Source organism: Schistocerca americana, chromosome 4 (assembly GCF_021461395.2).
Source record: "Schistocerca americana isolate TAMUIC-IGC-003095 chromosome 4, iqSchAmer2.1, whole genome shotgun sequence".
Lineage (NCBI taxonomy): Eukaryota > Metazoa > Arthropoda > Insecta > Orthoptera > Acrididae > Schistocerca > Schistocerca americana.
Window position 1 is genome coordinate 33,589,237 of NC_060122.1, and position 72,089 is coordinate 33,661,325.

Sequence of the window (72,089 nt, forward strand, 5' to 3'; positions counted from 1 at the left end):
TACTCTCCCGGAGAGAAGTCGACATGGTGCCTGTTGTATTCTATTCCGACGCAAATTCTGTGTTTTATTGTCAAGTTGAAGGTCCACAGGTTACAGTAAACCTTCCCATGTCCATCGGAAACTATTACTGGATTCCCAGGAAAGAATCAAAGCACATACAGTTAGAAGCATTACTCTCCCGGAGAGAAGTCGGCATGGTGCCTGTTGTATTCTATTCCGACGCAATTTCTGTGTTTTATTGTCAAGTTGATGGTCCACAGGTTACAGTAAACCTTCCCATGTCCGTCGGAATCTATTACTGGAATCCCAGGAAAGAATCAAAGCACAGACAGTTAGAAGCATTACTCTCCCGGAGAGAAGTCGGCATGGTGACTGTTGTATTCTATTCCGACGCAATTTCTGTGTTTCATCGTCAAGTTGAAGGTCCACAGGTTACAGTAAACCTTCCCATGTCCATCGGAAACTATTACTGGATTCCCAGGAAAGAATCAAAGCACATACAGTTAGAAGCATTACTCTCCCGGAGAGAAGTCGGCATGGTGCCTGTTGTATTCTATTCCGACGCAATTTCTGTGTTTTATTGTCAAGTTGATGGTCCACAGGTTACACTAAACCTTCCCATGTCCGTCGGAATCTATTACTGGAATCCCAGAAAAGAATCAAAGCACAGACAGTTAGAAGCATTACTCTCCCGGAGAGAAGTCGGCATGGTGACTGTTGTATTCTATTCCGACGCAATTTCTGTGTTTCATCGTCAAGTTGAAGGTCCACAGGTTACAGTAAACCTTCCCATGTCCATCGGAAACTATTACTGGATTCCCAGGAAAGAATCAAAGCACATACAGTTAGAAGCATTACTCTCCCGGAGAGAAGTCGGCATGGTGACTGTTGTATTCTATTCCGACGCAATTTCTGTGTTTCATCGTCAAGTTGAAGGTCCACAGGTTACAGTAAACCTTCCCATGTCCATCGGAAACTATTACTGGATTCCCAGGAAAGAATCAAAGCACATACAGTTAGAAGCATTACTCTCCCGGAGAGAAGTCGGCATGGTGACTGTTGTATTCTATTCCGACGCAATTTCTGTGTTTCATCGTCAAGTTGAAGGTCCACAGGTTACAGTAAACCTTCCCATGTCCATCGGAAACTATTACTGGATTCCCAGGAAAGAATCAAAGCACATACAGTTAGAAGCATTACTCTCCCGGAGAGAAGACGGCATGGTGCCTGTTGTATTCTATTCCGACGCAATTTCTGTGTTTTATTGTCAAGTTGATGGTCCACAGGTTACAGTAAACCTTCCCATGTTCGTCGGAATCTATTACTGGAATCCCAGGAAAGAATCAAAGCACAGACAGTTAGAAGCATTACTCTCCCGGAGAGAAGTCGGCATGGTGACTGTTGTATTCTATTCCGACGCAATTTCTGTGTTTCATCGTCAAGTTGAAGGTCCACAGGTTACAGTAAACCTTCCCATGTCCATCGGAAACTATTACTGGATTCCCAGGAAAGAATCAAAGCACATACAGTTAGAAGCATTACTCTCCCGGAGAGAAGTCGGCATGGTGACTGTTGTATTCTATTCCGACGCAATTTCTGTGTTTCATCGTCAAGTTGAAGGTCCACAGGTTACAGTAAACCTTCCCATGTCCATCGGAAACTATTACTGGATTCCCAGGAAAGAATCAAAGCACATACAGTTAGAAGCATTACTCTCCCGGAGGGAAGTCGGCATGGTGACTGTTGTATTCTATTCCGACGCAATTTCTGTGTTTCATCGTCAAGTTGAAGGTCCACAGGTTACAGTAAACCTTCCCATGTCCATCGGAAACTATTACTGGATTCCCAGGAAAGAATCAAAGCACATACAGTTAGAAGCATTACTCTCCCGGAGAGAAGACGGCATGGTGCCTGTTGTATTCTATTCCGACGCAATTTCTGTGTTTTATTGTCAAGTTGATGGTCCACAGGTTACAGTAAACCTTCCCATGTCCGTCGGAATCTATTACTGGAATCCCAGGAAAGAATCAAAGCACAGACAGTTAGAAGCATTACTCTCCCGGAGAGAAGTCGGCATGGTGACTGTTGTATTCTATTCCGACGCAATTTCTGTGTTTCATCGTCAAGTTGAAGGTCCACAGGTTACAGTAAACCTTCCCATGTCCATCGGAAACTATTACTGGATTCCCAGGAAAGAATCAAAGCACATACAGTTAGAAGCATTACTCTCCCGTAGAGAAGTCGACATGGTGCCTGTTGTATTCTATTCCGACGCAAATTCTGTGTTTTATTGTCAAGTTGAAGGTCCACAGGTTACAGTAAACTTTCCCATGTCCATCGGAAACTATTACTGGATTCCCAGGAAAGAATCAAAGCACATACAGTTAGAAGCATTACTCTCCCGGAGAGAAGTCGGCATGGTGCCTGTTGTATTCTATTCCGACGCAATTTCTGTGTTTTTTTGTCAAGTTGATGGTCCACAGGTTACAGTAAACCTTCCCATGTCCGTCGGAATCTATTACTGGAATCCCAGAAAAGAATCAAAGCACAGACAGTTAGAAGCATTACTCTACCGGAGAGAAGTCGGCATGGTGACTGTTGTATTCTATTCCGACGCAATTTCTGTGTTTCATCGTCAAGTTGAAGGTCCACAGGTTACAGTAAACCTTCCCATGTCCATCGGAAACTATTACTGGATTCCCAGGAAAGAATCAAAGCACATACAGTTAGAAGCATTACTCTCCCGTAGAGAAGTCGACATGGTGCCTGTTGTATTCTATTCCGACGCAATTTCTGTGTTTTATTGTCAAGTTGAAGGTCCACAGGTTACACTAAACCTTCCCATGTCCATCGGAATCTATTACTGCAATCCCAGGAAAGAATCAAAGCACAGACAGTTAGAAGCATTACTCTCCCGGAGAGAAGTCGGCATGGTGACTGTTGTATTCTATTCCGACGCAATTTCTGTGTTTCATCGTCAAGTTGAAGGTCCACAGGTTACAGTAAACCTTCCCATGTCCATCGGAAACTATTACTGGATTCCCAGGAAAGAATCAAAGCACATACAGTTAGAAGCATTACTCTCCCGGAGAGAAGTGGGCATGGTGACTGTTGTATTCTATTCCGACGCAATTTCTGTGTTTCATCGTCAAGTTGAAGGTCCACAGGTAACAGTAAACCTTCCCATGTCCATCGGAAACTATTACTGGATTCCCAGGAAAGAATCAAAGCACATACAGTTAGAAGCATTACTCTCCCGGAGAGAAGTCGGCATGGTGACTGTTGTATTCTATTCCGACGCAATTTCTGTGTTTCATCGTCAAGTTGAAGGACCACAGGTTACAGTAAACCTTCCCATGTCCATCGGAAACTATTACTGGATTCCCAGGAAAGAATCAAAGCACATACAGTTAGAAGCATTACTCTCCCGGAGAGAAGTCGGCATGGTGCCTGTTGTATTCTATTCCGACGCAATTTCTGTGTTTTATTGTCAAGTTGATGGTCCACAGGTTACAGTAAACCTTCCCATGTCCGTCGGAATCTATTACTGGAATCCCAGGAAAGAATCAAAGCACAGACAGTTAGAAGCATTACTCTCCCGGAGAGAAGTCGGCATGGTGACTGTTGTATTCTATTCCGACGCAATTTCTGTGTTTCATCGTCAAGTTGAAGGTCCACAGGTTACAGTAAACCTTCCCATGTCCATCGGAAACTATTACTGGATTCCCAGGAAAGAATCAAAGCACATACAGTTAGAAGCATTACTCTCCCGTAGAGAAGTCGGCATGGTGCCTGTTGTATTCTATTCCGACGCAATTTCTGTGTTTTATTGTCAAGTTGATGGTCCACAGGTTACACTAAACCTTCCCATGTCCATCGGAATCTATTACTGCAATCCCAGGAAAGAATCAAAGCACATACAGTTAGAAGCATTACTCTCCCGGAGAGAAGTCGGCATGGTGCCTGTTGTATTCTATTCCGACGCAATTTCTGTGTTTTATTGTCAAGTTGATGGTCCACAGGTTACACTAAACCTTCCCATGTCCGTCGGAATCTATTACTGGAATCCCAAGAAAGAATCAAAGCACATACAGTTAGAAGCATTACTCTCCCGGAGAGAAGTCGACATGGTGCCTGTTGTATTCTATTCCGACGCAAATTCTGTGTTTTATTGTCAAGTTGAAGGTCCACAGGTTACAGTAAACCTTCCCATGTCCATCGGAAACTATTACTGGATTCCCAGGAAAGAATCAAAGCACATACAGTTAGAAGCATTACTCTCCCGTAGAGAAGTCGGCATGGTGCCTGTTGTATTCTATTCCGACGCAATTTCTGTGTTTTATTGTCAAGTTGATGGTCCACAGGTTACAGTAAACCTTCCCATGTCCGTCGGAATCTATTACTGGAATCCCAGGAAAGAATCAAAGCACAGACAGTTAGAAGCATTACTCTCCCGGAGAGAAGTCGGCATGGTGACTGTTGTATTCTATTCCGACGCAATTTCTGTGTTTCATCGTCAAGTTGAAGGTCCACAGGTTACAGTAAACCTTCCCATGTCCATCGGAAACTATTACCGGATTCCCAGGAAAGAATCAAAGCACATACAGTTAGAAGCATTACTCTCCCGGAGAGAAGTCGACATGGTGCCTGTTGTATTCTATTCCGACGCAAATTCTGTGTTTTATTGTCAAGTTGAAGGTCCACAGGTTACAGTAAACCTTCCCATGTCCATCGGAAACTATTACTGGATTCCCAGGAAAGAATCAAAGCACATACAGTTAGAAGCATTACTCTCCCGTAGAGAAGTCGGCATGGTGCCTGTTGTATTCTATTCCGACGCAATTTCTGTGTTTTATTGTCAAGTTGATGGTCCACAGGTTACACTAAACCTTCCCATGTCCATCGGAATCTATTACTGCAATCCCAGGAAAGAATCAAAGCACATACAGTTAGAAGCATTACTCTCCCGGAGAGAAGTCGGCATGGTGCCTGTTGTATTCTATTCCGACGCAATTTCTGTGTTTTATTGTCAAGTTGATGGTCCACAGGTTACACTAAACCTTCCCATGTCCGTCGGAATCTATTACTGGAATCCCAGGAAAGAATCAAAGCACATACAGTTAGAAGCATTACTCTCCCGGAGAGAAGTCGACATGGTGCCTGTTGTATTCTATTCCGACGCAAATTCTGTGTTTTATTGTCAAGTTGAAGGTCCACAGGTTACAGTAAACCTTCCCATGTCCATCGGAAACTATTACTGGATTCCCAGGAAAGAATCAAAGCACATACAGTTAGAAGCATTACTCTCCCGTAGAGAAGTCGGCATGGTGCCTGTTGTATTCTATTCCGACGCAATTTCTGTGTTTTATTGTCAAGTTGATGGTCCACAGGTTACAGTAAACCTTCCCATGTCCGTCGGAATCTATTACTGGAATCCCAGGAAAGAATCAAAGCACAGACAGTTAGAAGCATTACTCTCCCGGAGAGAAGTCGGCATGGTGACTGTTGTATTCTATTCCGACGCAATTTCTGTGTTTCATCGTCAAGTTGAAGGTCCACAGGTTACAGTAAACCTTCCCATGTCCATCGGAAACTATTACCGGATTCCCAGGAAAGAATCAAAGCACATACAGTTAGAAGCATTACTCTCCCGGAGAGAAGTCGACATGGTGCCTGTTGTATTCTATTCCGACGCAAATTCTGTGTTTTATTGTCAAGTTGAAGGTCCACAGGTTACAGTAAACCTTCCCATGTCCATCGGAAACTATTACTGGATTCCCAGGAAAGAATCAAAGCACATACAGTTAGAAGCATTACTCTCCCGGAGAGAAGTCGGCATGGTGACTGTTGTATTCTATTCCGACGCAATTTCTGTGTTTCATCGTCAAGTTGAAGGTCCACAGGTTACAGTAAACCTTCCCATGTCCATCGGAAACTATTACTGGATTCCCAGGAAAGAATCAAAGCACATACAGTTAGAAGCATTACTCTCCCGGAGAGAAGTCGGCATGGTGACTGTTGTATTCTATTCCGACGCAATTTCTGTGTTTCATCGTCAAGTTGAAGGTCCACAGGTTACAGTAAACCTTCCCATGTCCATCGGAAACTATTACTGGATTCCCAGGAAAGAATCAAAGCACATACAGTTAGAAGCATTACTCTCCCGGAGAGAAGTCGGCATGGTGCCTGTTGTATTCTATTCCGACGCAAATTCTGTGTTTTATTGTCAAGTTGAAGGTCCACAGGTTACAGTAAACCTTCCCATGTCCATCGGAAACTATTACTGGATTCCCAGGAAAGAATCAAAGCACATACAGTTAGAAGCATTACTCTCCCGTAGAGAAGTCGGCATGGTGCCTGTTGTATTCTATTCCGACGCAATTTCTGTGTTTTATTGTCAAGTTGATGGTCTACAGGTTACACTAAACCTTCCCATGTCCGTCGGAAACTATTACTGGAATCCCAGGAAAGAATCAAAGCACATACAGTTAGAAGCATTACTCTCCCGGAGAGAAGTCGACATGGTGCCTGTTGTATTCTATTCCGACGCAAATTCTGTGTTTTATTGTCAAGTTGAAGGTCCACAGGTTACAGTAAACCTTCCCATGTCCATCGGAAACTATTACTGGATTCCCAGGAAAGAATCAAAGCACATACAGTTAGAAGCATTACTCTCCCGTAGAGAAGTCGGCATGGTGCCTGTTGTATTCTATTCCGACGCAATTTCTGTGTTTTATTGTCAAGTTGATGGTCCACAGGTTACAGTAAACCTTCCCATGTCCGTCGGAATCTATTACTGGAATCCCAGGAAAGAATCAAAGCACAGACAGTTAGAAGCATTACTCTCCCGGAGAGAAGTCGGCATGGTGACTGTTGTATTCTATTCCGACGCAATTTCTGTGTTTCATCGTCAAGTTGAAGGTCCACAGGTTACAGTAAACCTTCACATGTCCATCGGAAACTATTACTGGATTCCCAGGAAAGAATCAAAGCACATACAGTTAGAAGCATTACTCTCCCGGAGAGAAGTCGACATGGTGCCTGTTGTATTCTATTCCGACGCAAATTCTGTGTTTTATTGTCAAGTTGAAGGTCCACAGGTTACAGTAAACCTTCCCATGTCCATCGGAAACTATTACTGGATTCCCAGGAAAGAATCAAAGCACATACAGTTAGAAGCATTACTCTCCCGTAGAGAAGTCGGCATGGTGCCTGTTGTATTCTATTCCGACGCAATTTCTGTGTTTTATTGTCAAGTTGATGGTCCACAGGTTACACTAAACCTTCCCATGTCCGTCGGAATCTATTACTGGAATCCCAGAAAAGAATCAAAGCACAGACAGTTAGAAGCATTACTCTCCCGGAGAGAAGTCGGCATGGTGACTGTTGTATTCTATTCCGACGCAATTTCTGTGTTTCATCGTCAAGTTGAAGGTCCACAGGTTACAGTAAACCTTCCCATGTCCATCGGAAACTATTACTGGATTCCCAGGAAAGAATCAAAGCACATACAGTTAGAAGCATTACTCTCCCGGAGAGAAGTCGACATGGTGCCTGTTGTATTCTATTCCGACGCAAATTCTGTGTTTTATTGTCAAGTTGAAGGTCCACAGGTTACAGTAAACCTTCCCATGTCCATCGGAATCTATTACTGCAATCCCAGGAAAGAATCAAAGCACAGACAGTTAGAAGCATTACTCTCCCGGAGAGAAGTCGGCATGGTGACTGTTGTATTCTATTCCGACGCAATTTCTGTGTTTTATTGTCAAGTTGAAGGTCCACAGGTTACACTAAACCTTCCCATGTCCATCGGAATCTATTACTGCAATCCCAGGAAAGAATCAAAGCTCAGACAGTTAGAAGCATTACTCTCCCGGAGAGAAGTCGACATGGTGCCTGTTGTATTCTATTCCGACGCAATTTCTGTGTTTCATCGTCAAGTTGAAGGTCCACAGGTTACAGTAAACCTTCCCATGTCCATCGGAAACTATTACTGGATTCCCAGGAAAGAATCAAAGCACATACAGTTAGAAGCATTACTCTCCCGGAGAGAAGTCGACATGGTGCCTGTTGTATTCTATTCCGACGCAAATTCTGTGTTTTATTGTCAAGTTGAAGGTCCACAGGTTACAGTAAACCTTCCCATGTCCATCGGAATCTATTACTGCAATCCCAGGAAAGAATCAAAGCACAGACAGTTAGAAGCATTACTCTCCCGTAGAGAAGTCGGCATGGTGACTGTTGTATTCTATTCCGACGCAATTTCTGTGTTTTATTGTCAAGTTGAAGGTCCACAGGTAACACTAAACCTTCCCATGTCCATCGGAATCTATTACTGCAATCCCAGGAAAGAATCAAAGCACAGACAGTTAGAAGCATTACTCTCCCGGAGAGAAGTCGGCATGGTGACTGTTGTATTCTATTCCGACGCAATTTCTGTGTTTCATCGTCAAGTTGAAGGTCCACAGGTTACAGTAAACCTTCCCATGTCCATCGGAAACTATTACTGGATTCCCAGGAAAGAATCAAAGCACATACAGTTAGAAGCATTACTCTCCCGGAGAGAAGTCGACATGGTGCCTGTTGTATTCTATTCCGACGCAAATTCTGTGTTTTATTGTCAAGTTGAAGGTCCACAGGTTACAGTAAACCTTCCCATGTCCATCGGAAACTATTACTGGATTCCCAGGAAAGAATCAAAGCACATACAGTTAGAAGCATTACTCTCCCGTAGAGAAGTCGATATGGTGCCTGTTGTATTCTATTCCGACGCAATTTCTGTGTTTTATTGTCAAGTTGATGGTCCACAGGTTACACTAAACCTTCCCATGTCCGTCGGAATCTATTACTGGAATCCCAGAAAAGAATCAAAGCACAGACAGTTAGAAGCATTACTCTCCCGGAGAGAAGTCGGCATGGTGACTGTTGTATTCTATTCCGACGCAATTTCTGTGTTTCATCGTCAAGTTGAAGGTCCACAGGTTACAGTAAACCTTCCCATGTCCATCGGAAACTATTAGTGGATTCCCAGGAAAGAATCAAAGCACAGACAGTTAGAAGCATTACTCTCCCGGAGAGAAGTCGGCATGGTGACTGTTGTATTCTATTCCGACGCAATTTCTGTGTTTCATCGTCAAGTTGAAGGTCCACAGGTTACAGTAAACCTTCCCATGTCCATCGGAAACTATTACTGGATTCCCAGGAAAGAATCAAAGCACATACAGTTAGAAGCATTACTCTCCCGTAGAGAAGTCGACATGGTGCCTGTTGTATTCTATTCCGACGCAATTTCTGTGTTTTATTGTCAAGTTGATGGTCCACAGGTTACACTAAACCTTCCCATGTCCGTCGGAATCTATTACTGGAATCCCAGAAAAGAATCAAAGCACAGACAGTTAGAAGCATTACTCTCCCGGAGAGAAGTCGGCATGGTGACTGTTGTATTCTATTCCGACGCAATTTCTGTGTTTCATCGTCAAGTTGAAGGTCCACAGGTTACAGTTAACCTTCCCATGTCCATCGGAAACTATTACTGGATTCCCAGGAAAGAATCAAAGCACAGACAGTTAGAAGCATTACTCTCCCGGAGAGAAGTCGGCATGGTGACTGTTGTATTCTATTCCGACGCAATTTCTGTGTTTCATCGTCAAGTTGAAGGTCCACAGGTTACAGTAAACCTTCCGATGTCCATCGGAAACTATTACTGGATTCCCAGGAAAGAATCAAAGCACATACAGTTAGAAGCATTACTCTCCCGGAGAGAAGTCGACATGGTGCCTGTTGTATTCTATTCCGACGCAAATTCTGTGTTTTATTGTCAAGTTGAAGGTCCACAGGTTACAGTAAACCTTCCCATGTCCATCGGAAACTATTACTGGATTCCCAGGAAAGAATCAAAGCACATACAGGTAGAAGCATTACTCTCCCGTACAGAAGTCGATATGGTGCCTGTTGTATTCTATTCCGACGCAATTTCTGTGTTTTATTGTCAAGTTGATGGTCCACAGGTTACACTAAACCTTCCCATGTCCGTCGGAATCTATTACTGGAATCCCAGAAAAGAATCAAAGCACAGTCAGTTAGAAGCATTACTCTCCCGGAGAGAAGTCGGCATGGTGACTGTTGTATTCTATTCCGACGCAATTTCTGTGTTTCATCGTCAAGTTGAAGGTCCACAGGTTACAGTAAACCTTCCCATGTCCATCGGAAACTATTACTGGATTCCCAGGAAAGAATCAAAGCACAGACAGTTAGAAGCATTACTCTCCCGGAGAGAAGTCGGCATGGTGACTGTTGTATTCTATTCCGACGCAATTTCTGTGTTTCATCGTCAAGTTGAAGGTCCACAGGTTACAGTAAACCTTCCCATGTCCATCGGAAACTATTACTGGATTCCCAGGAAAGAATCAAAGCACATACAGTTAGAAGCATTACTCTCCCGTAGAGAAGTCGACATGGTGCCTGTTGTATTCTATTCCGACGCAATTTCTGTGTTTTATTGTCAAGTTGATGGTCCACAGGTTACACTAAACCTTCCCATGTCCGTCGGAATCTATTACTGGAATCCCAGAAAAGAATCAAAGCACAGACAGTTAGAAGCATTACTCTCCCGGAGAGAAGTCGGCATGGTGACTGTTGTATTCTATTCCGACGCAATTTCTGTGTTTCATCGTCAAGTTGAAGGTCCACAGGTTACAGTTAACCTTCCCATGTCCATCGGAAACTATTACTGGATTCCCAGGAAAGAATCAAAGCACAGACAGTTAGAAGCATTACTCTCCCGGAGAGAAGTCGGCATGGTGACTGTTGTATTCTATTCCGACGCAATTTCTGTGTTTCATCGTCAAGTTGAAGGTCCACAGGTTACAGTAAACCTTCCGATGTCCATCGGAAACTATTACTGGATTCCCAGGAAAGAATCAAAGCACATACAGTTAGAAGCATTACTCTCCCGGAGAGAAGTCGACATGGTGCCTGTTGTATTCTATTCCGACGCAAATTCTGTGTTTTATTGTCAAGTTGAAGGTCCACAGGTTACAGTAAACCTTCCCATGTCCATCGGAAACTATTACTGGATTTCCAGGAAAGAATCAAAGCACATACAGTTAGAAGCATTACTCTCCCGTAGAGAAGTCGACATGGTGCCTGTTGTATTCTATTCCGACGCAATTTCTGTGTTTTATTGTCAAGTTGATGGTCCACAGGTTCCACTAAACCTTCCCATGTCCGTCGGAATCTATTACTGGAATCCCAGAAAAGAATCAAAGCACAGACAGTTAGAAGCATTACTCTCCCGGAGAGAAGTCGGCATGGTGACTGTTGTATTCTATTCCGACGCAATTTCTGTGTTTCATCGTCAAGTTGAAGGTCCACAGGTTACAGTAAACCTTCCCATGTCCATCGGAAACTATTACTGGATTCCCAGGAAAGAATCAAAGCACAGACAGTTAGAAGCATTACTCTCCCGGAGAGAAGTCGGCATGGTGACTGTTGTATTCTATTCCGACGCAATTTCTGTGTTTCATCGTCAAGTTGAAGGTCCACAGGTTACAGTAAACCTTCCCATGTCCATCGGAAACTATTACTGGATTCCCAGGAAAGAATCAAAGCACATACAGTTAGAAGCATTACTCTCCCGTAGAGAAGTCGACATGGTGCCTGTTGTATTCTATTCCGACGCAATTTCTGTGTTTTATTGTCAAGTTGAGGGTCCACAGGTTACACTAAACCTTCCCATGTCCGTCGGAATCTATTACTGGAATCCCAGAAAAGAATCAAAGCACAGACAGTTAGAAGCATTACTCTCCCGGAGAGAAGTCGGCATGGTGACTGTTGTATTCTATTCCGACGCAATTTCTGTGTTTCATCGTCAAGTTGACGGTCCACAGGTTACAGTTAACCTTCCCATGTCCATCGGAAACTATTACTGGATTCCCAGGAAAGAATCAAAGCACATACAGTTAGAAGCATTACTCTCCCGTAGAGAAGTCGACATGGTGCCTGTTGTGTTCTATTCCGACGCAATTTCTGTGTTTTATTGTCATGTTGATGGTCCACAGGTTACACTAAACCTTCCCATGTCCGTCGGAATCTATTACTGGAATCCCAGAAAAGAATCAAAGCACAGACAGTTAGAAGCATTACTCTCCCGGAGAGAAGTCGGCATGGTGACTGTTGTATTCTATTCCGACGCAATTTCTGTGTTTCATCGTCAAGTTGAAGGTCCACAGGTTACAATAAACCTTCCCATGTCCATCGGAAACTATTACTGGATTCCCAGGAAAGAATCAAAGCACATACAGTTAGAAGCATTACTCTCCCGTAGAGAAGTCGGCATGGTGCCTGTTGTATTCTATTCCGACGCAATTTCTGTGTTTCATCGTCAAGTTGAAGGTCCACAGGTTACACTAAACCTTCCCATGTCCGTCGGAATCTATTACTGGAGTCCCAGAAAAGAATCAAAGCACAGACAGTTAGAAGCATTACTCTCCCGGAGAGAAGTCGGCATGGTGACTGTTGTATTCTATTCCGACGCAATTTCTGTGTTTCATCGTCAAGTTGAAGGTCCACAAATAACAGTTAACCTTCCCATGTCCATCGGAAACTATTACTGGATTCCCAGGAAAGAATCAAAGCACAGACAGTTAGAAGCATTACTCTCCCGTAGAGAAGTCGACATGGTGCCTGTTGTATTCTATTCCGACGCAATTTCTGTGTTTTATTGTCAAGTTGATGGTCCACAGGTTACACTAAACCTTCCCATGTCCGTCGGAATCTATTACTGGAATCCCAGAAAAGAATCAAAGCACATACAGTTAGAAGCATTACTCTCCCGGAGAGAAGTCGGCATGGTGACTGTTGTATTCTATTCCGACGCAATTTCTGTGTTTCATCGTCAAGTTGAAGGTCCACAGGTTACAGTAAACCTTCCCATGTCCATCGGAAACTGTTACTGGATTCCCAGGAAAGAATCAAAGCACATACAGTTAGAAGCATTACTCTCCCGTAGAGAAGTCGGCATGGTGATTGTTGTATTCTATTCCGACGCAATTTCTGTGTTTCATCGTCAAGTTGAAGGTCCACAGGTTACACTAAACCTTCCCATGTCCGTCGGAATCTATTACTGGAGTCCCAGAAAAGAATCAAAGCACAGACAGTTAGAAGCATTACTCTCCCGGAGAGAAGTCGGCATGGTGACTGTTGTATTCTATTCCGACGCAATTTCTGTGTTTCATCGTCAAGTTGAAGGTCCACAGGTTTAAGTTAACCTTCCCATGTCCATCGGAAACTATTACTGGATTCCCAGGAAAGAATCAAAGCACAGACAGTTAGAAGCATTACTCTCCCGGAGAGAAGTCGACATGGTGCCTGTTGTATTCTATTCCGACGCAATTTCTGTGTTTTATTGTCAAGTTGATGGTCCACAGGTTACACTAAACCTTCCCATGTCCGTCGGAATCTATTACTGGAATCCCAGAAAAGAATCAAAGCACAGACAGTTAGAAGCATTACTCTCCCGGAGAGAAGTCGGCATGGTGACTGTTGTATTCTATTCCGACGCAATTTCTGTGTTTCATCGTCAAGTTGAAGGTCCACAGGTTACAGTTAACCTTCCCATGTCCATCGGAAACTATTACTGGATTCCCAGGAAAGAATCAAAGCACATACAGTTAGAAGCATTACTCTCCCGTAGAGAAGTCGACATGGTGCCTGTTGTATTCTATTCCGACGCAATTTCTGTGTTTTATTGTCACGTTGATGGTCCACAGGTTACACTAAACCTTCCCATGTCCGTCGGAATCTATTACTGGAATCCCAGAAAAGAATCAAAGCACAGACAGTTAGAAGCATTACTCTCCCGGAGAGAAGTCGGCATAGTGACTGTTGTATTCTATTCCGACGCAATTTCTGTGTTTCATCGTCAAGTTGAAGGTCCACAGGTTACAGTAAACCTTCCCATGTCCATCGGAAACTATTACTGGATTCCCAGGAAAGAATCAAAGCACATACAGTTAGAAGCATTACTCTCCCGGAGAGAAGTCGGCATGGTGCCTGGTGTATTCTATTCCGACGCAATTTCTGTGTTTTATTGTCAAGTTGATGGTCCACAGGTTACAGTAAACCTTCCCATGTCCGTCGGAATCTATTACTGGAATCCCAGAAAAGAATCAAAGCACAGACAGTTAGAAGCATTACTCTCCCGGAGAGAAGTCGGCATGGTGACTGTTGTATTCTATTCCGACGCAATTTCTGTGTTTCATCGTCAAGTTGAAGGTCCACAGGTTATAGTAAACCTTCCCATGTCCATCGGAAGCTATTACTGGATTCCCAGGAAAGAATCAAAGCACATACAGTTAGAAGCATTACTCTCCCGTAGAGAAGTCGACATGGTGCCTGTTGTATTCTATTCCGACGCAATTTCTGTGTTTTATTGTCAAGTTGACGGTCCACAGGTTACACTAAACCTTCCCATGTCCATCGGAATCTATTACTGCAATCCCAGGAAAGAATCAAAGCACAGACAGTTAGAAGCATTACTCTCCCGGAGAGAAGTCGGCATGGTGACTGTTGTATTCTATTCCGACGCAATTTCTGTGTTTCATCGTCAAGTTGAAGGTCCACAGGTTACAGTAAACCTTCCCATGTCCATCGGAAACTATTACTGGATTCCCAGGAAACAATCAAAGCACATACAGTTAGAAGCATTACTCTCCCGGAGAGAAGTCGACATGGTGCCTGTTGTATTCTATTCCGACGCAAATTCTGTGTTTTATTATCAAGTTGATGGTCCACAGGTTACAGTAAACCTTCCCATGTCCGTTGGAATCTATTACTGGAATCCCAGAAAAGAATCAAAGCACAGACAGTTAGAAGCATTACTCTCCCAGAGAGAAGTCGGCATGGTGACTGTTGTATTCTACTCCGACGCAATTTCTGTGTTTTATTGTCAAGTTGATGGTCCGTAGGTTACACTAAACCTTCCCATGTCCGTCGGAATCTATTACTGGAATCCCAGAAAAGAATCAAAGCACAGACAGATAGAAGCATTACTCTCCCGGAGAGAAGTCGGCATGGTGACTGTTGTATTCTATTCCGACGCAATTTCTGTGTTTTATTGTCAAGTTGATGGTCCACAGGTTACACTAAACCTACCCATGTCCGTCGGAATCTATTACTGGAATCCCAGAAAAGAATCAAAGCACAGACAGTTAGAAGCATTACTCTCCCGGAGAGAAGTCGGCATGGTGACTGTTGTATTCTATTCCGACGCAATTTCTGTGTTTCATCGTCAAGTTGAAGGTCCACAGGTTACAGTTAACCTTCCCATGTCCATCGGAAACTATTACTGGATTCCCAGGAAAGAATCAAAGCACATACAGTTAGAAGCATTACTCTCCCGTAGAGAAGTCGACATGGTGCCTGTTGTATTCTATTCCGACGCAATTTCTGTGTTTTATTGTCAAGTTGATGGTCCACAGGTTACACTAAACCTTCCCATGTACGTCGGAATCTATTACTGGAATCCCAGAAAAGAATCAAAGCACAGACAGTTAGAAGCATTACTCTCCCGGAGAGAAGTCGGCATGGTGACTGTTGTATTCTATACCGACGCAATTTCTGTGTTTCATCGTCAAGTTGAAGGTCCACAGGTTACAGTAAACCTTCCCATGTCCATCGGAAACTATTACTGGATTCCCAGGAAAGAATCAAAGCACATACAGTTAGAAGCATTACTCTCCCGTAGAGAAGTCGGCATGGTGACTGTTGTATTCTATTCCGACGCAAATTCTGTGTTTTATTGTCAAGTTGATGGTCCACAGGTTATAGTAAACCTTCCCATGTCCGTTGGAATCTATTACTGGAATCCCAGAAAAGAATCAAAGCACAGACAGTTAGAAGCATTACTCTCCCGGAGAGAAGTCGGCATGGTGACTGTTGTACTCTATTCCGACGCAATTTCTGTGTTTTATTGACAAGTTGATGGTCCACAGGTTACACTAAACCTTCCCATGTCCGTCGGAATCTATTACTGGAATCCCAGAAAAGAATCAAAGCACAGACAGTTAGAAGCATTACTCTCCCGGAGAGAAGTCGGCATGGTGACTGTTGTATTCTATTCCGACGCAATTTCTGTGTTTCATCGTCAAGTTGAAGGTCCACAGGTTACAGTTAACCTTCCCATGTCCATCGGAAACTATTACTGCAATCCCAGGAAAGAATCAAAGCACATACAGTTAGAAGCATTACTCTCCCGTAGAGAAGTCGACATGGTGCCTGTTGTATTCTATTCCGACGCAATTTCTGTGTTTTATTGTCAAGTTGATGGTCCACAGGTTACACTAAACCTTCCCATGTCCGTCGGAATCTATTACTGGAATCCCAGAAAAGAATCAAAGCACAGACAGTTAGAAGCATTACTCTCCCGGAGAGAAGTCGGCATGGTGACTGTTGTATTCTATTCCGACGCAATTTCTGTGTTTCATCGTCAAGTTGAAGATCCACAGGTTACAGTAAACCTTCCCATGTCCATCGGAAACTATTACTGGATTCCCAGGAAAGAATCAAAGCACAGACAGTTAGAAGCATTACTCTCCCGTAGAGAAGTCGACATGGTGCCTGTTGTATTCTATTCCGACGCAATTTCTGTGTTTTATTGTCAAGTTGATGGTCCACAGGTTACACTAAACCTTCCCATGTACGTCGGAATCTATTACTGGAATCCCAGAAAAGAATCAAAGCACAGACAGTTAGAAGCATTACTCTCCCGGAGAGAAGTCGGCATGGTGACTGTTGTATTCTATACCGACGCAATTTCTGTGTTTCATCGTCAAGTTGAAGGTCCACAGGTTACAGTAAACCTTCCCATGTCCATCGGAAACTATTACTGGATTCCCAGGAAAGAATCAAAGCACATACAGTTAGAAGCATTACTCTCCCGTAGAGAAGTCGGCATGGTGACTGTTGTATTCTATTCCGACGCAAATTCTGTGTTTTATTGTCAAGTTGATGGTCCACAGGTTATAGTAAACCTTCCCATGTCCGTTGGAATCTATTACTGGAATCCCAGAAAAGAATCAAAGCACAGACAGTTAGAAGCATTACTCTCCCGGAGAGAAGTCGGCATGGTGACTGTTGTATTCTATTCCGACGCAATTTCTGTGTTTTATTGACAAGTTGATGGTCCACAGGTTACACTAAACCTTCCCATGTCCGTCGGAATCTATTACTGGAATCCCAGAAAAGAATCAAAGCACAGACAGTTAGAAGCATTACTCTCCCGGAGAGAAGTCGGCATGGTGACTGTTGTATTCTATTCCGACGCAATTTCTGTGTTTCATCGTCAAGTTGAAGGTCCACAGGTTACAGTTAACCTTCCCATGTCCATCGGAAACTATTACTGCAATCCCAGGAAAGAATCAAAGCACATACAGTTAGAAGCATTACTCTCCCGTAGAGAAGTCGACATGGTGCCTGTTGTATTCTATTCCGACGCAATTTCTGTGTTTTATTGTCAAGTTGATGGTCCACAGGTTACACTAAACCTTCCCATGTCCGTCGGAATCTATTACTGGAATCCCAGAAAAGAATCAAAGCACAGACAGTTAGAAGCATTACTCTCCCGGAGAGAAGTCGGCATGGTGACTGTTGTATTCTATTCCGACGCAATTTCTGTGTTTCATCGTCAAGTTGAAGATCCACAGGTTACAGTAAACCTTCCCATGTCCATCGGAAACTATTACTGGATTCCCAGGAAAGAATCAAAGCACATACAGTTAGAAGCATTACTCTCCCGGAGAGAAGTCGACATGGTGCCTGTTGTATTCTATTCCGACGCAAATTCTGTGTTTTATTGTCAAGTTGATGGTCCACAGGTTACAGTAAACCTTCCCATGTCCGTTGGAATCTATTACTGGAATCCCAGAAAAGAATCAAAGCACAGACAGTTAGAAGCATTACTCTCCCGGAGAGAAGTCGGCATGGTGACTGTTGTATTCTATTCCGACGCAATTTCTGTGTTTTATTGTCAAGTTGATGGTCCACAGGTTACACTAAACCTTCCCATGTCCGTCGGAATCTATTACTGGAATCCCAGAAAAGAATCAAAGCACAGACAGTTAGAAGCATTACTCTCCCGGAGAGAAGTCGGCATGGTGACTGTTGTATTCTATTCCGACGCCATTTCTGTGTTTTATTGTCAAGTTGATGGTCCACAGGTTACACTAAACCTTCCCATGTCCGTCGGAATCTATTACTGGAATCCCAGAAAAGAATCAAAGCACAGACAGTTAGAAGCATTACTCCCCCGGAGAGAAGTCGGCATGGTGACTGTTGTATTCAATTCCGACGCAACTTCTGTGTTTCATCGTCAAGTTGAAGGTCCACAGGTTACAGTTAACCTTCCCATGTCCATCGGAAACTATTACTGGATTCCCAGGAAAGAATCAAAGCACATACAGTTAGAAGCATTACTCTCCCGTAGAGAAGTCGACATGGTGCCTGTTGTATTCTATTCCGACGCAATTTCTGTGTTTTATTGTCAAGTTGATGGTCCACAGGTTACACTAAACCTTCCCATGTCCGTCGGAATCTATTACTGGAATCCCAGAAAAGAATCAAAGCACAGACAGTTAGAAGCATTACTCTCCCGGAGAGAAGTCGGCATGGTGACTGTTGTATTCTATTCCGACGGAATTTCTGTGTTTCATCGTCAAGTTGAAGGTCCACAGGTTACAGTAAACCTTCCCATGTCCATCGGAAACTATTACTGGATTCCCAGGAAAGAATCAAAGCACATACAGTTAGAGGCATTACTCTCCCGGAGAGAAGTCGGCATGGTGCCTGTTGTATTCTATTCCGACGCAATTTCTGTGTTTTATTGTCAAGTTGATGGTCCACAGGTTACACTAAACCTTCCCATGTCCGTCGGAATCTATTACTGGAATCCCAGAAAAGAATCAAAGCACAGACAGTTAGAAGCATTACTCCCCCGGAGAGAAGTCGGCATGGTGACTGTTGTATTCAATTCCGACGCAACTTCTGTGTTTCATCGTCAAGTTGAAGGTCCACAGGTTACAGTAAACCTTCCCATGTCCGTCGGAATCTATTACTGGAATCCCAGAAAAGAATCAAAGCACAGACAGTTAGAAGCATTACTCTCCCGGAGAGAAGTCGGCATGGTGACTGTTGTATTCTATTCCGACGGAATTTCTGTGTTTCATCGTCAAGTTGAAGGTCCACAGGTTACAGTAAACCTTCCCATGTCCATCGGAAACTATTACTGGATTCCCAGGAAAGAATCAAAGCACATACAGTTAGAGGCATTACTCTCCCGGAGAGAAGTCGGCATGGTGCCTGTTGTATTCTATTCCGACGCAATTTCTGTGTTTTATTGTCAAGTTGATGGTCCACAGGTTACACTAAACCTTCCCATGTCCGTCGGAATCTATTACTGGAATCCCAGAAAAGAATCAAAGCACAGACAGTTAGAAGCATTACTCTCCCGGAGAGAAGTCGGCATGGTGACTGTTGTATTCTATTCCGACGCAACTTCTGTGTTTCATCGTCAAGTTGAAGGTCCACAGGTTACAGTAAACCTTCCCATGTCCATCGGAAACTATTACTGGATTCCCAGGAAAGAATCAAAGCACATACAGTTAGAAGCATTACTCTCCCGTAGAGAAGTCGACATGGTGCCTGTTGTATTCTATTCCGACGCAATTTCTGTGTTTTATTGTCAAGTTGATGGTCCACAGGTTACACTAAACCTTCCCATGTCCGTCGGAATCTATTACTGGAATCCCAGAAAAGAATCAAAGCACAGACAGTTAGAAGCATTACTCTCCCGGAGAGAAGTCGGCATGGTGACTGTTGTATTCTATTCCGACGGAATTTCTGTGTTTCATCGTCAAGTTGAAGGTCCACAGGTTACAGTAAACCTTCCCATGTCCATCGGAAACTATTACTGGATTCCCAGGAAAGAATCAAAGCACATACAGTTAGAGGCATTACTCTCCCGGAGAGAAGTCGGCATGGTGCCTGTTGTATTCTATTCCGACGCAATTTCTGTGTTTTATTGTCAAGTTGATGGTCCACAGGTTACAGTAAACCTTCCCATGTCCGTCGGAATCTATTACTGGAATCCCAGAAAAGAATCAAAGCACAGACAGTTAGAAGCATTACTCTCCCGGAGAGAAGTCGGCATGGTGACTGTTGTATTCTATTCCGACGCAATTTCTGTGTTTCATCGTCAAGTTGAAGGTCCACAGGTTACAGTAAACCTTCCCATGTCCATCGGAAACTATTACTGGATTCCCAGGAAAGAATCAAAGCACATACAGTTAGAAGCATTACTCTCCCGTAGAGAAGTCGGCATGGTGACTGTTGTATTCTATTGCGACGCAAATTCTGTGTTTTATTGTCAAGTTGATGGTCCACAGGTTACAGTAAACCTTCCCATGTCCGTTGGATTCTATTACTGGAATCCCAGAAAAGAATCAAAGCACAGACAGTTAGAAGCATTACTCTCCCGGAGAGAAGTGGGCATGGTGACTGTTGTATTCTATTCCGACGCGATTTCTGTGTTTTATTGTCAAGTTGATGGTCCACAGGTTACACTAAACCTTCCCATGTCCGTCGGAATCTATTACTGGAATCCCAGAAAAGAATCAAAGCACAGACAGTTAGAAGCATTACTCTCCCGGAGAGAAGTCGGCATGGTGACTGTTGTATTCTATTCCGACGCAATTTCTGTGTTTCATCGTCAAGTTGAAGGTCCACAGGTTACAGTTAACCTTCCCATGTCCATCGGAAACTATTACTGCAATCCCAGGAAAGAATCAAAGCACATACAGTTAGAAGCATTACTCTCCCGTAGAGAAGTCGACATGGTGCCTGTTGTATTCTATTCCGACGCAATTTCTGTGTTTTATTGTCAAGTTCATGGTCCACAGGTTACACTAAACCTTCCCATGTCCGTCGGAATCTATTACTGGAATCCCAGAAAAGAATCAAAGCACAGACAGTTAGAAGCATTACTCTCCCGGAGAGAAGTCGGCATGGTGACTGTTGTATTCTATTCCGACGCAATTTCTGTGTTTCATCGTCAAGTTGAAGGTCCACAGGTTACAGTAAACCTTCCCATGTCCATCGGAAACTATTACTGGATTCCCAGGAAAGAATCAAAGCACATACAGTTAGAAGCATTACTCTCCCGGAGAGAAGTCGACATGGTGCCTGTTGTATTCTATTCCGACGCAAATTCTGTGTTTTATTGTCAAGTTGATGGTCCACAGGTTACAGTAAACCTTCCCATGTCCGTTGGAATCTATTACTGGAATCCCAGAAAAGAATCAAAGCACAGACAGTTAGAAGCATTACTCTCCCGGAGAGAAGTCGGCATGGTGACTGTTGTATTCTATTTCGACGCAATTTCTGTGTTTTATTGTCAAGTTGATGGTCCACAGGTTACACTAAACCTTCCCATGTCCGTCGGAATCTATTACTGGAATCCCAGAAAAGAATCAAAGCACAGACAGTTAGAAGCATTACTCTCCCGGAGAGAAGTCGGCATGGTGACTGTTGTATTCTATTCCGACGCAATTTCTGTGTTTTATTGTCAAGTTGATGGTCCACAGGTTACACTAAACCTTCCCATGTCCGTCGGAATCTATTACTGGAATCCCAGAAAAGAATCAAAGCACAGACAGTTAGAAGCATTACTCTCCCGGAGAGAAGTCGGCATGGTGACTGTTGTATTCTATTCCGACGCAATTTCTGTGTTTCATCGTCAAGTTGAAGGTCCACAGGTTACAGTTAACCTTCCCATGTCCATCGGAAACTATTACTGGATTCCCAGGAAAGAATCAAAGCACATACAGTTAGAAGCATTACTCTCCCGTAGAGAAGTCGGCATGGTGACTGTTGTATTCTATTCCGACGCAATTTCTGTGTTTCATCGTCAAGTTGAAGGTCCACAGGTTACAGTTAACCTTCCCATGTCCATCGGAAACTATTACTGGATTCCCAGGAAAGAATCAAAGCACATACAGTTAGAAGCATTACTCTCCCGTAGAGAAGTCGGCATGGTGACTGTTGTATTCTATTCCGACGCAATTTCTGTGTTTCATCGTCAAGTTGAAGGTCCACAGGTTACAGTAAACCTTCCCATGTCCATCGGAAACTATTACTGGATTCCCAGGAAAGAATCAAAGCACATACAGTTAGAAGCATTACTCTCCCGGAGAGAAGTCGACATGGTGCCTGTTGTATTCTATTCCGACGCAAATTCTGTGTTTTATTATCAAGTTGATGGTCCACAGGTTACAGTAAACCTTCCCATGTCCGTTGGAATCTATTACTGGAATCCCAGAAAAGAATCAAAGCACAGACAGTTAGAAGCATTACTCTCCCAGAGAGAAGTCGGCATGGTGACTGTTGTATTCTACTCCGACGCAATTTCTGTGTTTTATTGTCAAGTTGATGGTCCATAGGTTACACTAAACCTTCCCATGTCCGTCGGAATCTATTACTGGAATCCCAGAAAAGAATCAAAGCACAGACAGTTAGAAGCATTACTCTCCCGGAGAGAAGTCGGCATGGTGACTGTTGTATTCTATTCCGACGCAATTTCTGTGTTTTATTGTCAAGTTGATGGTCCACAGGTTACACTAAACCTTCCCATGTCCGTCGGAATCTGTTACTGGAATCCCAGAAAAGAATCAAAGCACAGACAGTTAGAAGCATTACTCTCCCGGAGAGAAGTCGGCATGGTGACTGTTGTATTCTATTCCGACGCAATTTCTGTGTTTCATCGTCAAGTTGAAGGTCCACAGGTTACAGTTAACCTTCCCATGTCCATCGGAAACTATTACTGGATTCCCAGGAAAGAATCAAAGCACATACAGTTAGAAGCATTACTCTCCCGTAGAGAAGTCGACATGGTGCCTGTTGTATTCTATTCCGACGCAAATTCTGTGTTTTATTGTCAAGTTGATGGTCCACAGGTTGTAGTAAACCTTCCCATGTCCGTTGGAATCTATTACTGGAATCCCAGAAAAGAATTAAAGCACAGACAGTTAGAAGCATTACTCTCCCGGAGAGAAGTCGGCATGGTGACTGTTGTATTCTATTCCGACGCAATTTCTGTGTTTTATTGTCAAGTTGATGGTCCACAGGTTACACTAAACCTTCCCATGTCCGTCGGAATCTATTACTGGAATCCCAGAAAAGAATCAAAGCACAGACAGTTAGAAGCATTACTCTCCCGGAGAGAAGTCGGCATGGTGACTGTTGTATTCTATTCCGACGCAATTTCTGTGTTTCATCGTCAAGTTGAAGGTCCACAGGTTACAGTTAACCTTCCCATGTCCATCGGAAACTATTACTGCAATCCCAGGAAAGAATCAAAGCACATACAGTTAGAAGCATTACTCTCCCGTAGAGAAGTCGACATGGTGCCTGTTGTATTCTATTCCGACGCAATTTCTGTGTTTTATTGTCAAGTTGATGGTCCACAGGTTACACTAAACCTTCCCATGTCCGTCGGAATCTATTACTGGAATCCCAGAAAAGAATCAAAGCACAGACAGTTAGAAGCATTACTCTCCCGGAGAGAAGTCGGCATGGTGACTGTTGTATTCTATTCCGACGCAATTTCTGTGTTTCATCGTCAAGTTGAAGGTCCACAGGTTACAGTAAACCTTCCCATGTCCATCGGAAACTATTACTGGATTCCCAGGAAAGAATCAAAGCACATACAGTTAGAAGCATTACTCTCCCGGAGAGAAGTCGACATGGTGCCTGTTGTATTCTATTCCGACGCAAATTCTGTGTTTTATTGTCAAGTTGATGGTCCACAGGTTACAGTAAACCTTCCCATGTCCGTTTGAATCTATTACTGGAATCCCAGAAAAGAATCAAAGCACAGACAGTTAGAAGCATTACTCTCCCGGAGAGAAGTCGGCATGGTGACTGTTGTATTCTATTCCGACGCAATTTCTGTGTTTTATTGTCAAGTTGATGGTTCACAGGTTACACTAAACCTTCCCATGTCCGTCGGAATCTATTACTGGAATCCCAGAAAAGAATCAAAGCACAGACAGTTAGAAGCATTACTCTCCCGGAGAGAAGTCGGCATGGTGACTGTTGTATTCTATTCCGACGCAATTTCTGTGTTTTATTGTCAAGTTGATGGTCCACAGGTTACACTAAACCTTCCCATGTCCGTAGGAAACTATTACTGGAATCCCAGAAAAGAATCAAAGCACAGACAGTTAGAAGCATTACTCCCCCGGAGAGAAGTCGGCATGGTGACTGTTGTATTCTATTCCGACGCAACTTCTGTGTTTCATCGTCAAGTTGAAGGTCCACAGGTTACAGTTAACCTTCCCATGTCCATCGGAAACTATTACTGGATTCCCAGGAAAGAATCAAAGCACATACAGTTAGAAGCATTACTCTCCCGTAGAGAAGTCGACATGGTGCCTGTTGTATTCTATTCCGACGCAATTTCTGTGTTTTATTGTCAAGTTGATGGTCCACAGGTTACACTAAACCTTCCCATGTCCGTCGGAATCTATTACTGGAATCCCAGAAAAGAATCAAAGCACAGACAGTTAGAAGCATTACTCTCCCGGAGAGAAGTCGGCATGGTGACTGTTGTATTCTATTCCGACGGAATTTCTGTGTTTCATCGTCAAGTTGAAGGTCCACAGGTTACAGTAAACCTTCCCATGTCCATCGGAAACTATTACTGGATTCCCATCAAAGAATCAAAGCACATACAGTTAGAGGCATTACTCTCCCGGAGAGAAGTCGGCATGGTGCCTGTTGTATTCTATTCCGACGCAATTTCTGTGTTTTATTGTCAAGTTGATGGTCCACAGGTTACAGTAAACCTTCCCATGTCCGTCGGAATCTATTACTGGAATCCCAGAAAAGAATCAAAGCACAGACAGTTAGAAGCATTACTCTCCCGGAGAGAAGTCGGCATGGTGACTGTTGTATTCTATTCCGACGCAATTTCTGTGTTTCATCGTCAAGTTGAAGGTCCACAGGTTACAGTAAACCTTCCCATGTCCATCGGAAACTATTACTGGATTCCCAGGAAAGAATCAAAGCACATACAGTTAGAAGCATTACTCTCCCGTAGAGAAGTCGGCATGGTGACTGTTGTATTCTATTCCGACGCAAATTCTGTGTTTTATTGTCAAGTTGATGGTCCACAGGTTACAGTAAACCTTCCCATGTCCGTTGGATTCTATTACTGGAATCCCAGAAAAGAATCAAAGCACAGACAGTTAGAAGCATTACTCTCCCGGAGAGAAGTCGGCATGGTGACTGTTGTATTCTATTCCGACGCGATTTCTGTGTTTTATTGTCAAGTTGATGGTCCACAGGTTACACTAAACCTTCCCATGTCCGTCGGAATCTATTACTGGAATCCCAGAAAAGAATCAAAGCACAGACAGTTAGAAGCATTACTCTCCCGGAGAGAAGTCGGCATGGTGACTGTTGTATTCTATTCCGACGCAATTTCTGTGTTTCATCGTCAAGTTGAAGGTCCACAGGTTACAGTTAACCTTCCCATGTCCATCGGAAACTATTACTGCAATCCCAGGAAAGAATCAAAGCACATACAGTTAGAAGCATTACTCTCCCGTAGAGAAGTCGACATGGTGCCTGTTGTATTCTATTCCGACGCAATTTCTGTGTTTTATTGTCAAGTTGATGGTCCACAGGTTACACTAAACCTTCCCATGTCCGTCGGAATCTATTACTGGAATCCCAGAAAAGAATCAAAGCACAGACAGTTAGAAGCATTACTCTCCCGGAGAGAAGTCGGCATGGTGACTGTTGTATTCTATTCCGACGCAATTTCTGTGTTTCATCGTCAAGTTGAAGGTCCACAGGTTACAGTAAACCTTCCCATGTCCATCGGAAACTATTACTGGATTCCCAGGAAAGAATCAAAGCACATACAGTTAGAAGCATTACTCTCCCGGAGAGAAGTCGACATGGTGCCTGTTGTATTCTATTCCGACGCAAATTCTGTGTTTTATTGTCAAGTTGATGGTCCACAGGTTACAGTAAACCTTCCCATGTCCGTTGGAATCTATTACTGGAATCCCAGAAAAGAATCAAAGCACAGACAGTTAGAAGCATTACTCTCCCGGAGAGAAGTCGGCATGGTGACTGTTGTATTCTATTCCGACGCAATTTCTGTGTTTTATTGTCAAGTTGATGGTCCACAGGTTACACTAAACCTTCCCATGTCCGTCGGAATCTATTACTGGAATCCCAGAAAAGAATCAAAGCACAGACAGTTAGAAGCAGTACTCTCCCGGAGAGAAGTCGGCGTGGTGACTGTTGTATTCTATTCCGACGCAATTTCTGTGTTTTATTGTCAAGTTGATGGTCCACAGGTTACACTAAACCTTCCCATGTCCGTCGGAATCTATTACTGGAATCCCAGAAAAGAATCAAAGCACAGACAGTTAGAAGCATTACTCTCCCGGAGAGAAGTCGGCATGGTGACTGTTGTATTCTATTCCGACGCAATTTCTGTGTTTCATCGTCAAGTTGAAGGTCCACAGGTTACAGTTAACCTTCCCATGTCCATCGGAAACTATTACTGGATTCCCAGGAAAGAATCAAAGCACATACAGTTAGAAGCATTACTCTCCCGTAGAGAAGTCGACATGGTGCCTGTTGTATTCTATTCCGACGCAATTTCTGTGTTTTATTGTCAAGTTGATGGTCCACAGGTTACACTAAACCTTCCCATGTCCGTCGGAATCTATTACTGGAATCCCAGAAAAGAATCAAAGCACAGACAGTTAGAAGCATTACTCTCCCGGAGAGAAGTCGGCATGGTGACAGTTGTATTCTATTCCGACGCAATTTCTGTGTTTCATCGTCAAGTTGAAGGTCCACAGGTTACAGTAAACCTTCCCATGTCCATCGGAAACTATTACTGGATTCCCAGGAAAGAATCAAAGCACATACAGTTAGAGGCATTACTCTCCCGGAGAGAAGTCGGCATGGTGCCTGTTGTATTCTATTCCGACGCAATTTCTGTGTTTTATTGTCAAGTTGATGGTCCACAGGTTACAGTAAACCTTCCCATGTCCGTCGGAATCTATTACTGGAATCCCAGAAAAGAATCAAAGCACAGACAGTTAGAAGCATTACTCTCCCGGAGAGAAGTCGGCATGGTGACTGTTGTATTCTATTCCGACGCAATTTCTGTGTTTCATCGTCAAGTTGAAGGTCCACAGGTTACAGTTAACCTTCCCATGTCCATCGGAAACTATTACTGGATTCCCAGGAAAGAATCAAAGCACATACAGTTAGAAGCATTACTCTCCCGTACAGAAGTCGACATGGTGCCTGTTGTATTCTATTCCGACGCAATTTCTGTGTCTTATTGTCAAGTTGATGGTCCACAGGTTACACTAAACCTTCCCATGTCCGTCGGAATCTATTACTGGAATCCCAGAAAAGAATCAAAGCACAGACAGTTAGAAGCATTACTCTCCCGGAGAGAAGTCGGCATGGTGACTGTTGTATTCTATTCCGACGCAATTTCTGTGTTTCATCGTCAAGTTGAAGGTCCACAGGTTACAGTAAACCTTCCCATGTCCATCGGAAACTATTACTGGATTCCCAGGAAAGAATCAAAGCACATACAGTTAGAAGCATTACTCTCCCGTAGAGAAGTCGGCATGGTGACTGTTGTATTCTATTCCGACGCAATTTCTGTGTTTTATTGTCAAGTTGATGGTCCACAGGTTACACTAAACCTTCCCATGTCCGTCGGAATCTATTACTGGAATCCCAGAAAAGAATCAAAGCACAGACAGTTAGAAGCATTACTCTCCCGGAGAGAAGTCGGCATGGTGACTGTTGTATTCTATTCCGACGCAATTTCTGTGTTTCATCGTCAAGTTGAAGGTCCACAGGTTACAGTAAACCTTCCCATGTCCATCGGAAACTATTACTGGATTCCCAGGAAAGAATCAAAGCACATACAGTTAGAGGCATTACTCTCCCGGAGAGAAGTCGGCATGGTGCCTGTTGTATTCTATTCCGACGCAATTTCTGTGTTTTATTGTCAAGTTGATGGTCCACAGGTTACAGTAAACCTTCCCATGTCCGTCGGAATCTATTACTGGAATCCCAGAAGAGAATCAAAGCACAGACAGTTAGAAGCATTACTCTCCCGGAGAGAAGTCGGCATGGTGACTGTTGTATTCTATTCCGACGCAATTTCTGTGTTTCATCGTCAAGTTGAAGGTCCACAGGTTACAGTAAACCTTCCCATGTCCATCGGAAACTATTACTGGATTCCCAGGAAAGAATCAAAGCACATACAGTTAGAAGCATTACTCTCCCGTAGAGAAGTCGACATGGTGCCTGTTGTATTCTATTCCGACACAATTTCTGTGTTTTATTGTCAAGTTGTAGGTCCACAGGTTACACTAAACCTTCCCATGTCCATCGGAATCTATTACTGCAATCCCAGGAGAGAATCAAAGCACAGACAGTTAGAAGCATTACTCTCCCGGAGAGAAGTCGGCATGGTGACTGTTGTATTCTATTCCGACGCAATTTCTGTGTTTCATCGTCAAGTTGAAGGTCCACAGGTTACAGTAAACCTTCCCATGTCCATCGGAAACTATTACTGGATTCCCAGGAAAGAATCAAAGCACATACAGTCAGAATTATTACTCTCCCGGAGAGAAGTCGACATGGTAACTGTTGTATTCAATTCCGACGCAAATTCTGTGTTTTATTGTCAAGTTGATGGTCCACAGGTTACACTAAACCTTCCCATTTCCGTCGGAATCTATTACTGGAATCCCAGAAAAGAATCAAAGCACAGACAGTTAGAAGCATTACTCTCCCGGAGAGAAGTCGGCATGGTGACTGTTGTATTCTATTCCGACGCAATTTCTGTGTTTCATCGTCAAGTTGAAGGTCCACAGGTTACAGTAAACCTTCCCATGTCCATCGGAAACTATTACTGGATTCCCAGGAAAGAATCAAAGCACATACAGTTAGAAGCATTACTCTCCCGGAGAGAAGTCGGCATGGTGCCAGTTGTATTCTATTCCGACGCAATTTCTGTGTTTTATTGTCAAGTTGAAGGTCCACAGGTTACACTAAACCTTCCCATGTCCATCGGAATCTATTACTGCAATCCCAGGAAAGAATCAAAGCACAGACAGTTAGAAGCATTACTCTCCCGGAGAGAAGTCGGCATGGTGACTGTTGTATTCTATTCCGACGCAATTTCAGTGTTTCATCGTCAAGTTGAAGGTCCACAGGTTACAGTTAACCTTCCCATGTCCATCGGAAACTATTACTGGATTCCCAGGAAAGAATCAAAGCACAGACAGTTAGAAGCATTACTCTCCCGGAGAGAAGTCGGCATGGTGACTGTTGTATTCTATTCCGACGCAATTTCTGTGTTTCATCGTCAAGTTGAAGGTCCACAGGTTACAGTAAACCTTCCCATGTCCATCGGAAACTATTACTGGATTCCCAGGAAAGAATCAAAGCACATACAGTTAGAAGCATTACTCTCCCGGAGAGAAGTCGACATGGTGCCTGTTGTATTCTATTCCGACGCAAATTCTGTGTTTTATTGTCAAGTTGATGGTCCACAGGTTACAGTAAACCTTCCCATGTCCGTCGGAAACTATTACTGGAATCCCAGAAAAGAATCAAAGCACAGACAGTTAGAAGCATTACTCTCCCGGAGAGAAGTCGGCATGGTGACTGTTGTATTCTATTCCGACGCAATTTCTGTGTTTCATCGTCAAGTTGAAGGTCCACAGGTTACAGTTAACCTTCCCATGTCCATCGGAAACTATTACTGGATTCCCAGGAAAGAATCAAAGCACAGACAGTTAGAAGCATTACTCTCCCGTAGAGAAGTCGACATGGTGCCTGTTGTATTCTATTCCGACGCAATTTCTGTGTTTTATTGTCAAGTTGATGGTCCACAGGTTACACTAAACCTTCCCATGTCCATCGGAATCTATTACTGCAATCCCAGGAAAGAATCAAAGCACAGACAGTTAGAAGCATTACTCTCCCGGAGAGAAGTCGGCATGGTGACTGTTGTATTCTATTCCGACGCAATTTCTGTGTTTCATCGTCAAGTTCAAGGTCCACAGGTTACAGTTAACCTTCCCATGTCCATCGGAAACTATTACTGGATTCCCAACAAAGAATCAAAGCACAGACAGTTAGAAGCATTACTCTCCCGGAGAGAAGTCGGCATGGTGACTGTTGTATTCTATTCCGACGCAATTTCTGTGTTTCATCGTCAAGTTGAAGGTCCACAGGTTACAGTTAACATTCCCATGTCCATCGGAAACTATTACTGGATTCCCAGGAAAGAATCAAAGCACAGACAGTTAGAAGCATTACTCTCCCGTAGAGAAGTCGACATGGTGCCTGTTGTATTCTATTCCGACGCAATTTCTGTGTTTTATTGTCAAGTTGATGGTCCACAGGTTACACTAAACCTTCCCATGTCCATCGGAATCTATTACTGCAATCCCAGGAAAGAATCAAAGCACAGACAGTTAGAAGCATTACTCTCCCGGAGGGAAGTCGGCATGGTGCCTGTTGGATTCCATTCCGACGCAATTTCTGTGTTTTATTGTCAAGTTGATGGTCCACAGGTTACACTAAACCTTCCCATGTCCATCGGAATCTATTACTGCAATCCCAGGAAAGAATCAAAGCACAGACAGTTAGAAGCATTACTCTCCCGGAGAGAAGTCGGCATGGTGCCTGTTGGATTCCATTCCGACGCAATTTCTGTGTTTTATTGTCAAGTTGATGGTCCACAGGTTACACTAAACCTTCATATGTCCATCGGAATCTATTACTGCAATCCCAGGAAAGAATCAAAGCACAGACAGTTAGAAGCATTACTCTCCCGGAGAGAAGTCGGCATGGTGCCTGTTGGATTCCATTCCGACGCAAATTCTGTGTTTTATTGTCAAGTTGATGGTCCACAGGTTACACTAAACCTTCCCATGTCCATCGGAATCTATTACTGCAATCCCAGGAAAGAATCAAAGCACAGACAGTTAAAAGCATTACTCTCCCGGAGAGAAGTCGGCATGGTGCCTCTTGGATTCCATTCCGACGCAAATTCTGTGTTTTATTGTCAAGTTGATGGTCCACAGGTTACACTAAACCTTCCCATGTCCATCGGAATCTATTACTGCAATCCCAGGAAAGAATCAAAGCACAGACAGTTAGAAGCATTACTCTCCCGGAGCGAAGTCGGCATGTTGCCTGTTGGATTCCATTCCGACGCAAATTCTGTGTTTTATTGTCAAGTTGATGGTCCACAGGTTACACTAAACCTTCCCATGTCCATCGGAATCTATTACTGCAATCCCAGGAAAGAATCAAAGCACAGACAGTTAGAAGCATTACTCTCCCGGAGAGAAGTCGGCATGGTGCCTGTTGGATTCCATTCCGACGCAATTTCTGTGTTTTATTGTCAAGTTGATGGTCCACAGGTTACACTAAACCTTCCCATGTCCATCGGAATCTATTACTGCAATCCCAGGAAAGAATCAAAAAACAGACAGTTAGAAGCATTACTCTCCCGGAGAGAAGTCGGCATGGTGCCTGTTGGATTCCATTCCGACGCAATTTCTGTGTTTTATTGTCAAGTTGATGGTCCACAGGTTACACTAAACCTTCATATGTCCATCGGAATCTATTACTGCAATCCCAGGAAAGAATCAAAGCACAGACAGTTAGAAGCATTACTCTCCCGGAGAGAAGTCGGCATGGTGCCTGTTGGATTCCATTCCGACGCAAATTCTGTGTTTTATTGTCAAGTTGATGGTCCACAGGTTACACTAAACCTTCCCATGTCCATCGGAATCTATTACTGCAATCCCAGGAAAGAATCAAAGCACAGACAGTTAGAAGCATTACTCTCCCGGAGAGAAGTCGGCATGGTGCCTGTTGGATTCCATTCCGACGCAATTTCTGTGTTTTATTGTCAAGTTGATGGTCCACAGGTTACACTAAACCATCCCATGTCCATCGGAATCTATTACTGCAATCCCAGGAAAGAATCAAAGCACAGACAGTTATAAGCATTACTCTCCCGGAGAGAAGTCGGCATGGTGCCTGTTGGATTCCATTCCGACGCAATTTCTGTGTTTTATTGTCAAGTTGATGGTCCACAGGTTACACTAAACCTTCCCATGTCCATCGGAATCTATTACTGCAATCCCAGGAAAGAATCAAAGCACAGACAGTTAGAAGCATTACTCTCCCGGAGAGAAGTCGGCATGGTGACTGTTGGATTCCATTCCGACGCAATTTCTGTGTTTTATTGTCAAGTTGATGGTCCACAGGTTACACTAAACCTTCCCATGTCCATCGGAATCTATTACTGCAATCCCAGGAAAGAATCAAAGCACAGACAGTTAGAAGCATTACTCTCCCGGAGAGAAGTCGGCATTGTGCCTGTTGGATTCCATTCCGACGCAATTTCTGGGTTTTATTGTCAAGTTGATGGTCCACAGGTTACACTAAACCTTCCCATGTCCATCGGAATCTATTACTGCAATCCCAGGAAAGAATCAAAGCACAGACAGTTAGAAGCATTACTCTCCCGGAGAGAAGTCGGCATGGTGCCTGTTGGATTCCATTCCGAAGCAAATTCTGTGTTTTATTGTCAAGTTGATGGTCCACAGGTTACACTAAACCTTCCCATGTCCATCGGAATCTATTACTGCAATCCCAGGAAAGAATCAAAGCACAGACAGTTAGAAGCATTACTCTCCCGGAGAGAAGTCGGCATGGTGCCTGTTGGATTCCAATCCGACGCAATTTCTGTGTTTTATTGTCAAGTTGATGGTCCACAGGTTACACTAAACCTTCCCATGTCCATCGGAATATATTACTGCAATCCCAGGAAAGAATCAAAGCACAGACAGTTAGAAGCATTACTCTCCCGGAGAGAAGTCGGCATGGTGACTGTTGGATTCCATTCCGACGCAATTTCTGTGTTTTATTGTCAAGTTGATGGTCCACAGGTTACACTAAACCTTCCCATGTCCATCGGAATCTATTACTGGATTCCCAGGAAAGAATCAAAGCACATACAGTTAGAAGCATTACTCTCCCGGAGAGAAGTCGGCATGGTGCCTGTTGGATTCCATTCCGGCGCAATTTCTGTGTTTTATTGTCAAGTTGATGGTCAACAGGTTACACTAAACCTTCCCATGTCCATCGGAATCTATTACTGCAATCCCAGGAAAGAATCAAAGCACAGACAGTTAGAAGCATTACTCTCCCGGAGAGAAGTCGGCATGGTGCCTGTTGGATTCCATTCCGACGCAAATTCTGTGTTTTATTGTCAAGTTGATGGTCCACAGGTTACACTAAACCTTCCCATGTCCATCGGAATCTATTACTGCAATCCCAGGAAAGAATCAAAGCACAGACAGTTAGAAGCATTACTCTCCCGGAGAGAAGTCGGCATGGTGCCTGTTGGATTCCATTCCGACGCAATTTCTGTGTTTTATTGTCAAGTTGATGGTCCACAGGTTACACTAAACCTTCCCATGTCCATCGGAATCTATTACTGCAATCCCAGGAAAGAATCAAAGCACAGACAGTTAGAAGCATTACTCTCCCGGAGAGAAGTCGGCATGGTGACTGTTGGATTCTATTCCGACGCAATTTCTGTGTTTCATCGTCAAGTTGAAGGTCCACAGGTTACACTAAACCTTCCCATGTCCATCGGAAACTATTATTGGATTCCCAGGAAAGAATCAAAGCACATACAGTTAGAAGCATTACTCTCCCGGAGAGAAGTCGGCATGGTGCGTGTTGGATTCCATTCCGACGCAATTTCTGTGTTTTATTGTCAAGTTGATGGTCCACAGGTTACACTAAACCTTCCCATGTCCATCGGAATCTATTACTGCAATCCCAGGAAAGAATCAAAGCACAGACAGTTAGAAGCATTACTCTCCCGGAGAGAAGTCGGCATGGTGCCTGTTGGATTCCATTCCGACGCAATTTCTGTGTTTTATTGTCAAGTTGATGGTCCACAGGTTACACTAAACCTTCCCATGTCGATCGGAATCTATTACTGGAATCCCAGGAAAGAATCAAAGCACAGACAGTTAAAAGCATATCTCTACCTGAGACAAGTCGGCATAGTGCCTGTTGCATTCAATTCCGACGCAAATTCTGTAATTCATCGTCAAGTTGAAGGTCCACAGGTTACAGTGAACCTTCCCATGTCCATCGGAAACTATTACTGGATTCCCAGGAAAGAATCAAAGCACATACAGTTAGAAGCATTACTCTCCCGGAGAGAAGTCGGCATGGTGCCTGTTGTATTCCATTCCGACGCAAATTCTGTGTTTTATTGTCAAGTTGATGGTCCACAGGTTACACTAAACCTTCCCATGTCCATCGGAATCTATAACTGCAATCCCAGGAAAGAATCAAAGCACAGACAGTTAGAAGCATTACTCTCCCGGAGAGAAGTCGGCATGGTGCCTGTTGGATTCCATTCCGACGCAATTTCTGTGTTTTATTGTCAAGTTGATGGTCCACAGGTTCCACTAAACCTTCCCATGTCCATCGGAATCTATTACTGGAATCCCAGGAAAGAATCAAAGCACAGACAGTTAAAAGCATATCTCTACCTGAGACAAGTCGGCATAGTGCCTGTTTCATCAATTCCGACGCAAATTCTGTAATTCATCGTCAAGTTGAAGGTCCACAGGTTACAGTAAACCTTCCCATGTCCATCGGAATCTATTACTGGAATCCCAGGAATGAACGAAAGCACAGAAAGTTAGAAGCATTGCTCTCCCGGAGAGAAGTCGTCAGGGTGCCTGTTGTATTCAATTCCGACGCAATTTCTGTGTTTCATCGTCCAGTTGAAGGTCCGCAGGTTACAGTTAACCTTCCCTTGTCCATCAGAATCTATTACTGGAATCCCAGGAAAGAATCAAAGCACAGAGAGTTAGAAGCATTACTCTCCCGGGGAGAAGGCGGCATGGTGCTTGTTGTATACAATTCCGACGCAATTTCTGTGTTTCATCGTCAAGTTGTAGGTCCACAGGTTACAGTAAACCTTCCCATGTCCATCGGAATCTATTACTGGAATCCCAGGAAAGAATCAAAGCTCAGAGAGTTAGAAGCATTACTCCCCCGGAGAGAAGTCGGCATGGTGAATGTTGTATTCAATTCCGACGCTATTTCTGTGTTTCATCGTCAAGTTGAAGGTCCACAGGTTACAGTAAACCTTCCCATGTCCATCGGAAGCTATTACTGGAATCCCAGGAAAGAATCAAAGCACAGACAGTTAGAAGCATTACTGTCCCCTACAGAAGTCGTCTTGGTTACTGTTGTATTCAATTCCGACGCAATATCTGTGTTTCATCGTCAAGTTGAAGGTCCACTGGTTACAGTAAACCTTCCCAAGTCAATCGGAATCTATTACTGCAATCCCAGGAAAGAATCAAAGCACAGACAGTTAGAAGCATTACTCTCCCGGAGAGAAGTCGGCATGGTGCCTGTTGGATTCCATTCCGACGCAATTTCTGTGTTTCATTGCCGAGTTGATGGTCCACAGGTTACAGTAAACCTTCCCATGTCCATCGGAATCTATTACTGGAATCCCAGGAAAGAATCAAAGCACAGGCAGTTAGAAGCATTACTCTCCCGGAGAGAAGTCGGCATGGTGACTGTTGTATTCTATTCCGATGCAATTTCTGTGTTTCATCGTCAAGTTGAAGGTCCACAGGTTACAGTTAACCTTCCCATGACCATCGGAAACTATTACTCGATTCCCAGGAAAGAATCAAAGCACAGACAGTTAGAAGCATTACTCTCCCGGGGAGAAGTCGGCATGGTGCTTGTTGTATACAATTCCGACTCAATTTCTGTGTTTCAACGTCAAGTTGTAGGTCTACAGGTTACAGTAAACCTTCCCATGTCCATCGAAATCTAATACTGCAATCCCAGGAAAGAAAGAAAGCACAGACAGTTAGAAGCATTAATCTCCCGGACAGAAGTCGGCATGTTGACTGTTGTATTCAATGCCGACGCAATTTCTGTGTTTCATCGACGAGTTGAAGGTCCACAGGTTACAGTAAACCTTCCGATGTCCATCGGAATCTATTACTGGAATCCCAGGAATGAATCAAACACAGACAGTTACAAACATTACTCTCCCGGACAGAAGTCGACATGGTGCCTGTTGTATTAGGTACCGACGCAATTTCTGTATTTCGTCGTCAAGTTGAAGGTGAACAGGTTACAGCAAACCTTTCGATGTCCATCAGGTTCTATTACTGGAATCCCAGGAAAGAATGAAAGCACAGACAGTTAGAAGCATTACTCTCCCGGACAGAAGTCGGCATGGTGCCAGTTGTATTCAATTCCGACGCAATTTCTGTGTTTCATCGTCAAGTTGAAGGTCCACAGGATACAGTAAACGTTCCCATGTCCATCGGAATCTATTACTGGAATCGCAGGAAAGAATCAACGCACAGCCAGTTAGAAGCATTACTCTCCCGGAGAGACGTCGGCATGGTACTTGTTGTATTCAATTCCGACGTAATTTCTGTGTTTCATCGTCAAGTTCAAGGTCCACAGGTTACAGTAAACGTTCCCATGTCCAACGGAATGTATTACTGGAATCCCAGGAAAGAATCAAAACACAGACAGTTAGAAGCATTACTCTCCCGGACAGAGGACGTCATGGTGACTGTTGCATTCAATTCCGACGCATTTTCTGTGTTTCATCGTCAGGTTAAAGGTCCACAGGTTACAGTAAACATTCCCATGTCCATCGGAATCTATTACGGGAATCCCAGGAAACAATCAAAGCACAGACAGTTAGAAGCATTACTCTCCCGGGCAGAAGTCGGAATGGTGCCTGTTGGATTCAATTCCGACGCAATTTCTGTATTTCATCGTCAAGTTGATGGTCCACAGGTTACAGTAAACCTTCCCATGTCCTATGGAATCTATTACAGGAATCTCAGGAAAGAAACATAGCTTAAACAGTTATAAGCATTACTCCTTCTCAGAGAAGTCGGCATGGTGAATGTTGTATTCAATTCCGACGGAATTTCTGTGTTTCATCGTCAAGTTGAAGGTCCACAGGTTACGATAAACTTTCCCATGTCCATCGGAATCTATTACTGGAATCCCAGGAAAGAGTCAAAGCTCAGACAGTTAGAAGCAATACTCTCCCGGAGAGAAGTCGGCATGGTGTCTGTTGTAATCAATGCCGACCCTATTTCTGTGTTTCATCGTCGAGTTGAAGGTCCACAGGTTACAGTAAACCTTCCGATGTCCATCGGAGTTTATTACTGGAATCCTAGGAACAAATCAAATCACAGACAGTTAGAAGCATTACTCTCTCTGACAGAAGCCGGTATGGTGCCTGTTGTATTCAATTCCGACGCAATTATCGTGTTTCATCGTCAAGTTCAAGGCCCACAGGTTACAGTAAACCTTCCGATGTCCATCGGAATCTATTACTGGAGTCCCAGGAAAGAATCAAAGCACAGACAGTTAGAAGCATTACTCACCCGGACAAATGTCGGCATGTTGACTGTTGTATTCAAACCCGACGCAATTTCTGTGTTTCATCGTCAAGTGGAAGGTCCACAGGTTACAGTAAACCTACCCATGTCCATCGGAATCTATTACTGGAGTCCCAGGAAAGAATCAAAGCACAGACAGTTAGAAGCATTACTCTTCCGGAGAGAAGACGGCATAGTGCCTGTTGTATTCAATTCCGTCGCAATTCCTGTGTTTCATCGTGAAGTTAAAGGTCCACAGGTTACAGTAAACCATTCCATGTCCTTCGTAATCTGTTACTGGAATCCCAGGAAACAATCAAAGCACAGAAAGTTAGAAGCATTACTCACCCGGACAAATGTCGGCATGTTGTCTGTTGTACTCAATCCCGACGCAATTACTGTGTTTCATCGTCAAGTTGAAGGTCCACAGGTTACAGTAAAGCTACCCATGTGCATCGGAATCTATTACTGGAGTCCCAGGAAAGAATCAAAGCACAGACAGTTAGAAGCATTACTCTTCCGGAGAGAAGCCGGCATGGTGCCTGTTGTATTTACTTCCGACGCAAGTTCTGTGTTTCATCGTCAAGTTCAAGGTCAACAGGTTACAGTAAACCTTCCGACGTCCATCCGAATCTATTACTGGATCCTGGAAGGATTCAAAACACAGACAGTTAGAAGCATTACTCTTCCGGAGAGAAGTCAGTATGGTGCCTGTTGAATTCAATTTCGACGCAATTTCTGTATTTCATCTTCAAGTTGAAGGTCCACAGGTTTCAATAGACCTTCCCATGTCCATCGAATCTACTACTGGAATCGCAGGAATGAATCAAAGCACAGACAGTTAGAAGCATTACCCTCCCGGACAGAAGTCGGCATGGTGCCTGTTGTATTAGGATCCGACGCAATTTCTGTGTTTCATCGTCAAGTTGAAGGTCCACAGGTTACAGTAAACCTTCCCATGTCCATCGGAATCTATTGCTGGAATCTAAGGAAAGCATCAAACACAGACAGTTAGAAGCATTACTCTCCCGGAGAGAAGTCGGCATGGTGCCTGTTGTATTCAATTCCGACGCAATTTCTGTGATTCATCGTCATGTTGAAAGTCCACAGGTTACAATAAACCTTCCCATGTCCATCGGAATCTATTACTGGAATCCCAGGAAAGAGTCAAAGCACAGACTGTTTCAAGCATTACACTTCCCGGACAGAAGTCTGCATGGTGCCTGTTGTATTCAATGCCGACGCAATTTCTGTGTTTCATCGTCGAGTTGAAGGCCCACAGGTTACAGTAAACCTTCCGATGTCCATCGCAATCTATTACTGGAAGCCCAGGAAGGAATCAAACAGAGACAGTTAGTATCATTACTCTCCCGGACAGAAGTCGCCATGGTGCCTGTTGTATTAGGTACTGACGCAATTTCTGTGTTTCATCGTCAAGTTGAAGGTCCACAGGTTACAGTAAACCTTCCCATGTCCATCGGAATCTATTACTGGAATCGCAGGAAAGAATCAACGCACAGACAGTTAGAAGCATTACTCTCCCGGATAGAAGTCGGAATGATGCCTGTTGTAATCAATGCCGACGCTATTTCTGTGTATCATCGTCGAGTTGATTTTCCACAGCTTACAGTAAACCTTCCCATGTCCAATGGAATCTATTACAGGGATCTCTGGAAAGAAACAAATCTTAAACAGTTAGAAGCATTACACTTTCTCAGAGAAGCCGGCATGGTGAATGTTGCATTCACTGCCGACGCTATTTCTGTGTATCATCGTCGAGTTGAAGGTCCACAGGTTACAGTTAACCTTCCTATGTCCATCGGAATCTATTACTGGAGTCCCAGGAAAAAATCAAAACACAGACAGTTAGAAGCATTACTTTTCCCGGAGAGAAGTCGGCATGGTACCTGTTGTATTAAATTTCGACGTAATATCTGTGTTTCATCGTCAAGTTCAAGGTCCACAGGTTACAGTAAACGTTCCCATGTCCAACGGAATCTGTTACTGGAATCCCAGGAAAGAATCAAAACACAGACAGTTAGAAGCATTACTCTCCCGGATAGAAGTCGGAATGATGCCTGTTGTAATCAATGCCGACGCTATTTCTGTGTATCATCGTCGAGTTGATTTTCCACAGCTTACAGTAAACCTTCCCATGTCCAATGGAATCTATTACAGGAATCTCTGGAAAGAAACAAATCTTAAACAGTTAGAAGCATTACTCTTTCTCAGAGAAGCCGGCATGGTGAATGTTGCATTCACTGCCGACGCTATTTCTGTGTATCATCGTCGAGTTGAAGGTCCACAGGTTACAGTTAACCTTCCTATGTCCATCGGAATCTATTACTGGAGTCCCAGGAAAAAATCAAAACACAGACAGTTAGAAGCATTACTTTTCCCGGAGAGAAGTCGGCATGGTGCCTGTTGTATTCAATTCCGACGAATTTTCTGTGTTTCATCGTCAAGTACAAGGTCTACTGGTTACAGTAAACCTTCCGATGTCCATCGGATTCTATTATTGGAATCCCAGGAAAGAATCAAAGCACAGACAGTTAGAAGCATTACTCTCACTCACAGGAGTCGGCATGGTGCCTGTTGTATTCAATTCCGACGCAATTATCGTGTTTCATCGTAAAGTTGAAGGTCCACAGGGTACAGTAAACCTTCAGATGTCCATCGGAATCTATTACTGGAATCCCAGGAAATTATCCAAACACAGACAGTTACAAGCATTACTCTCCCAGACAGAAGTCGGCATGGTGCTTGTTGTATTCAATTCCGACGCAATTTCTGTGTATCATCGTCAAGTTGAAGCTAAACAGGTTACATTTAACCTACCCATTTCCATCGGAAACTATAACTGGAATCCCAGGAAACAATCAAAGCACAGACAGATAGAAGCATTACTCTCCCGGTGAGGAGTCGGCATGGTGCCTGTTGTATTCAATTCCGACGCATGTTATGTGTTTCGTCGTCAAGTTCAAGGTCCACAAGTTACAGTAAATTCAAGTTGAAGGTCCACAGGTTGCAATAAACCTTCCCATGTAAATCGGAATCTACTACTGGAATCCCAGGAAAGAATCAAAGCACAGACTGTTAGAAGCATTACTCACCCGGACAGAAGTCGGCATAGTGCCTGTTGTATTAGGATCCGACGCAATTTCTGTGTTTCATCGTCATGTTGAAGGTGCACAGGTTACAGTAAATGTTCCCATGTCAATCGGATTCTATTACTGGTATCCCAGAAAAGAATCAAATCACAGACAGTTAGAAGCATTATTCTCCCGGACAGAAGTTGGCATGGTGCCTGTTGTACTCAGTTCCGGCGCAATTTCTGAGTTTCATCGTCAGGTTGAAGGTCCACAGGTTACAGTAAACCTTCCCATGTCCGTCGGAATCTATTACTGGAATCTAAGAAAAGAATCAAACACAGACAGTTAGAAGCATTACTCTCCCGGTGAGGAGTCGGCATGGTGCCTGTTGTATTCAATTCCGACGCATGTTATGTGTTTCGTCGTCAAGTTCAAGGTCCACAAGTTACAGTAAATTCCAGTTGTAGGTCCACAGGTTGCAATAAACCTTCCCATGTCCATCGGAATCTACTACTGGAATCCCAGGAAAGAATCAAAGCACAGACTGTTAGAAGCATTACTCTCCCGGACAGAAGTCGGCATGGTGCCTGTTGTATTAGGATCCGACGCAATTTCTGTGTTTCATCGTCATGTTGCAGGTGCACAGGTTACAGTAAATGTTCCCATGTCAATCGGATTTTATTACTGGTATCCCAGGAAAGTATCAAATCACAGACAGTTAGAAGCATTACTCTCCCGGACAGAAGTCGGCATGGTGCCTGTTGTACTCAGTTCCGACGCAATTTCTGAGTTTCATCGTCAGGTTGAAGGTCCACAGGTTACAGTAAACCTTCCCATGTCCGTCGGAATCTATTACTGGAATCTAAGAAAAGAATCAAACACAGACAGTTAGAAGCATTACTCTCCCGGTGAGGAGTCGGCATGGTGCCTGTTGTATTCAATTCCGACGCATGTTATGTGTTTTATCGTCAAGTTCAAGGTCCACAAGTTACAGTAAATTCAAGTTGTAGGTCCACAGGTTACAATAAACTTTCCCATGTCCATCGCAATCTATTACTGGAATCCCAGGAAAGAGTCAAAGCACAGACAGTTAGAAGCATTACTCTCCCAGACAGAAGTCGGCATGTTGGCTGTGGTATTGAATGCCGACGAAATTTCTGTGTTTCATCGTCGAGTTGAAGCTCCACAGGTTACAGTAAACCTTCCGATGTCCATCGGAATCTATTACTGGAATCCCAGGAAGGAATCAAACACAGACAGTTAGAAGCATTACTCTCCCGGACAGAAGTCGACATGGTGCCTGTTGTATTAGGTACCGACGCAATTTCTGTGTTTCGTCGTCAAGTTGAAGGTTCACAGGTTACAGCAAACCTTCCCATGTCCATCGGAATCTATTACTGGGATCCCAGGAATGAATCAAAACACAGACAGTTAGAAGCATTACTCTCCCGGAGAGAAGTCGGCATGGTGCCTGGTGTATTCAATTCCGACGCAATTTCTGTGTTTCGTCGTCAAGTTGAAGGTCCACGAGTTACAGTAAACCTTCCCATGTTCATCGGAATCTATTACTGGGATCCCAGGAATGAATCAAAGCACAGACAGTTAGAAGCATTACTCTCCCGGAGAGAAGTCGGCATGGTGCCTGGTGTATCCAATTGCGACGCAATTTCTGCGTTTCGTCGTCAAGTTGAAGGTCCACAGGTTACAGTAAACCTGCCCATGTCCATCGGAATCTATTACTGGAATCCCAGGAATGAATCAAAAGACAGACAGTTAGAACCATTACTATCCCTCACAGGAGTCGGCATGGTGCCTGTTGTATTCAATTCCGACGCAATTATCGTGTTTCATCGTAAAGTTAAAGGTCCACAGGATACAGTAAACCTTCAGATTTTCATCGGAATCTATTACTGGAATCCCAGGAAATTATCCAAACACAGACAGTTACAAGCATTACTCTCCCAGACAGAAGTCGGCATAGTGCCTGTTGTATTCAATTCCGACGCAATTTCTGTGTTTCATCGTCAAGTTGAAGGTCCACAGGTTACAGTAAACCTTCCCATGTCCATCGGAATCTATCACTGGAGTCCCAGGAAAGAATCAAAGCACAGACAGTTAGAAGCATTACTCTCCCTGACAGGAGTCGGCATGGTGCCTGTTGTATTCAATTCCGCCGCAATTATCGTGTTTCATCGTAAAGTTGAAGTTCCACAGGTTACAGTAAACCTTCAGATGTCCATCGGAATCTATTACTGGAATCCCAGGAAGTTATCCAAACACAGACAGTTACAAGCATTACTCTCCCAGACAGAAGTCGGCATGGTGCTTGTTGTATTCAATTCCGACGCAATTTCTGTGTATCACCGTCAAGTTGAAGGTAAACAGGTCACATTTAACCTACCCATTTCCATCGGAACCTATTACTGGAATCCCAGGAAACAATCAAAGCACAGACAGTTAGAAGCATTACTCTCCCGGTGAGGAGTCGGCATGGTGCCTGTTGTATTCAATTCCGACGCATGTTATGTGTTTCATAGTCACGTTCAAGGTCCACAAGTTACAGTAAATTCAAGTTGTAGGTCCACAGGTTGCAATAAACCTTCCCATGCCCATCGGAATCTACTACTGGAATCCCAGGAAAGAATCAAAGCACAGACTGTTAGAAGCATTACTCTCCCGGACAGAAGTCGGCATGGTGCCTGTTGTATTAGGATCCGACGCAATTTCTGTGTTTCATCGTCATGTTGAAGGTGCACAGGTTACAGTAAACGTTCCTATGTCAATCGGATTCTATTACTGGTATCCCAGGAAAGAATCAAATCACAGACAGTTAGAAGCATTACTCTCCCGGACAGAAGTCGGCATGGTGCCTGTTGTACTCAGTTCCGACGCAATTTCTGTGTTTCATCGTCAGGTTGACGGTCCAGAGGTTACAGTAAACCTTCCCATGTCCATCGGAATCTATTCCTGGAATCTAAGAAAAGAATCAAACACAGACAGTTAGAAGCATTACTCTCCCGGTGAGGAGTCGGCATGGTGCCTGTTGTATTCAATTCCGACGCATGTGATGTGTTTTATCGTCAAGTTCAAGGTCCACAAGATACAGTAAATTCAAGTTGTAGGTCCACAGGTTACAATAAACTTTCCCATGTCCATCGCAATCTATTACTGGAATCCCAGGAATGAGTCAAAGCACAGACAGTTAGAAGCATTACTCTCCCGGACAGAAGTCGGCATGTTGACTGTTGTATTCAATGCCGACGCAATTTCTGTGTTTCATCGTCGAGTTGAAGCTCCACAGGTTACAGTAAACCTTCCGATGTCCATCGGAATCTATTACTGGAATCCCAGGAAGGAATCAAAGCACAGACAGTTAGAAGCATTACTCTCCCTCACAGGAGTCGGCATGGTGCCTGTTGTATTCAATTCCGACGCAATTATCGTGTTTCATCGTAAAGTTAAAGGTCCACAGGTTACAGTAAACCTTCAGATGTCCATCGGAATCTATTACTGGAATCCCAGGAAATTATCCAAACACAGACAGTTACAAGCATTACTCTCCCAGACAGAAGTCGGCATGGTGCCTGTTGTATTCAATTCCGACGCAATTTCTGTGTTTCATCGTCAAGTTGAAGGTCCACAGGTTACAGTAAACCTTCCCATGTCCATCGGAATCTATCACTGGAGTCCCAGGAAAGAATCAAAGCACAGACAGTTAGAAGCATTACTCTCCCTGACAGGAGTCGGCATGGTGCCTGTTGTATTCGATTCCGACGCAATTATCGTGTTTCATCGTAAAGTTGAAGGTCCACAGGTTACAGTAAACCTTCAGATGTCCATCGGAATCTATTACTGGAATCCCAGGAAACTATCCAAACACAGACCTTTACAAGCATTACTCTCCCAGACAGAAGTCGGCATGCTGCTTGTTGTATTCAATTCCGACGCAATTTCTGTGTATCATCGTCAAGTTGAAGGTAAACAGGTTACATTTAACCTACCCATTTCCATCGGAACCTATTACTGGAATCCCAGGAAACAATCAAAGCACAGACAGTTAGAAGCATTACTCTCCCGGTGAGGAGTCGGCATGGTGCCTGTTGTATTCAATTCCGACGCATGTTATGTGTTTCATCGTCAAGTTCAAGGTCCACAAGTTACAGTAAATTCAAGTTGTAGGTCCACAGGTTGCAATAAACCTTCCCATGTCCATCGGAATCTACTACTGGAATCCCAGGAAAGAATCAAAGCACAGACTGTTAGAAGCATTACTCTCCCGGACAGAAGTCGGCATGGTGCCTGTTGTATTAGGATCCGACGCAATTTCTGTGTTTCATCGTCATGTTGAAGGTGCGCAGGTTACAGTAAATGTTCCCATGTCAATCGGATTCTATTACTGGTATCCCAGGAAAGAATCAAATCACAGACAGTTAGAAGCATTACTCTCCCGGACAGAAGTCGGCATGGTGCCTGTTGTACTCAGTTCCGACGCAATTTCTGAGTTTCATCGTCAGGTTGAAGGTCCACAGGTTACAGTAAACCTTCCCATGTCCGTCGGAATCTATTACTGGAATCTAAGAAAAGAATCAAACACAGACAGTTAGAAGCATTACTCTCCCGGTGAGGAGTCGGCATGGTGCCTGTTGTATTCAATTCCGACGGATGTTATGTGTTTTATCGTCAAGTTCAAGGTCCACAAGATACAGTAAATTCAAGTTGTAGGTCCACAGGTTACAATAAACTTTCCCATGTCCATCGCAATCTATTACTGGAATCCCAGGAAAGAGTCAAAGCACAGACAGTTAGAAGCATTACTCTCCCGGACAGAAGTCGGCATGTTGACTGTTGTATTAGGTACCGACGCAATTTCTGTGTTTCGTCGTCAAGTTGAAGGTCCACAGGTTACAGCAAACCTTCCCATGCCCATCGGAATCTATTACTGGAATCCCAGGAAGGAAACAAACACAGACAGTTAGAAGCATTACTCTCCCGGACAGAAGTCGACATGGTGCCTGTTGTATTAGGTACCGACGCAATTTCTGTGTTTCGTCGTCAAGTTGAAGGTCCACAGGTTACAGCAAACCTTCCCATGCCCATCGGAATCTATTACTGGGATCCCAGGAATGAATCAAAGCACAGACAGTTAGAAGCATTACTCTCCCGGAGAGAAGTCGGCATGGTGCCTGGTGTATTCAATTCCGACGCAATTTCAGCGTTTCGTCGTCAAGTTGAAGGTCCACAGGTTACAGTAAACCTGCCCATGTCCATCGGAATCTATTACTGGGATCCCAGGAATGAATCAAAGCACAGACAGTTAGAAGCATTACTCTCCCGGTGAGGAGTCGGCATGGTGCCTGTTGTATTCAATTCCGACGCATGTTATGTGTTTTATCGTCAAGTTCAAGGTCCACAAGATACAGTAAATTCAAGTTGTAGGTCCACAGGTTACAATAAACTTTCCCATGTCCATCGCAATCTATTACTGGAATCCCAGGAAAGAGTCAAAGCACAGACAGTTAGAAGCATTACTCTCCCGGACAGAAGTCGGCATGTTGACTGTTGTAATCGATGCCGACGCAATTTCTGTGTTTCATCGTCGAGTTGAAGCTCCACAGGTTACAGTAAACCTTCCGATGTCCATCGGAATCTATTACTGGAATCCCAGGAAGGAATCAAAGCACAGACAGTTAGAAGCATTACTCTCCCTCACAGGAGTCGGCATGGTGCCTGTTGTATTCAATTCCGACGCAATTATCGTGTTTCATCGTAAAGTTAAAGGTCCACAGGTTACAGTAAACCTTCAGATGTCCATCGGAATCTATTACTGGAATCCCAGGAAATTATCCAAACACAGACAGTTACAAGCATTACTCTCCCAGACAGAAGTCGGCATGGTGCCTGTTGTATTCAATTCCGACGCAATTTCTGTGTTTCATCGTCAAGTTGAAGGTCCACAGGTTACAGTAAACCTTCCCATGTCCATCGGAATCTATCACTGGAGTCCCAGGAAAGAATCAAAGCACAGACAGTTAGAAGCATTACTCTCCCTCACAGGAGTCGGCATGGTGCCTGTTGTATTCAATTCCGACGCAATTATCGTGTTTCATCGTAAAGTTAAAGGTCCACAGGTTACAGTAAACCTTCAGATGTCCATCGGAATCTATTACTGGAATCCCAGGAAATTATCCAAACACAGACAGTTACAAGCATTACTCTCCCAGACAGAAGTCGGCATGGTGCCTGTTGTATTCAATTCCGACGCAATTTCTGTGTTTCATCGTCAAGTTGAAGGTCCACAGGTTACAGTAAACCTTCCCATGTCCATCGGAATCTATCACTGGAGTCCCAGGAAAGAATCAAAGCACAGACAGTTAGAAGCATTACTCTCCCTGACAGGAGTCGGCATGGTGCCTGTTGTATTCGATTCCGACGCAATTATCGTGTTTCATCGTAAAGTTGAAGGTCCACAGGTTACAGTAAACCTTCAGATGTCCATCGGAATCTATTACTGGAATCCCAGGAAACTATCCAAACACAGACCTTTACAAGCATTACTCTCCCAGACAGAAGTCGGCATGCTGCTTGTTGTATTCAATTCCGACGCAATTTCTGTGTATCATCGTCAAGTTGAAGGTAAACAGGTTACATTTAACCTACCCATTTCCATCGGAACCTATTACTGGAATCCCAGGAAACAATCAAAGCACAGACAGTTAGAAGCATTACTCTCCCGGTGAGGAGTCGGCATGGTGCCTGTTGTATTCAATTCCGACGCATGTTATGTGTTTCATCGTCAAGTTCAAGGTCCACAAGTTACAGTAAATTCAAGTTGTAGGTCCACAGGTTGCAATAAACCTTCCCATGTCCATCGGAATCTACTACTGGAATCCCAGGAAAGAATCAAAGCACAGACTGTTAGAAGCATTACTCTCCCGGACAGAAGTCGGCATGGTGCCTGTTGTATTAGGATCCGACGCAATTTCTGTGTTTCATCGTCATGTTGAAGGTGCGCAGGTTACAGTAAATGTTCCCATGTCAATCGGATTCTATTACTGGTATCCCAGGAAAGAATCAAATCACAGACAGTTAGAAGCATTACTCTCCCGGACAGAAGTCGGCATGGTGCCTGTTGTACTCAGTTCCGACGCAATTTCTGAGTTTCATCGTCAGGTTGAAGGTCCACAGGTTACAGTAAACCTTCCCATGTCCGTCGGAATCTATTACTGGAATCTAAGAAAAGAATCAAACACAGACAGTTAGAAGCATTACTCTCCCGGTGAGGAGTCGGCATGGTGCCTGTTGTATTCAATTCCGACGGATGTTATGTGTTTTATCGTCAAGTTCAAGGTCCACAAGATACAGTAAATTCAAGTTGTAGGTCCACAGGTTACAATAAACTTTCCCATGTCCATCGCAATCTATTACTGGAATCCCAGGAAAGAGTCAAAGCACAGACAGTTAGAAGCATTACTCTCCCGGACAGAAGTCGGCATGTTGACTGTTGTATTAGGTACCGACGCAATTTCTGTGTTTCGTCGTCAAGTTGAAGGTCCACAGGTTACAGCAAACCTTCCCATGTCCATCGGAATCTATTACTGGGATCCCAGGAATGAATCAAAACACAGACAGTTAGAAGCATTACTCTCCCGGCGAGAAGTCGGCATGGTGCCTGTTGTATTCAATTCCGACGCATGTTATGTGTTTCATCGTCAAGTTCAAGGTCCACAAGTTACAGTAAATTCAAGTTGTAGGTCCACAGGTTGCAATAAACCTTCCCATGTCCATCGGAATCTACTACTGGAATCCCAGGAAAGAATCAAAGCACAGACTGTTAGAAGCATTACTCTGTCGGACAGAAGTCGGCATGGTGCCTGTTGTATTAGGATCCGACGCAATTTCTGTGTTTCATCGTCATGTTGAAGGTGCACAGGTTACAGTAAACGTTCCCATGTCAATCGGATTCTATTACTGGTATCCCAGGAAAGAATCAAATCACAGACAGTTAGAAGCATTACTCTCCCGGACAGAAGTCGGCATGGTGCCTGTTGTACTCAGTTCCGACGCAATTTCTGTGTTTCATCGTCAGGTTGAAGGTCCAGAGGTTACAGTAAACCTGCCCATGTCCATCGGAATCTATTACTGGAATCCCAGGAATGAATCAAAAGACAGACAGTTAGAAGCATTACTCTCCCTCACAGGAGTCGGCATGGTGCCTGTTGTATTCAATTCCGACGCAATTATTGTGTTTCATCGTAAAGTTAAAGGTCCACAGGTTACAGTAAACCTTCAGATTTTCATCGGAATCTATTACTGGAATCCCAGGAAATTATCCAAACACAGACAGTTACAAGCATTACTCTCCCAGACAGAAGTCAGCATAGTGCCTGTTGTATTCAATTCCGACGCAATTTCTGTGTTTCATCGTCAAGTTGAAGGTCCACAGGTTACAGTAAACCTTCCCATGTCCATCGGAATCTATCACTGGAGTCCCAGGAAAGAATCAAAGCACAGAGAGTTAGAAGCATTACTCTCCCTGACAGGAGTCGGCATGGTGCCTGTTGTATTCAATTCCGTCGCAATTATCGTGTTTCATCGTAAAGTTGAAGGTCCACAGGTTACAGTAAACCTTCAGATGTCCATCGGAATCTATTACTGGAATCCCAGGAAGTTATCCAAACACAGACAGTTACAAGCATTACTCTCCCAGACAGAAGTCGGCATGGTGCTTGTTGTATTCAATTCCGACGCAATTTCTGTGTATCATCGTCAAGTTGAAGGCAAACAGGTTACATTTAACCTACCCATTTCCATCGGAACCTATTACTGGAATCCCAGGAAACAATCAAAGCACAGACAGTTAGAAGCATTACTCTCCCGGTGAGGAGTCGGCATGGTGCCTGTTGTATTCAATTCCGACGCATGTTATGTGTTTCATCGTCAAGTTCAAGGTCCACAAGTTACAGTAAATTCAAGTTGTAGGTCCACAGGTTGCAATAAACCTTCCCATGTCCATCGGAATCTACTACTGGAATCCCAGGAAAGAATCAAAGCACAGACTGTTAGAAGCATTACTCTGTCGGACAGAAGTCGGCATGGTGCCTGTTGTATTAGGATCCGACGCAATTTCTGTGTTTCATCGTCATGTTGAAGGTGCACAGGTTACAGTAAACGTTCCCATGTCAATCGGATTTTATTACTGGTATCCCAGGAAAGAATCAAATCACAGACAGTTAGAAGCATTACTCTCCCGGACAGAAGTCGGCATGGTGCCTGTTGTACTCAGTTCCGACGCAATTTCTGTGTTTCATCGTCAGGTTGAAGGTCCAGAGGTTACAGTAAACCTTCCCATGTCCATCGGAATCTATTACTGGAATCTAAGAAAAGAATCAAACACAGACAGTTAGAAGCATTACTCTCCCAGTGAGGAGTCGGCATGGTGCCTGTTGTATTCAATTCCGACGCATGTTATGTGTTTTATCGTCAAGTTCAAGGTCCCCAAGTTACAGTAAATTCAAGTTGTAGGTCCACAGGTTACAATAAACTTTCCCATGTCCATCGCAATCTATTACTGGAATCCCAGGAAAGAGTCAAAGCACAGACAGTTAGAAGCATTACTCTCCCGGACAGAAGTCGGCATGTTGACTGTTGTATTAGGTACCGACGCAATTTCTGTGTTTCGTCGTCAAGTTGAAGGTCCACAGGTTACAGCAAACCTTCCCATGCCCATCGGAATCTATTACTGGAATCCCAGGAAGGAATCAAACACAGACAGTTAGAAGCATTACTCTCCCGGACAGAAGTCGACATGGTGCCTGTTGTATTAGGTACCGACGCAATTTCTGTGTTTCGTCGTCAAGTTGAAGGTCCACAGGTTACAGCAAACCTTCCCATGCCCATCGGAATCTATTACTGGGATCCCAGGAATGAATCAAAGCACAGACAGTTAGAAGCATTACTCTCCCGGAGAGAAGTCGGCATGGTGCCTGGTGTATTCAATTCCGACGCAATTTCAGCGTTTCGTCGTCACGTTGAAGGTCCACAGGTTACAGTAAACCTGCCCATGTCCATCGGAATCTATTACTGGGATCCCAGGAATGAATCAAAGCACAGACAGTTAGAAGCATTACTCTCCCGGAGAGAAGTCGGCATGGTGCCTGGTGTATTCAATTCCGACGCAATTTCTGCGTTTCGTCGTCAAGTTGAAGGTCCACAGGTTACAGTAAACCTGCCCATGTCCATCGGAATCTATTACTGGAATCCCAGAATTGAATCAAAAGACAGACAGTTAGAAGCATTGCTCTCCCGGAGAGAAGTCGGCATGGTGCCTGGTGTATTCAGTTCCGACGCAATTTCTGTGTTTTATCGTCAAGTTGAAGGTCCGCAGGTCACAGTAAACATTCCCATGTCTATTGTAATCTAATACTGCAATCCAAGGAAAGAATCAAAGCACAGACAGTTAGAAGCATTACTCTCCCGGACAAAAGTCGGCATGGTGCCTGTTGTATTCAATTCCGACGGAATTTCACTGTTTCATCGTCAAGTTGAAGGTCCACAGGTTACAGTAAACCTTCCCATGTCCATCGGAATCTATTACTGGAATCCCAGGAAAGAATCAAAGCACAGACAGTTAGAAGCATTACTCTCCCGGAGACAAGTCGGCATGGTGCCTGTTGTATTCAATTCCGACGCAATTTCTGTGTCTCATCGTGAAGTTGAAGGTCCACAGGTTACAGTAAACCTTCAGATGTCCATCGGAATCTATTACTGGAATCCCAGGAAATTATCCAAACACAGACCTTTACAAGCATTACTCTCCCAGACAGAAGTCGGCATGTTGGCTGTTGTATTCAATGCCGACGCAATTTCTGTGTTTCATCGTCGAGTTGAAGCTACACAGGTTACAGTAAACATTCCGATGTCCATCGGAATCTATTACTGGAATCCCAGGAAGGAATCAAACACAGACAGTTAGAAGCATTACTCTCCCGGACAGAAGTCGACATGGTGCCTGTTGTATTAGGTACCGACGCAATTTCTGTGTTTCGTCGTCAAGTTGAAGGTCCACAGGTTACAGCAAACCTTCCCATGTCCATCGGAATCTATTACTGGGATCCCAGGAATGAATCAAAACACAGACAGTTAGAAGCATTACTCTCCCGGCGAGAAGTCGGCATGGTGCCTGGTGTATTCAATTCCGACGCATTTTCTGTGTTTCGTCGTCAAGTTGAAGGTCCACGAGTTACAGTAAACCTTCCCATGTTCATCGGAATCTATTACTGGGATCCCAGGAATGAATCAAAGGACAGACAGTTAGAAGCATTACTCTCCCCGAGAGAAGTCGGCATGGTGCCTGGTGTATTCAATTGCGACGCAATTTCTGCGTTTCGTCGTCAAGTTGAAGGTCCACAGGTTACAGTAAACCTGCCCATGTCCATCGGAATCTATTACTGGAATCCCAGGAATGAATCAAAAGACAGACAGTTAGAAGCATTACTCTCCCTCACAGGAGTCGGCATGGTGCCTGTTGTATTCAATTCCGACGCAATTATCGTGTTTCATCGTAAAGTTAAAGGTCCACAGGTTACAGTAAACCTTCAGATTTTCGTCGGAATCTATTACTGGAATCCCAGGAAATTATCCAAACACAGACAGTTACAAGCATTACTCTCCCAGACAGAAGTCAGCATAGTGCCTGTTGTATTCAATTCCGACGCAATTTCTGTGTTTCATCGTCAAGTTGAAGGTCCACAGGTTACAGTAAACCTTCCCATGTCCATCGGAATCTATCACTGGAGTCCCAGGAAAGAATCAAAGCACAGAGAGTTAGAAGCATTACTCTCCCTGACAGGAGTCGGCATGGTGCCTGTTGTATTCAATTCCGTCGCAATTATCGTGTTTCATCGTAAAGTTAAAGGTCCACAGGTTACAGTAAACCTTCAGATGTCCATCGGAATCTATTACTGGAATCCCAGGAAGTTATCCAAACACAGACAGTTACAAGCATTACTCTCCCAGACAGAAGTCGGCATGGTGCTTGTTGTATTCAATTCCGACGCAATTTCTGTGTATCATCGTCAAGTTGAAGGTAAACAGGTTACATTTAACCTACCGATTTCCATCGGAACCTATTACTGGAATCCCAGGAAACAATCAAAGCACAGACAGTTAGAAGCATTACTCTCCCGGTGAGGAGTCGGCATGGTGCCTGTTGTATTCAATTCCGACGCATGTGATGTGTTTCATCGTCAAGTTCAAGGTCCACAAGTTACAGTAAATTCAAGTTGTAGGTCCACAGGTTGCAATAAACCTTCCCATGTCCATCGGAATCTACTACTGGAATCCCAGGAAAGAATCAAAGCACAGACTGTTAGAAGCATTACTCTCCCGGACAGAAGTCGGCATGGTGCCTGTTGTATTAGGATCCGACGCAATTTCTGTGTTTCATCGTCATGTTGAAGGTGCACAGGTTACAGTAAACGTTCCCATGTCAATCGGATTCTATTACTGGTATCCCAGGAAAGAATCAAATCACAGACAGTTAGAAGCATTACTCTCCCGGACAGAAGTCGGCATGGTGCCTGTTGAACTCAGTTCCAACGCAATTTCTGTGTTTCATCGTCAGGTTGAAGGTCCAGAGGTTACAGTAAACCTTCCCATGTCCATTGGAATCTATTACTGGAATCTAAGGAAAGAATCAAACACAGACAGTTACAAGCATTACTCTCCCGGTGAGGAGTCGGCATGGTGCCTGTTGTATTCAATTCCGACGCATGTTATGTGTTTTATCGTCAAGTTCAAGGTCCACAAGTTACAGTAAATTCAAGTTGTAGGTCCACAGGTTACAATAAACTTTCCCATGTCCATCGCAATCTATTACTGGAATCCCAGGAAAGAGTCAAAGCACAGACAGTTAGAAGCATTACTCTCCCGGACAGAAGTCGGCATGTTGACTGTTGTATTAGGTACCGACGCAATTTCTGTGTTTCGTCGTCAAGTTGAAGGTCCACAGGTTACAGCAAACCTTCCCATGCCCATCGGAATCTATTACTGGAATCCCAGGAAGGAATCAAACACAGACAGTTAGAAGCATTACTCTCCCGGACAGAAGTCGACATGGTGCCTGTTGTATTAGGTACCGACGCAATTTCTGTGTTTCGTCGTCAAGTTGAAGGTCCACAGGTTACAGCAAACCTTCCCATGCCCATCGGAATCTATTACTGGGATCCCAGGAATGAATCAAAGCACAGACAGTTAGAAGCATTACTCTCCCGGAGAGAAGTCGGCATGGTGCCTGGTGTATTCAATTCCGACGCAATTTCAGCGTTTCGTCGTCAAGTTGAAGGTCCACAGGTTACAGTAAACCTGCCCATGTCCATCGGAATCTATTACTGGGATCCCAGGAATGAATCAAAGCACAGACAGTTAGAAGCTTTACTCTCCCGGAGAGAAGTCGGCATGGTGCCTGGTGTATTCAATTCCGACGCAATTTCTGCGTTTCGTCGTCAAGTTGAAGGTCCACAGGTTACAGTAAACCTGCCCATGTCTATCGGAATCTATTACTGGAATCCCAGAATTGAATCAAAAGACAGACAGTTAGTAGCATTGCTCTCCCGGAGAGAAGTCGGCATGGTGCCTGGTGTATTCAGTTCCGACGCAATTTCTGTGTTTTATCGTCAAGTTGAAGGTCCGCAGGTCACAGTAAACATTCCCATGTCTATTGTAATCTAATACTGCAATCCAAGGAAAGATTCAAAGCACAGACAGTTAGAAGCATTACTCTCCCGGACAAAAGTCGGCATGGTGCCTGTTATATTCAATTCCGACGGAATTTCACTGTTTCATCGTCAAGTTGAAGGTCCACAGGTTACAGTAAACCTTCCCATGTCCATCGGAATCTATTTCTGGAATCCCAGGAAAGAATCAAAGCACAGACAGTTAGAAGCATTACTCTCCCGGAGACAAGTCGGCATGGTGCCTGTTGTATTCAATTCCGACGCAATTTCTGTGTCTCATCGTCAAGTTGAAGGTCCACAGGTTACAGTAAACCTTCAGATGTCCATCGGAATCTGTTACTGGAATCCCAGGAAAGTATCTAAACACAGACAGTTACAAACATCACTCTCCCGGACAGAAGTCGGCATGGTGCCTCTTGTATCCAATTCCGACGCATTTTCTGTGTTTCATCGTCAAGTGGAAGGCCTACAGGTTATAGTAAACCTTCCCATGTCCATCGAAATCTATTACTGGAATCCCAGGAAAGAATCAAAGCACAGACAGTTAGAAGAAATACCCTCCCCGCCAGGAGTCGGCATGGTGCCTGTTGTATTCAATTCCGACGCAATTATCGTGTTTCAACGTCAAGTTGATGGTCCACAGGTAGCAGTAAACCTTCATATGTCCATCGGAATCTATTACTGGAATCGCAGGAAAGAATCAACGCACAGACAGTTAGAGGCATTACTCTCCCGGAGGGAAGTCGGCATGGTGCCTGTTGTATTCAATTCCGACGCAATTTCTGTGTTTCATCGTCAGGTTCAAGGTCCACAGGTTACAGTAAACGTTCCCATGTCCATCGGAATCTATTACTGGAATCCCAGGAAAGAATCAAAACACAGACAGTTAGAAGCATTACTCTCGCGGACAGAAGTCGGCATGGTGCCTGTTGCATTCAATTCCGACGCAATTTCTGTAGTTCATCGTCAGGTTGAAGGTCCACAGGTTACAGTAAATAATCCCATGTCCATCGGAATCTATTACGGGAATCCCAGGAAACAATCAAAGCACAGACAGTTAGAAGCATTTCTCTCCTGGACAGAAGTCGGAATGGTGCCTGTTGGATTCAATTCCGACGTAATATCTGTGTTTCATTGTCAAGTTGATGGTCCACAGGTAACAGTAAACCTACCCATGTCCAATGGAATCTATTACAGGTATCTCAGGAAAGAAACAAAGCTTAAACAGTTAGTAGCATTACTCTTTCTCAGAGAAGTCGGCATGGCGAATGTTGTATTCAATTCCGACGCAATTTCTGTGTTTCATCGTGAAGTTGAAGGTCCACAAGTTACAGTAAATCTTCCCATATTCATCGGAATCTATTACTGGAATCGCAGGAAAGAATCAACGCACAGAAAGTTAGAGGCATTACTCTCCAGGAGGGAAGTCGGCATGGTGCCTGTTGTATTCAATTCCGACGCAATTTCTGTGTTTCATCGTCAGGTTCAAGGTCCACAGGTTACAGTAAACGTTCTCATGTCCATCGGAATCTATTACTGGAATCCCAGGAAAGAATCAAAACACGAACAGTTAGAAGTATTACCCTCCCGGAGAGAAGTCAGCATGGTGAATGTTATATTCAATTTCGACACAATGTCTGTGTTTCATCGTCAAGTTGAAGGTCCATAGGTTACAGCAAACCCTCCCATGTCCATCGGAAACTATTACTGGAATCCCAGGAAAGAATCAAAGCACAGACAGTTAGAAGCATTACTCTCCGGGACAGAAGTCGGCATGGTGCCTGTTAAATTCAATTCCGACGCAATTTCTGTGTTTTATCGTCAAGTTGAAGGTCCACAGGTTACAGCAAACCTTCCCATGTCCTTTGTAATCTAATACTGCAATCCAAGGAAAGAATCAAAGCACAGACAGTTAGAAGCATTACTCTCCCGGACAGAAGTCGGCATGGTGCCTGTTTTGTTCAATTCCGACGCAATTTCTGTGTTTCATCGTCAAGTTGAAGGTCCACAGGTTACAGTAAATCTTCCCATATCCATCGGAATCTATTACTGGAATCGCAGGAAAGAATCAACGCACAGACAGTTAGAGGCATTACTCTCCCGGACAGAAGTCGGCATGGTGCCTGTTGTACTCAGTTCCGACGCAATTTCTGTTTTTCATCGTCAGGTTGAAAGTCCACAGGTTGCAGTAAACCTTTTTATGTCCATTAGATTCTATTACTGGAATTTAAGGAAAGAGTCAAACACAGACAGTTAGAAGCATTACTCTCTCGGAGAGAAGTCGGCATGGTGCCTTTTGTATTCAATTCCGACGCAATTTCTGTGTTTCAACGTCAAGTTGAAGGTCCACAGGTTACAGTAAACCTTCCCACGTCCATCGGAATCTGTTACTGGAGTCCCAGGAAAGAATCAGAGGACAGACAGTTAGAAGCATTGCTCCCCCGGAGAGAAGTCGGCATGGTGCCTGCTGTATTCAATTCCGACGCAATTACTGTGTTTCATCGTCAAGTTGAAGGTAAACAGGTTACAGTTAACCTACCCATTTCCATCGTAAAGTATTAGTGGAATCCCAGGAAACAATCAAAGCACAGACAGTTAGAAGCATTACTCTCCCGGTGAGGAGTCGGCATGGTGCCCGTTGTATTCAATTCCGACGAATGTTCTGTGTTTCATCGTCAAGTTCAAGGTCCACAAGTTACAGTAAATTCAAGTTGTAGGTCCACAGGTTGCAATAAACCTTCCAATGTCCATCGGAATCTACAACTGGAATATCAGGAAAGAATCAAAGCACAGACAGTTAGAAGCATTACTCTCCCGGACAGAAGTCGGCATGGTGCCTGTTGTATTAGGATCCGACGCAATTTCTGTGTTTCATCGTCAAGTTGAAGGTGCACAGGTTACAGTAAACGTTCCCATGTCCATCGGATTCTATTACTGATATCCCAGGAAAGAATCAAAACACAGACAGTTAGAATCATTACTCTCCCGGACAGAAGTCGGCATGGTGCCTGTTGTACTCAGTTCCGACGCAATTTCTGTCTTTCATCGTCAGGCTGAAGGCCCACAGGTTACAGTAAACCTTCCCATGTCCATCGGAATCTATTACTGGAATCTAAGAAAAGAATCAAACACAGACAGTTAGAAGCATTACTCTCCCGGTGAGATGTCGGCATGGTGCCTGTTGTATTCAATTCCGACGCAATTTCAGTTTTTCATCGTCAAGTTGAAGGTCCACAGGTTACAATAAGCCTTCCCATGTCCATCGCAATCTATTACTGGAATCCCAGGAAAGAGTCAAAGAACAGACAGTTAGAAGCATTACTCTCCCGGACAGAAGTCGGCATGTTGACTGTTGTATTCAATTCCGACGCAATATCTGTGTTTCATCGACGAGTTGAAGGTCCACAGGTTACAGTAAACCTTCCGATGTCTATCGGAATCTATTACTGGAATCCCAGGAATGAATCAAACACAGACAGTTAGAAACATTACTCTCCCGGACAGAAATCGACATCGTGCCTGTTGTATTAGGTGCCGACGCAATTTCTGTGTTTCGTCGTCAAGTTGAAGGTGAACAGGTTACAGCAAACCTTCCGATGTCCATCAGGATCTATTACTGGAATCCCAGGAAAGAATGAAAGCACAGACAGTTAGAAGCATTACTCTCCCGGACAGAAGTCGGCATGGTGCCTGTTGTATTCAATTCCGACGCAATTTCTTTGTTTCATCGTCAAGTTGAAGGTCCACAGGATACAGTAAACGTTCCCATGTCCATCGGAATCTATTACTGGAATCGCAGGAAAGAATCAACGCACAGCCAGTTAGAAGCATTACTCTCCCGGAGAGACGTCGGCATGGTACTTGTTGTATTCAATTCCGACGTAATTTCTGTGTTTCATCGTCAAGTTCAAGGTCCACAGGTTACAGCAAACGTTCCCATGTCCAACGGAATGTATTACTGGAATCCCAGGAAAGAATCAAAACACAGACAGTTAGAAGCATTACTCTCCCGGACAGAGGACGTCATGGTGCCTGTAGCATTCAATTCCGACGCATTTTCTGTGTTTCATCGTCAAGTTGATGGTCCACAGGTTACAGTAAACCTTCCCATGTCCTATGGAATCTATTACAGGAATCTCAGGAAAGAAACAAAGCTTAAACAGTTAGAAGCATTACTCTTTCGCAGAGAAGTCGGCATGGTGAATGTTGTATTCAATTCTGACGGAATTTCTGTGTTTCATCGTCAAGTTGAAGGTCCACAGGATACGATAAACCTTCCCATGTCCATCGGAATCTATAACTGCAATCCCAGGAAAGAGTCAAAGCTCAGACAGTTAGAAGCAATACTCTCCCGGAGAGAAGTCGGCATGGTGTCTGTTGTAATCAATGCCGACCCTATTTCTGTGTTTCATCGTCGAGTTGAAGGTCCACAGGTTACAGTAAACCTTCCGATGTCCATCGGAATTTATTACTGGAATCCTAGGAACAAATCAAAACACAGACAGTTAGAAGCATTACTTTTCCCTGAGAGAAGTCGGCATGGTGCCTGTTGTATTCAATTCCGAAGAATTATCTGTGTATCATCGTCAAGTAGAAGGTCTACTGGTTACAGTAAACCTTCCCGTGTCCATCGGACTCTATTACTAGAATCAAAGGGAAGAATCAAAGCACAGACAGTTAGAAGCATTACTCTCTCTGACAGAAGCCGGCATGGTGCCTGTTGTATTCCATTCCGACGCAATTATCGTGTTTTATCGTCAAGTTCACGGCCCACAGGTTACAGTAAACGTTCCCATGTCCATCGGAATCTATTACTGGAATCCCAGGAAAGAGTCAAAGCTCAGACAGTTAGAAGCAATACTCTCCCGGAGAGAAGTCGGCATGGTGTCTGTTGTAATCAATGCCGACCCTATTTCTGTGTTTCATCGTCGAGTTGAAGGTTCACAGGTTACAGTAAATCTTCAGATGTCCATCGGAATCTATTACTGGAATCCCAGGAAAGTATCTAAACACAGACAGTTACAAGCATTACTCTCCTGGAGAAAAGTCGGCATGGTGCCTGTTGTATTCAATTTCGACGCAATTTCTGCGTGTCATCGACAAGTTGAATGTCCAGAGGTTACAGTAAACCTACCCATATCCATCGATATCTATTACTGGAATCCGAGCAAAGAAACAAGCACATAAAGTTAGAAGAATTACTCCCCAGGACAGAAGTCGGCATGGTGCCTATTGTATTAAATTCCGACGCAATTTCTGTGTTTCATCGTCAAGTTGAAGGTCCACAGGTTACAGTAAACCTTCCCATGTCCATCGGAATCTATTACTGGAGTGCCAGGAAAGAATCAAAGCACAGACAGTTAGAAGCATTACTCACCCGGACAGAAGTCGGCATGGTGCATGTTGTATTCAATTCCGACGCAATTTCTGTGTTTCATCGTCAAGTTGAAGGTCCACAGGTTACAGTTAACCTACCCATTTCCATCGGAACCTATTACTGGAATCCCAGGAAACAATCAAAGCACAGACAGTTAGAAGCATTACTCTCCTGGTGAGGAGTCGGCATGGTGCCTGTAGTTTTCAATTCCAACGCAAGTTCTGTATTTCATCGTCAAGTTCAAGGCCCACAGGTTACAGTAAGCCTTCTGATGTCCATCGGAGTCTATTACTGGAATCATGGAAGGAATCAAAACAGAGACAGTTTGAAGCATTACTCTCCCAGAGAGAAGTCGGCATGGTGCCTGTTGTATTCAATTCTGACGAATTTTCTGTGTTTCATCGTCACGTTTAAGGTCTACAGGTTATAGTGAACCTGCCCATGTCCATCGGATTCTATTACTGGAATCCCAGGAAAGAATCAAAGCACAGGCAGTTAGAAGCATTACTCTCCCGGAGAGAAGTCGGCATGGTGCCTGCTGTATTCAATTCCGACGTAATTTCTGTGTTTCATCGTCAAGTTGAAGGTTCACAGGTTACAGTAAACCTACCCATGTCCATCGGATCCTGTTACTGGAATCCCAGGAAAGAATCAAAGGACAGACAGTTAGAGGCATTACTCTCCCGGAGAGAAGTCGGCATGGTGCCTGTTGTACTCAATTCCGACGCAATTTCTGTGTTTCATCGTCAAGTTGAAGGTCCACAGGTTACAGTAAACCTACCCATTTCCATCGGAATCTATTACTGGAATCCCAGGAAACAATCAAAGCACAGACAGTTAGAAGCATTACTCTCCCGCACAGAAGTCGGCATGGTGCCTGTTGTATTAGGTACCGACGGAATTTCTGTGTTTCATCGTCAAGTTGAAGGTCCACAGGTTTCAGTAAACCTTCCCATGTCCATCGGAATCTATTACTGGAATCCCAGGAAAGAATCGAAGCACAGACACTTAGAAGAAGTACTCTCCCGGAGAGAGGTCTGCATGGTGCCTGTTGTATTCAATTCCGACGCAATTTCTGTGTTTCTTCGTCAAGTTGAAGGTCCACAGGTTACAGTAAACTTTCCCATGTCAGTCGGAATCTATTACTGGAATCCCAGGAAAAAATCAAAGCACAGACAGTTAGAAGCATTACTGTCGCGGACAGAAGTCGGCATGGTGTCTATTGTATAAAATTCCGACGCAGTTTCTGTGTTACATCGTCAAGTTGAAGGTCCAGAGGTTACAGTAAACCTTCCCATGTCCATCGGAATCTATTACTGGAATCCCAGGAAAGAATCAAAGCACAGACAGTTAGAAGCATTACTCTCCCGGACAGAAGTCGGAATGGTACCTGTTGGATTCAATTCCGACGCAATATCTGTGTTTCATCGTCAAGTTGATAAGCCACAGGTAACATTAAACCTACCCTTGTCCAATGGAATCTATTCCAGGAATCTCAGGAAAGAAACAAATCTTAAACAGTTAGAAGCATTACTCTTTCTCAAAAAAGTCGGCATGGTGAATGTTGTATTCAATTTCGACGCGATTTCTGTGTTTCATTGTCAAGTTGCAAGTTGAAGGTCCGCAGGTTACAGAAAACTTTCCGATGTCCATCGGAATCTATTACTGGAATCCCAGATAAGAATCAAATCACAGACAGTTAGAAGCATTACTCTCCCGGAGTGAAGTCGGCATGGTGCCTGTTGTATTCAATACCGACGCAATTTCTGTGTTTCATCGTCGAGTTGAAGGTCCACAGGTTACAGTAAACATTCAGATGTCCATCGGAATCTATTACTGGAATCCCAGGACAGTATCTAAACACAGACATTTACAAGCATTACTCTCCCAGACGGAAGACTTCATGGTGCCTGTTGTATTCAATTCCGACGCAATTTCTGTGTTTCATCGTCAAGTTGAAGATCCACAGGTTACAGTAAACCTTCCCATGTCCATCGGAATCTATTACGGGAATTATAGGAAAGAATCAAAGCACAGACAGTTAGAAGCTTTACTCTCGCGGTGAGAAGTCGGCATGGTGCGTGTTGTATTCAATTCCGACGCAATATCTGTGTTTCATCGTCAAGTTCAAGGCCCACAGGTTACAGTAAACCTTCCCATGTCCATCGGAATCTATTACTGGAATCGCAGGGAAGAATCAAAGCATAGAATGTTAGAAGCATTACTCTCCCGGACAGAAGTCGGCATGGTGCCTGTTGTATTCAATTCCGATGCAATTTCTGTGTTTCATCCTCACGTTGAAGGTCTACAGGTTACAGTAAACCTTAAGATGTCCATCGGAATCTATTACTGGAATCCCAGGAAAGAATCTAAACACAGACAGTTACAAGCCATACTCTCCCGGACAAAAGTCGGCATGGTGAATGTTGTATTCAATTCCGTCGCAATTTCTGTGTTTCATCGTCAAGTTGAAGGTCCACAGGATACAGTAAACCTTCCCATGTCCATCGGATCCTGTTACTAATATCCAAGGAAAGAGACAAAGCACAGACAGTTAGAAGCATTACTCTCCCGGAGAATAGTCGGCATGGGGCCTGTTGTATTCAATTCCTACGCAATTTCTGTGTTTCATCGTCAGGTTGAAGGTCCACAGGTTACAATAAATCTTCCCATGTCCATCGGAATTTATTACTGGAATCCCAGGAAAGAGTCAAAGCACACACAGTTAGAAGCATTACTCTCCCGGAAAGTAGTCGGCATGGTGCATGTTGTGTTCAATTCCGACGCAATTTCTGTGTTTCATCGTCAAGTTGTAGGTCCACAGGTTGCAGTACACCTACCCATTTCCATCGGATTCTATTACTGGATTCCCAGGAAACAATCAAAGCACAGACAGTTAGAAGCATTACTCTCCCGGACAGAAGTCGGCATGGTGCCTGCTGTAATAGGTAAAGACGCAATTTCTGTGTTTCATCGTCAAGTTGATGGTCCACAGGTTACAATAAACCTCCCATGTCCATCGGAATCTATTACTGGAATCCCAGAAAAAAATCAAAGCACAGACAGATAGAAGGATTACTCTTCTGGAGATAAGTTGGCATGGTGTCTGATGTATTGAATTCCGACGCAATTTCTGTGTTTCATCGTCAAGTTGAAGGTCCGCAGGTTACAGTAAAAATTCCGATGTCCATCGGAATTCATTACTGGAATCCCACGAAAGAATCAAAGCACAGACAGTTAGAAGCATTACTCTTCCGGACAAAAACGGCATGGTGCCTGTTGCATTCAATTCCGACGCAATTTCTGTGTTTCATCGTCAAGTTGAAGGTCCACAGGTTACAGTAAACCTTCATATGTCCATCGGATTCGATTACAGGAATCCCAGGAAAGATTCAAAGCACAGTCAGTTAGAATCATTACTCTCCCGGACAGAAGTCGGCATGGTGCCTGTTGTATTCAATTCCGACGCAAATTCTGTGTTTCATCGTCAAGTTGAAGGTCCACAGGTTACAGTAAACCTTTCCATGTCCATTGGAATCTGCTACTGAAAACCCAGGAAAAAATCAAAGCACAGACAGTTAGAAGAATTACTCTCCCGGACAGAAGTCGGCATGGTGCCTGTTGTTGTCAATTCCATCGCAAGTTCTGTGTTTCATCGTCAAGTTGAAGGTCCAGAGGTTACAGTAAACCTTCCCATGTCCATCGGAATCTATTACTGGAATCGCAGGAAAGAATCAAAGCACAGAAAGTTAGAAGGAATACTCTCCCGGAGAGAATTCGGTATGGTGCCTGTTGTATTCAATTCCGACGCAATATCTGTGTTTCATCGTCAAGTTGAATGTCCACAGGTTACAGTCAACCTTCCCATGTCCATCGGAATCTATTACTGGATCCCCAGGAAGGAATCAAAGCACAGACAGTTAGAAGCATTAGTCTCCCGGAGAGAAGTCGGCATGGTGCCTGTTGTATTCTATTCCGACGCAATTTCTGTGTTTCATCGTCACGTTCACGGTCCACAGGTTACAGTACCCCCTCCCATGTCCATCGGAATCTATTACTGGAATCCCAGGAAAGAATCAAAGCACAGACAGTTAGAAGCATTACTCTCCCGGACAGAAGTCGGCATGGTGCCTGTTGTATTCAATTCCGACGAAATTTCTGTGTTTCATCGTCAAGCGGAAGGTCCACAGGTTACAAGAAACCTTCATATGTCCATCGGAGTCTATAACTGGAATCCCAGGAAAGAATCAAAACACAGACAGTTAGAAGCATTACTCTCCCGGACAGAAGTCGGAATGGCGCCTGTTGGATTCAATTCCGACGCAATTTCTGTGTTTCATCGTCAAGTTGATGGTCCACAGGTTACAGTAAACCTTCCCATGTCCATCGGAATCCATTACTGGAGTCCCAGGAAAGAATCAAAGCAGAAACAGTTAGAAGCATTACTCTCCCTCAAAGTAGTCGGCATGGTGAATGTTGTATTCTATTCCGACGCAATTCCTGTGCTTCTTCGTCAAGTTGAAGGTCCACAGGTTACAGTAAACCTTCCCATGTCCATCGTAATCTATTACTGGAATCCCCGGAAAGAGTCAAAGCACAGACAGTTAGAAGCATTACTCTCCCGGAGAGAAGTCGGCATGGTGCCTGTTGTATACATTTCCGACGCAATTTCTGCGTTTCTTTGTCAAGTTAAAAGTCCACAGGTTACAGTAAACCTTCCGATGTCCATCGGAATCTATTACTGGAATCCCAGGAAGGAATCAAAATACAGACAGGTGGAAGCATTACTCTCTTGGAGAGAAGTCGGCATGGTGCCTGCTGTATTCAACTCCGACGCAATTTCTGTGTTTCATCGTCAAGTTGAAGGTTAACAGGTTACAGTAAACCTTCCGATGTCCATCGGAATCTATTACTGGAATCCCAGGAAGGAATCAAAATACAGACAGTTGGAAGCATTACTCTCTTGGAGAGAAGTCATCATGGTGCCTGTTGCATTCAATTCCAACGCAATTTCTGTGTTGCATCGTCAAGTTGAAGGTCCAAAGGTTATAGTAAACCTTCCCATGTCCATCGGAGTCTACTACTGGAATCCCAGGAAAAAATCAAAGTATCGACAGTTAGAAGCAATTACTCTCCCGGACAGAAGTCGGCATGGTGCCTGTTGTATTCAATTCCGACGCAATTTCTGTGTTTCATCGTCAAGTTGAAGGTTAACAGGTTACAGTAAACCTTCCCATGTCCATCGGAATCCATTACTGGAGTCCCAGGAAAGAATCAAAGCAGAAACAGTTAGAAGCATTACTCTCCCTCAAAGAAGTCGGCATGGTGAATGCTGTATTCAATTCCGACGCAATTTCTGTGTTTCTTCGTCAAGTTGAAGGTCCACAGGTTACAGTAAACCATCCCATGTCCATCGGAATCTATTACTGGAATCCCTGGAAAGAGTCAAAGCGCAGACAGTTAGAAGCATTACTCTCCCGGAGAGAAGTCGGCATGGTGTCTGTTGCATTCAATTCCGACGCAATTTCTGTGTTGCATCGTCAAGTTGAAGGTCCAAAGGTTATAGTAAACGTTCCCATGTCCATCGGAATCTATTACTGGAATCGCAGGATAGAATCAAATCACAGACAGTTAGAAGCATTACCCTCCCGGAGAGAAGTCGGCATGGTGCCTGTTGTATTCAATTCCGACGAAATTTCTGTGTTTCATCGTCAAGTTGAAGGTCCACAGGTTACAGTAAACTTTCCCATGTCCATTGGAATCTATTACTGGAATCCCAGGATGAATCAAAGCACAGACAGTTAGAAGGATTACTCTCCCGGACAGAAGTCGGCACGGTGCCTGTTGTATTCAATTCCGACGCAATTTATGTGTTTAATCGTCAAGTAGAAGGTTCACAGGTTACAGTAAACTTGCCCATGTCCATCGGAATCTATTACTGTAATCCCAGGATGAATCAAAGCACAGACAGTTAGAAGGATTACTCTTCCGGACAGAAGTCGGCACGGTGCCTGTTGTATTCAATTCCGACGCAATGTCTGTGTTTCATCGTCAAGTTGAAGGTCCACAGGTTACAGTAAACCTTCCCATGTCCATCGGAATCTGTTACTGGAATCCCAGGAAAGATTCAAAGCACAGACAGTTAGAAGCATTACTCTCCCGGACAGAAGTCGGCATGGTGCCAGTTGTATTCAATTCCGACGCAATTTCCGTGTTTCATCGTCAAGTTGAAGGTCCACATGTTACAGTAAACCTTCCCATGTCCATCGGAATCTATTACTGGAATCCCAGGAAAAAATCAAAAACAGACAGTTAGAAACATTACTCTCCCGGTGAGAGGACGGCATGGCGCCTGTTGTATTTAATTCCGACGCATTTTCTGTGTTTCATCGTCATGTTGAAGGTCCACAGGTTACAGTAAACCTTCCCATGTAGATCGGAATCTATTACTGGAATCCCAGGAAAAAATCAAAGCACAGACAGTTAGAAGCATTACTCTCCCGGACTGATGTCGGCATGGTGCCTGTCGTATTCAATTCCGACGCAAATTCTGTGTTTCATCGTCAAGTTGATGGTCCACAGGTTACAGTAAACCTTCCCATGTCCATCGGAATCTATTACTGGAATCGCAGGAAAGAATCAAAGCACAGAAAGTTAGAAGGAATACTCTCCCGGAGAAAATTCGGAATGGTGCTTGTTGTATTCAATTCCGACGCCATTTCGGTGTTTCATCGTCAAGTATAATGTCCACAGGTTACAGTCAAGCTTCCCAAGTCCATCGGAATCTATTACTGGATCCCCAGGAAGGAATCAAAGTACAGACAGTTAGAAGCATTAGTCTCCCGGAGAGAAGTCGGCATGGTGCCTGTTGTATTCAATTCCGACGCAATTTCTGTGTTTCATCGTCACGTTCACGGTCCACAGGTTACAGTTCACCTTCCCATGTCCATCGGAATCTATTACCGGAATCCCAGGAATGAATCAAAGCACAGACAGTTAGAAGCATTACTCCTCCGGACAGAAGTCGGCATGTTGCCTGTTGCATTCAATTCCAACGCAATTTCTGTGTTGCAACGTCAAGTTGAAGGTCCAAAGGTTATAGTAAACCTTCCCATGTCCATCGGAGTCTACTACTGGAATCCCAGGAAAAAATCAAAGTACTGAAGTTAGAAGCATTACTCTCCCGGACAGAAGTCGGCATGGTGCCTGTTGTATTCAATTCCGTCGCAATTTCTGTGTTTCATCGTCAAGTTGAAGGTCCAAAGGTTACAGTAAGCCTTCCCATGTCCATCGGAGTCTATAACTGGAATCCCAGGAAGGAATCAAAATACTGACAGTTAGAAGCATTACTCTCCCGGACAGAAGTCAGCATGGTGCCTGTTGTATTTAATTCCGACGAATTTTCTGTGTATCATCGTGAAGTTCCACAGGTTACAGTAAACCTTCCGATGTCCATCGGAATCTATTACTGGAATCCCAGGAAAAAATCAAAGCACAGACAGTTGGAAGCATTACTCTAGCGGAGAGAAGTCGGCGTGGTGCCTGTTGCATTCAATTCCGACGCAATTTCATTGTTTCATCGTCAAGTTGAAGGTCCACAGCTTACAGTAAACCTTCCCATGGCCATCGGAATTTATTACTGGAATCCCAGGAAAGAGACAAACACAAACAGTTAGAAGCATTACTCTCCCTCAGAGAAATCGGCATGGTGAATGTTATACTCAATTCCGACGCAATTTCTGTGTTTCATCGTCAAGTTGAAGGTCCACAGGTTACAGTAAACCTTCCCATGTCCATCGGAATCTATTACTGGAATCGCAGGAAAGAATCAAAGCACAGAAAGTTAGAAGGAATACTCTCCCGGAGAGAATTCGGTATGGTGCCTGTTGTATTCAATTCCGACGCAATTTCTGTGTTTCATCGTCAAGTTGAATGTCCACAGGTTACAGTCAACCTTCCCATATCCATCGGAATCAATTACTGGATCCCCAGGAAGGAATCAAAGCACAGACAGTTAGAAGCATTAGTCACCCGGAGAGAAGTCGGCATGGTGCCTGTTGTATTCTATTCCGACGCAATTTCTGTGTTTCATCGTCACGTTCACGGTCCACAGGTTACAGTACACCTTCCCATGTCCATCGGAATCTATTACTGGAATCCCAGGAAAGAATCAATGCACAGACAGTTAGAAGCATTACTCTCCCGGACAGAAGTCTGCATGGTGCCTGTTGTATTCAATTCCGACGAAATTTCTGTGTTTCATCGTCAAGCTGAAGGTCCACAGGTTACAGGAAAACTTCCCATGTCCATCGGAGTCTATAACTGGAATCCCAGGAAAGAATCAAAACACAGACAGTTAGAAGCATTACTCTCCCGGACAGAAGTCGGAATGGCGCCTGTTGGATTCAATTCCTACGCAATTTCTGTGTTTCATCGTCAAGTTGATGGTCCACAGGTTACAGTAAACCTTCCCATGTTCATCGGAATCCATTACTGGAGTCCCAGGAAAGAATCAAAGCAGAAACAGTTAGAAGCATTACTCTCCCTCAAAGAATTCGGCATGGTGAATGTTGTATTCAATTCCGACGCAATTTCTGTGTTTCTTCGTCAAGTTGAAGGTCCACAGGTTACAGTAAACCTTCCCATGTCCATCGGATTCTATTACTGGAATCCCCGGAAAGAGTCACAGCACAGACAGTTAGAAGCATTACTCTCCCGGAGAGAAGTCGGCATGGTGCCTGTTGTATTCATTTCCGACGCAATTTCTGCGTTTCTTTGTCAAGTTAAAAGTCCACAGGTTACAGTAAACCTTTCGATGTCCATCGGAATCTATTACTAGAATCCCAGGAAGGAATCAAAATACAGACAGTTGGAAGCATTACTCTCTTGGAGAGAAGTCATCATGGTGCCTGTTGCATTCAATTCCAACGCAATTTCTGTGTTGCATCGTCAAGTTGAAGGTCCAAAGGTTATAGTAAACCTTCCCATGTCCATCGGAGTCTACTACTGGAATCCCAGGAAAAAATCAAAGTATCGACAGTTAGAAGCAATTACTCTCCCGGACAGAAGTCGGCATTTTGCCTGTTGTATTCAATTCCGACGCAATTTCTGTGTTTCATCGTCAAGTTGAAGGTTAACAGGTTACAGTAAACCTTCCCATGTCCATCGGAATCCATTACTGGAGTCCCAGGAAAGAATCAAAGCAGAAACAGTTAGAAGCGTTACTCTCCCTCAAAGAAGTCGGCATGGTGAATGCTGTATTCAATTCCGACGCAATTTCTGTGTTTCTTCGTCAAGTTGAAGGTCCACAGGTTACAGTAAACCATCCCATGTCCATCGGAATCTATTACTGGAACCCCGGAAAGAGTCAAAGCGCAGACAGTTAGAAGCATTACTCTCCCGGAGAGAAGTCGGCATGGTGTCTGTTGCATTCAATTCCGACGCAATTTCTGTGTTGCATCGTCAAGTTGAAGGTCCAAAGGTTATAGTAAACGTTCCCATGTCCATCGGAATCTATTACTGGAATCGCAGGATAGAATCAAATCACAGACAGTTAGAAGCATTACCCTCCCGGAGAGCAGTCGGCATGGTGCCTGTTGTATTCAATTCCGACGAAATTTCTGTGTTTCATCGTCAAGTTGAAGGTCCACAGGTTACAGTAAACTTTCCCATGTCCATCGGAATCTATTACTGGAATCCCAGGATGAATCAAAGCACAGACAGTTAGAAGGATTACTCTCCCGGACAGAAGTCGGCACGGTGCCTGTTGTATTCAATTCCGACGCAATTTATGTGTTTCATCGTCAAGTTGAAGGTCCACAGGTTACAGTAAACATTCCCATGTCCATCGGAATCTGTTACTGGAATCCCAGGAAAGATTCAAAGCACAGACAGTTAGAAGCATTACTCTCCCGGACAGAAGTCGGCATGGTGCCAGTTGTATTCAATTCCGACGCAATTTCCGTGTTTCATCGTCAAGTTGAAGGTCCACATGTTACAGTAAACCTTCCCATGTCCATCGGAGTCTACTACTGGAATCCCAGGAAAAAATCAAAGTACTGAAGTTAGAAGCATTACTCTCCCGGACAGAAGTCGGCATGGTGCCTGTTGTATTCAATTCCGTCGCAATTTCTGTGTTTCATCGTCAAGTTGAAGGTCCAAAGGTTACAGTAAGCCTTCCCATGTCCATCGGAGTCTATAACTGGAATCCCAGGAAGGAATCAAAATACTGACAGTTAGAAGCATTACTCTCCCGGACAGAAGTCAGCATGGTGCCTGTTGTATTTAATTCCGACGAATTTTCTGTGTATCATCGTGAAGTTCCACAGGTTACAGTAAACCTTCCGATGTCCATCGGAATCTATTACTGGAATCCCAGGAAAAAATCAAAGCACAGACAGTTGGAAGCATTACTCTAGCGGAGAGAAGTCGGCGTGGTGCCTGTTGCATTCAATTCCGACGCAATTTCATTGTTTCATCGTCAAGTTGAAGGTCCACAGCTTACAGTAAACCTTCCCATGGCCATCGGAATTTATTACTGGAATCCCAGGAAAGAGACAAACACAAACAGTTAGAAGCATTACTCTCCCTCAGAGAAATCGGCATGGTGAATGTTATACTCAATTCCGACGCAATTTCTGTGTTTCATCGTCAAGTTGAAGGTCCACAGGTTACAGTAAACCTTCCCATGTCCATCGGAATCTATTACTGGAATCGCAGGAAAGAATCAAAGCACAGAAAGTTAGAAGGAATACTCTCCCGGAGAGAATTCGGTATGGTGCCTGTTGTATTCAATTCCGACGCAATTTCTGTGTTTCATCGTCAAGTTGAATGTCCACAGGTTACAGTCAACCTTCCCATATCCATCGGAATCAATTACTGGATCCCCAGGAAGGAATCAAAGCACAGACAGTTAGAAGCATTAGTCACCCGGAGAGAAGTCGGCATGGTGCCTGTTGTATTCTATTCCGACGCAATTTCTGTGTTTCATCGTCACGTTCACGGTCCACAGGTTACAGTACACCTTCCCATGTCCATCGGAATCTATTACTGGAATCCCAGGAAAGAATCAATGCACAGACAGTTAGAAGCATTACTCTCCCGGACAGAAGTCTGCATGGTGCCTGTTGTATTCAATTCCGACGAAATTTCTGTGTTTCATCGTCAAGCTGAAGGTCCACAGGTTACAGGAAAACTTCCCATGTCCATCGGAGTCTATAACTGGAATCCCAGGAAAGAATCAAAACACAGACAGTTAGAAGCATTACTCTCCCGGACAGAAGTCGGAATGGCGCCTGTTGGATTCAATTCCTACGCAATTTCTGTGTTTCATCGTCAAGTTGATGGTCCACAGGTTACAGTAAACCTTCCCATGTTCATCGGAATCCATTACTGGAGTCCCAGGAAAGAATCAAAGCAGAAACAGTTAGAAGCATTACTCTCCCTCAAAGAATTCGGCATGGTGAATGTTGTATTCAATTCCGACGCAATTTCTGTGTTTCTTCGTCAAGTTGAAGGTCCACAGGTTACAGTAAACCTTCCCATGTCCATCGGATTCTATTACTGGAATCCCCGGAAAGAGTCACAGCACAGACAGTTAGAAGCATTACTCTCCCGGAGAGAAGTCGGCATGGTGCCTGTTGTATTCATTTCCGACGCAATTTCTGCGTTTCTTTGTCAAGTTAAAAGTCCACAGGTTACAGTAAACCTTTCGATGTCCATCGGAATCTATTACTAGAATCCCAGGAAGGAATCAAAATACAGACAGTTGGAAGCATTACTCTCTTGGAGAGAAGTCATCATGGTGCCTGTTGCATTCAATTCCAACGCAATTTCTGTGTTGCATCGTCAAGTTGAAGGTCCAAAGGTTATAGTAAACCTTCCCATGTCCATCGGAGTCTACTACTGGAATCCCAGGAAAAAATCAAAGTATCGACAGTTAGAAGCAATTACTCTCCCGGACAGAAGTCGGCATTTTGCCTGTTGTATTCAATTCCGACGCAATTTCTGTGTTTCATCGTCAAGTTGAAGGTTAACAGGTTACAGTAAACCTTCCCATGTCCATCGGAATCCATTACTGGAGTCCCAGGAAAGAATCAAAGCAGAAACAGTTAGAAGCGTTACTCTCCCTCAAAGAAGTCGGCATGGTGAATGCTGTATTCAATTCCGACGCAATTTCTGTGTTTCTTCGTCAAGTTGAAGGTCCACAGGTTACAGTAAACCATCCCATGTCCATCGGAATCTATTACTGGAACCCCGGAAAGAGTCA